Source organism: Phoenix dactylifera, unplaced genomic scaffold, assembly GCF_009389715.1.
Source record: "Phoenix dactylifera cultivar Barhee BC4 unplaced genomic scaffold, palm_55x_up_171113_PBpolish2nd_filt_p 001232F, whole genome shotgun sequence".
In the NCBI taxonomy this organism is placed as follows: Eukaryota; Viridiplantae; Streptophyta; class Magnoliopsida; order Arecales; family Arecaceae; genus Phoenix; species Phoenix dactylifera.
The window spans coordinates 41,267-113,163 of record NW_024068567.1 but is presented as its reverse complement, the minus strand read 5'-3'; the positions used below and the strand labels follow the sequence as shown (position 1 = coordinate 113,163).

The 71,897-nt window shown below is 39.2% G+C and overlaps 5 protein-coding genes across 5 annotated transcripts; 3 read left to right on the top strand and 2 right to left on the bottom strand.

The window, feature by feature from the left end:
- Positions 1-11,362: 11,362 nt before the first annotated feature.
- On the top strand, positions 11,363-13,434 carry LOC103697241 (NAC domain-containing protein 48-like). Its single transcript, XM_008779061.3, has 3 exons — positions 11,363-11,618; positions 11,700-11,974; positions 12,643-13,434. Exons 1-3 carry the CDS (start codon positions 11,456-11,458, stop codon positions 13,075-13,077), a joined length of 873 nt encoding a protein of 290 aa, XP_008777283.2. The 5' UTR covers positions 11,363-11,455; the 3' UTR covers positions 13,078-13,434.
- Positions 13,435-26,078: 12,644 nt separating this feature from the next.
- Positions 26,079-32,992, top strand: LOC120108227 (probable methyltransferase PMT26). Its single transcript, XM_039121799.1, has 9 exons — positions 26,079-26,235; positions 27,359-28,409; positions 28,502-28,651; positions 29,235-29,505; positions 29,577-29,687; positions 30,448-30,622; positions 30,729-31,001; positions 31,878-32,072; positions 32,607-32,992. Exons 2-9 carry the CDS (start codon positions 27,393-27,395, stop codon positions 32,833-32,835), a joined length of 2,421 nt encoding a protein of 806 aa, XP_038977727.1. The 5' UTR covers positions 26,079-26,235; positions 27,359-27,392; the 3' UTR covers positions 32,836-32,992.
- A 7,269-nt stretch (positions 32,993-40,261) lies between these two features.
- LOC103718704 (magnesium dechelatase SGRL, chloroplastic) lies at positions 40,262-43,738 on the top strand. Its single transcript, XM_008807633.4, has 5 exons — positions 40,262-40,676; positions 41,864-42,043; positions 42,693-42,860; positions 43,097-43,243; positions 43,353-43,738. The coding sequence occupies exons 1-5, from the start codon at positions 40,389-40,391 to the stop codon at positions 43,377-43,379; spliced, it is 810 nt and encodes a 269-aa protein (XP_008805855.1). The 5' UTR covers positions 40,262-40,388; the 3' UTR covers positions 43,380-43,738.
- A 5,439-nt stretch (positions 43,739-49,177) lies between these two features.
- On the bottom strand, positions 49,178-51,826 carry LOC120108228 (gibberellin 20 oxidase 2-like). Its single transcript, XM_039121802.1, has 2 exons — positions 51,451-51,826; positions 49,178-49,693 (listed from the first exon to the last, which is right to left on the bottom strand). Exons 1-2 carry the CDS (start codon positions 51,811-51,813, stop codon positions 49,388-49,390), a joined length of 669 nt encoding a protein of 222 aa, XP_038977730.1. The 5' UTR covers positions 51,814-51,826; the 3' UTR covers positions 49,178-49,387.
- Positions 51,827-51,924: 98 nt separating this feature from the next.
- Positions 51,925-52,504, bottom strand: LOC120108230 (gibberellin 20 oxidase 2-like). The gene has a single exon (XM_039121804.1). The coding sequence runs from the start codon at positions 52,468-52,470 to the stop codon at positions 51,925-51,927; it is 546 nt and encodes a 181-aa protein (XP_038977732.1). The 5' UTR covers positions 52,471-52,504.
- Between the last annotated feature and the right edge of the window lie 19,393 nt (positions 52,505-71,897).

The following is a 71,897-nucleotide window of genomic DNA, read 5'->3' as shown; positions in this document are numbered from 1 at the left end:
GTTACACTTCAATTTATTTGCACAGATGATCAACTAGCAGACATCTTCACAAAACCCTTGAGTGAAGAGCGATTCAGTGTGCTTAGGAGAGGATTAGGAGTGATTGATCCGTCCTAGTGATGTTCTCTTCTAGTTCATTGATTTTGATGTTTAGATTGTGTTAAATATAGAGTTTCTCATCTATGATCATCAAATCAGATCATAACTTAGTGATTGTCCCTTGTTTGGTACGAAAATAGCATGATTTTTAGGTGCGTGCCAGAGTTCAAGTCGACTCGGATACGTTTCAGAGTCGGCTCATGACGGGGAGTCGACTCGCACATAGACGGGAGTCGACTCGAGGTCGATGGCTCATGAGGGGGAGTCGACTCGCGCATATTTTGGAGTCGACTCGAGGTCGAGTCGACTCGCGACTTACTGAAGTCGACTCGAGGTCGGGATCCAAGTTTTTAACCCTAATCCAAGCATTTAATCAACACTTCTATTCACCGCCTCCACTGTTCACAAACCCTAGAGCCGTCTCCGACATCGTCTCCGACCGTTGTTAGGGCTTTTCCGTCGACCTTCTTCCGTCCATTAGGGTTTTACCCCATCCCTAGGTCAACCATGCCCCGTAAGTCGGTTGTCCCAAGCCGAAAGAGGCCCCAACCCGCGAGCGGCACCGAGCGACGGTCCAAGGCTCGGAACGATCCCGTGAGGCCACAAACCTCCGGTTCGTTCCCCGCCGAGGCCGGTTCCCTCGCGACCGTGCGCCGGGAAGGCGGTCTCCACCGGGAGATACGTCAACTTCGACTATCTCTCCCGGGAGGCTTCACTATAGGAGATAGGTTGAGGGCCCAGGGACTCGAGTTCTTTTGTTCCCTAGATCTCCCCACATACCCAGGGCTAGTTAGGGAGTTCTATGGTACCGTGCATAGGGGCAATGGTGGGATACAGGGAACCGTAGCGGGTGTCCCTTTATTCATTTCTGAGAATTTCATAGCACAAATCCTACATCTTCCCCAAGTTGGGGTATTTCCTACACACCCTGAGGATAGGACTGAGGCCCTTACGACCATTTTAGGGAGTCCACCCCAGTCCCCATTAGATGAGGTGTCCGCTAGTTCACTATCAGTTGAAATGCGGCTCCTCTTGATTATCATCTCTAGGACCCTTTTCCCTAAGACCGGCCGCTTTGATTTTGTATCTGAGAGGGACCTAGCCCTTATGTTCTACATCCTCCAAGACACACCTATTAACTTCCCCAAGATGATCTACAAGTACCTTTGTGAGCCACTAGACAGACCTAGGCTCACCCTTCCTTATGGGATGATGTACACCTTGATCTTTAGGGAGTCCGGGATCCCCATTCCTGAGGGGGAACCCTCTCGCGCACTGCGATGGACAGATTGCATGGGTGAGGGAACCCTACACAGGATGGGATTTCATAAGGTAGAGGGAACCTGGGTCAGGAAAACCATCCTCCTCCACACCTACCACTAGACGCTCCCCCAGTCCTGATCCAGATTCTGACTATCCCACCTTTCCCTCCACATCAGCACCATCCACCTCAGCCGGACCCTCCTCCTCAGCTCCACCCACTCAGCCGATGGAGGTCCGGATTTCTCCTGAGCAGCTCCGGGAGTTGCGGCAGGAGATTGTACGAGATCTTCGGGACGATCTACTGAGGGAGCTCAGAGGTCCAGTCCCTGCCCCCTCTTCTGCATTAGTTCCCTCCCTATCAGCCGTGACCGAGATGACGGCTCATTTGAGGGAGGAGATCTTCAATGTCAGAAGCCTGATACAAGCCCAATTCTCCAACATGAGCGATGTCACAAGCAACACAAGAAAGATGCGAGATGACATCCGACACGATATGGGCAGCCTGAACCAGGGGGCCGAGCGCTTGGCGAATGTGTTGATCGCCAAGGTGGACAAACTCCAGGAGACTCTGACTGAGCTTTCCACGACGCACAGTAGAGCCACCTCAGCCATCATCACCCAGCTAGGGAACGTCACGGATGGGGTCAGTCTCCTAATGGAACAATCAAGACTGAGCAGAGGAGCCATATCCTCGAGGAAGCCCTAGCTTATTTTGTGTATTTTGACATGTATTTACTGCTTTACTCTTAGTATTCACAAATGTACCTACACATACATCAATACAATGAGTAGACAATTTTCTTCAATACTGTGCAATTTAATCTCTAACTGCTTGTGTGTTCTGCTTACTTCCTTTTTGCTATGATGACAAAAAGGGGGAGAAATATATTGAATAGACATGTAAAGGAAATCAATGAAAATCAATAAAAAGAAAACTTTTATAACACACAAGAATTTGTTCTTAGTGGATTCGATACCTCGAGGCTCATTATCTCTCTGTTGGGGCTCCTAATGGAGTAATCTCCAGAATCTATTCAAGGGATATTCGGAGATTAGTTCAATCATACTTAAGAACAAATTGGCAGATTTTTCCTCTAAAAACCAAAAATTTAAATTCAAAAGCTTCAATGCACTAAAAAAAATTCAGAGAGAATCGAAACAAAGTTGAATGCATATGTTGAGGGGGAGAATCTGAATTTTTAAGAAAGCAAAATCATTAAATATATATAAGCCAAACAATTGATTGCATGACATGAAGGCTTATATAATTCCAAATGAAAGGGGGAGCTTTAACTTCAAAATTTATTGTTTCACACCTTTCAAGTTTGGATAAATTAAATAATCAGACACTTGAATTCATTTTAAAATTTTATTATAAATTTTCTTGTTTATTGAGCAATTCACTTTACATATACTCAATGTTTTGTCATCATTAAAAAGAGGAAGATTGTGGAGTGATTGATTATAACCCTATTTGATTTTGATGAGCTCCAAGCATTTGAGTATATCTTATGTTTACTAATGAATTCAATCTAGTGTTTCAGTGAAAATCTTGTAAATTTATGGTTAAGTGTCTCTAGATTTGGTTCAAGACATTTTGGATAAGTTAAGAAGTGAATCTGAACCAAAGTCTGAGACTCGAGTCGACTCCGGGATATTACGAGTCGACTCCAAGCGTATCAGAAGCACTGGCACAGGCTCGAGTCGACTCCAGAACATTATGAGTCGACTCCGACTGAGAACAGACAGACGAACAGAAAGACTCAACTCAAAACCTGTCAGCGAGCCGACTCCGGAAGAGTGCGAGTCGACTCCGATGCTTGCCGAGTCGACTCTGGAGTAGTATGAGTCGACTCCATGGAGTTACAGACAGAAAGACAGAGAAGTCATTTTGGACCCTGAGAGCCGAGCCGACTCCTGAGGAACACGAGTCGACTCCGATGGTTGGCAGGTCGACTCCAAAGGAAGCGAGAGTCGACTCTCAGTGTTACACAAGGCAAAAGTCAGAGAGCAACTTTCGGACACTGAGAGCCGAGTCGACTCCCGCAAAGCCCGAGTCGACTCCGAGACAGCGCGACCCAAAAAGACAGAAGACAGTATTTTTGTCTCTGAGACGCGAGTCGACTCCAAAACAGTTCGAGTCGACTCCAAGGCAGCGCTACTCCAAAAAGACAGAAGACTGTTTTTCTGATACTGAGAGCCGAGTCGACTCCAAAACAGTCCGAGTCGACTCCAAGACTGCACGAGCCAAAAGACAGAAGATCGGGAGTTCGGGCTCTGAGCGCCGAGTCGACTCCCAGAATTTCCGAGTCGACTCGAGTGAGCAAAGTTGAAGAATACCTCTATGGATTCCTTGGAATGAGTCGACTCCAAAAGTGCAAGGTCAGCTCCAGAATTTGGGGAGTCGACTCCGGGTTAAGTCGAGTCGACTCCCAGTCGAGAAGCTCACTTTAATTCAAATCCGGAACAATTGCCGAGCTGACTCCAGAAAAGCATGAGTCGACTCCTGCTGCAACCAAGTCGACTCCAGATCGCGCGAGTCGACTCCGATCCCAATGGAAACATTGTCAGGATGTGCAGAATGTGCAGAACGGCTAGTAGATTGTGTCTAACGGCTAGTTTACATGGGGAATGGCTTAAATAGCCACAGAGGACTGTAGCAAAGTAGTGAAGTGACATTCCTTTCAAAGAAAACACAAAAACTTCATCTGTCAAAGGGATCTAAATCATAAAGAAGGAAGAGGGCCATTAACTCCATTCAACCAACTCTTCCCAGCATTAAAGAAGTCTCCTTCAGCCTTCAAGTCTTCATTTCATTCACAGCACATAGCATCTAATTAATCAACTTGCAAAAGGTGTTAATTAGTATTTCATAAATCAAATAATTGTAATAATTATTTTAAAACCCAATTCACCCCTCCTCTTGGGTTGTCTATCTGGGCAACAGGTACAGAGAGAAGATTATCTGAGTTGATTCCCTTTTGGGATCCTCTGGAGGTGTCCAAATAATTATTCCATGAATCAGAACTTCAAATGTCACCAGACTGTCTAAGGTTAGGAGTTGTTACCTCTGGGTCTGCAGATCAATAAACCATGATGTGGAGGTTTTTGTTTATGCCAGTAATGTGGTCAAGACCAGATTCTAGTAGCACATGGAGCAAGAAGGGAAAATGATAAACCACTAGTACAATATCTATCTAGAACCATGGCTTGACAAACATTCATCGACATTAAGAAGATCGCCATGAAACAAGAGAAACTAGAACAAAATCCCTAAACAATCCGATTATAGAAACAAAAGAAAATCCAAAATATCCAGAATTTAAAGATTGAAGCAACAGAAGAAGATCCCAAACCTGGCCTTGTCCCTGTCCTTGCCGGCTCCAAACTTCAAACGCCGCGTGAGTGCTCTGCGGCGGAGGAGGAGGAAGATGTCCACGGAGAGGAGGCCAACAAAGAGGGGGAGGAGGGGAAGGGGATGCGGCGGAGGAACGCGATTTGGGGTCACTCGGCGGAGGGAAATGGCTGAGATCGGCGGAGGGAGGGAGTCGGTCGGCGTGAGCTAGCTAGGGATTTAGGGTTGCGGAGGGAGAGGGTCGATCGGATTTTTGTGGGAGGAATGAAGTCCGTCGACGCTTATAAGCGTCGTCGCATTCATCCCTTATGCCGACGCTTATAAGCATCGGTGATTAAACATGCGACGCTTATAAGCGTCGGTAATGGACACAACGCTTCGACGCTAATAAAAGCGTCGGCGGAACGTTTTTTACCGGCGCTTTTTAAAAGCGTCGTCGTTTACTGTCGCAAGAAAAGAATTGCCGACGCTTTTATCTAGCGTCGGCAATATAGAGTCGACAAAAATCTTTTTTGTTGTAGTGTTTAGTAGTACTTCATGTAGTTATTTTGCTTATCTCATCCTCAGTAAAATAATATGTTAGCATTTTTAGTCAACAGTTGAGGCCTCAGGCACGGCAGGGGGCGTCCCGGTCATCCAATTCCATCCCCACCTTCATTCCAGTCAGATATCCAACGATACGGCTGTCTTGGCCGGAAAAGACCTTCATCCATTTATTGACCGAGGACCAGAGGACTTCCCAAGCCAATGCATGACTTAGGCCCTATTTGGGGAGCCATTGGCAATAGAGCTTTTGGAAGTAAAGCTGTTGGAAGTCGAGCTTTTTGAAGTAAAACTTTTATAAAAAGTTGTTTACTGTTTCGTAACTACATTTATAAAGTGTTATGTCACTTTAATATGCATTTGGTAAACAAACTGAAAAAGCATATTTGTATTACAAAATTACCATAAAGGATATTGCATAGTATTATACAATAGAGCATAATAAAATATAATATGTATTAATATATAAATATATAATATAGTATAATATTACTGTAATGTAATATAATATTATTATAATATAGAAATATAATATTGTATACTATAACATAATAATTTAATATAATATAAAATTATTTAACATAATATATCAATATATTATGATATAATGTAATATAATATTATATTTATAGTATAATACAATAATAAAGATATAAAATATTATACTTGTTGTGGGATGGGGTTCCCAGTTTAGTCCCACATCGGCTAATCAGCGGAAAGGTCTGTGCCTTATAATGAGGAGGCCTAAAACCTTTTCTTACGAGGCGCCTTTTATAGGACAAAACCGTGAGGGTAGGGGGCAACCTCCGCGGACCCCCGCGCCGTCAGGGCTCGGGACTGTCATTGGGACTGTCATTGGGCTCCGGCCCTGGGCGACCTCCCGCAGACCCGAAGCGGCAATCCCAGAGCGGACAATACCTCGGGAGGGACGCAGATGCTTTCCCTACTCGGCCGGTGTGTGGGCTGGGTCGGGGTTCCGACCCCACATCAGATGGCGCTAGAGGAAGGGCCCCGGCCACGCACAGACCTTCCCACTGAGGGGGCTGTGTTGTGGGATGGGGTTCCCAGTTTAGTCCCACATCGGCTAATCAGCGGAAAGGTCTGTGCCTTATAATGAGGAGGCCTAAAACCTTTTCTCACGAGGCGCCTTTTATAGGACAAAACCGTGAGGGTAGGGGGCAACCTCCGCGGACCCCCGCGCCGTCAGGGCTCGGGACTGTCATTGGGCTCCGGCCCTGGGCGACCTCCCGCAGACCCGAAGCGGCAATCCCAGAGCGAACAATACCTCGGGAGGGACGCAGATGCTTTCCGGGCCCATACTTATTAGCGTAAATTAATTTTTCACCCTCCTAATAACCATTTATTTCTATAATAAATTTTCTAGCATATTTTTAGGATTATAAAAGGACATTTTGTGCAATTGTTTATTATATCATGGGTATTTTGGTAAAAAATAGCTTTCTAACTGGTACTAAAAGTGCTTTTCTGAAAAGCTCCAAAATGGAGCTTCTCCTAAAAAATTGTTTTTCCGAAATATTTACCAATTACCACTGTTTCATTTAAAATACTTTTGGAGGGCCAGAAAGTGCTTTTTACCCCTCCAAAAGCTTTCCCAATTAGGGCCTTAGCAACCACATGGGTCCTCTGTTCTGTGGCCTCGGCCAGGGAGGAACAATCCACGACTCTACGCCTCTTCTGTCCTGTCTAGAACCTCCATTTAAGAACGAGCCCCTGGCCGAGGACTCCCGAAGCTGGGATCTGAAATGCACCAATAGAAGTACGAGGGATGAATGCTTCGGTTGTAAGGAGAGAGAGTGGAAGAAGAGAAGGAGGAGCGACGAAGAAAAGAAAATAGTGGCCAGAAGGATTAGGATGGGGCACGTCTTTATCCTTTTTCAGTCTTTAGCTTGACAATGCTTCCAGTATTTTAGTTATTTATCTTGAAAAAGCTTGATAGTGGGTCACAGTGATTGGAGAGGAAAATTAAAAACTCGTGCACCAGCCTGCATGCGCTTAGAGATGTCAACCAGACAAATTTGATACAATTAGTAAAAAAACCAAAATCAAAACAAATTTAAACTGAAAAATTAAAAATAGTTACACTTTTTTTATTAATTTCAAAATTTTCATATATAAATATCAAAATTAAAAATATCATCTATAATTTTCATATAATTTATACCAACTTAACTAATAAATATGTCCAAAATAATAACACAATTATTTAACAAAATAAATAATTCTAAAATAATAATACAATCATCCAATAAACAGAATAATCTAAGTTAAAAATAATCAAAGAAAACAAGTCCAACCGATGCAACAATCCTTAAGAAGAACCGAGGAAGGAAAAAAAGCCACCTCTCTAAGTTCTAGTATTTGTCCATTTAGTCATTTTTCCATCTATGGTATCTAGATGATCTAGATTGAATAGAATAGAGGACTAGGATTTATGCTAAATATAATAGGTACTAAAAGATATCGAGTATATTCGATTTCAGGTATGGTGTGGGGTTCGATGTTAAATTTCAACTTTGGGTTTGATTTTTGGTCGAAAAATTCACCAGAACCAAAAATCAACAATTCTTTATTTTTAAAGCCATTACTGAAATCATTCTAATTTAATTTCAGTTAAAACCGTCTCATTTAGTTCAAGGATAGGTTAAAATATTTGGGTATCCATCCTCATTAGCATCGCCACATGAGCTCGAATCTTTTGATATTTAACACTATTTTTTTTACCAAAATAATATTATATAAAAAATCAAAACATAAATAATTAAAGCCCACATTCAATATTAATTTTTCATCAAAATAATATTACACAAAAATTCACCATTCATCATTAAATTATTTTCTCAAAATATGATGATGTAAAAAGTATAAAATCAGACCGCACATCCAACATTATTTTTTTCCCCAAAATAATACTATATAAAAATTTAAAACATATAGAAAAGGAGATATATTATAATAAATATACATATATAATATTATATTTTTAAAATAGTATTATTTAAAATAAAATTTTAAAAAAAATGTGCTAAATAAGAATATAATCCACTCTCTATCTCTAATAGGTATAAAAATTTAGATATTAATTTTTGCTTATCCTGCTTCTCTCCAATGGTAATATTTTTAAACTCGAAAGAATGGATAACCATTTTTAATTGATTGGAGCGGCAATTTGAGAAAATTAAAGAACAATAATATAATTATATATGTATACTTAACAAATTTTACTTATGTTTATTTTTTTATACAATATGGGAGTTTTGTTTACCACTCATATGATACCTAAGTATCAAATTATAAGTTTCTAAATTAAAGAACTGAAGGAAAAAATGATTGGTTATGCGACCAAGCTTTATATAGTAAATATTGCAACTTTTTTAGTTATATCAGATTACTTTTGCCTCATCAAGGGCTCGTGATTGTTGCTCCATAATATTTGAATAAATAGTACAATTCAAAAAGTGTTAGAATATTCAACCAAAAGATTTCTGTACATGATGGACCAACATAAATAGGCCTCCTCGGCTTATACAAATATTTACCCTTGTGAAATTTAATAGTGGCAAGTCTAATACAACCTAAGCAACATAGATCTATTGCGGCACGGTAATATTAGCTTCTCATCTTAGGGTATACTAAATAGACCAATTTATCTTAAATATATTACTTTTAAAGTTCAAATATTGTAAAAAATTAAAATAGTAAAACTTTGTGATAAATTAAAAAAATAAAAATATGAAGAAAAGCATCTCAAGTAAGCATCGGGATGCTTGGTCAAGAAGACCATTGGGATAGAATGGGACACAGGGCATTCCGTTCCGTGACAAAACCGAGACATCCTTGTCCCACAAATTTTAAAATTTTATTTTAATATTAACAATGAAGCAATCAAACCAGAGAACCACAAAAAAAAAAAAAGGATATGGACTAGATAATGATTCCACTAACTAGTTGATCCAAAAGAATTTCTAGATTCATGCACCATCGCCAAATGGCTACAGAATGAGACAGAATGAGGATAAGTAAAGCTGTTCCCATAAATAAGAAAATGTCATGATCATCTCATCGTCTTTAGAGAGAGAGAGAGAGGCAAGGAAACGGGGGCATAGCCCCTGTATTCATTCCCCCATCTTCCCTAGGTCACAACTTAGCCATCGGAAAAATTGAGCGTAGTTTCAAAAAGTTAAAGGTATACGAAGTGGACTCGTGGCATATTCCATTGTACACGTAGTTCCTTGCTATCCATCGAGACCGATGAACTACTTGCCTAACAAGTAACTGTCAAAAGTCCCGAGTAGTACTAGGCTCAATATGACCTTAGTGGAGTCCAACTTGCACTCTCTAGATTCTCGATGCATACTTGTGTGGCAATCTTAGACTAACTTGCTAGATTGCAAGATGTCAACATCACAATCACGTTCAAATCTTTTACGGGAATTAGTTTATGGGTGCCACGTTTGCACCCATTCAATTGCCACGACAACCCCCCCAGAATATGTACTTATATATATATATATATATATATATATATATATATATATATATATATATGAATAATTTTTTTTTATGGTTTATTATTTGATCAAACCTTAATGGCTCGCATTTGATATAGGTGTACTTCATTTCTTATCAAATAAACCAATAGGGGTTTGACAAACAATTTTAGAAAAAGATAATCATATGGATAATACAAGGGTAATATGAAAATTATTGTAGAAGAAAAAATAGGTATAGGCATGCTTGATATAGGCTTGAAAGAAATGGTCAAGCTTGAAGAGATAAGCTCTTATGCTAAACAGTGCCAAGATAGCTTAAAATATTAAGCTTGGTTCCATAACTATAGAACTTAGATTCAGTTACTTTGAACCCACCTAACCAAAACTATTTTATTATTCAATTAGATACACAAATATTTGACGATTGGTGCACATGGGAGTGGTTAGATCTATAGGCAAGAAGTTAGGATCTACTTTGACTATAGCAATATACAAATAGTTGATGTTGAATCTCATGGTATTACTTGTTCTCCTTATAATCCAAATATAATAATATTTTATTACAACATATTTGATGGATCAAAATTTTGATGTTTGAATGTTATTATGACATGATTATTACGTTGTGGATTAGCTAATGCTAAACTAACTTTGACATGCCAAAAAGATCTATCTATATAAGACTAAAGAGGACATGTAAGTAATCCCAACCAAAATCAGAGTATAAAGTTAGCTAGTGAATGCTAATTTTGAGCATTGTCTTGTATATATCAATAAATGCATGCAAATAATGAGCAACCCTGAATCCTTTTGCTCCTCTCTAACATAATCAATAAATGCTATTTTTTTTTACCTCTTGAGCGTCTTCATGGCTTTTCCCTTTATTTTTACCTCGTAAGAATCATGGAGATGTGAAGTGTGATACACCGACGAAGGTAAACACGAACACTTGATTGAAAACTTGGCCCTCGTGGCACAAAAATCTAACATTAATTGCCACAAAAGAAGTGCCAAAGGTCTTAATTTAGTCTTGAAGTGACCTTTTTGTTTTTTTGTTTTTTTTTTTGAAAGTCTCGTAGTCACGTTGACTCCTGCAACCCATCTCCACGCCAATTCCAAAGTGAAACCGCTCCAACTCTCAATGTCTATCCACTCCCTCACGTGTGGAAAATAAACTAACGTCTTTTACAAACTCTCCATTAACGCCCTCTTTCTCCCCTCATCCTTATCCACCTGCTCTAAACCCGCTCTTTCCTCGAAGCTTCCTACATCCGACGCGTGTCGCCCAAGCACCGGTCCACCGCCGCAGGAAGCCCCCGCGCCAATCGCGAGCCGCTCGTGCCACGTCGCGGCGCCGACCGCACGCCCGTCCAAAAAAGGTGACGTGTGCCGTGACAGAATCGCCCCCGCCGCAGCCCTCGCCATTTGTCCATCTCGTCCGCCCGATGCAGGCCACGTGGCTCCGCTCCTGTCAACTGGTCGAATCCCTACCGTCACGCCCACGTTTCCTTATCGAAGTCCCCCAGGAACCTCGGCACGTGTCTTTATCCAACCTCGTCCTCTTGGCCTTCTATAAATCCAGCGCTTCTCTTTGGTTTCTAAGTTTCAAGGCTCCATCCCTCCACCGCTCCCGAGAGAGATCGGGAACACTGATCAGACTGCGAGGAGACGAAAGGAGCGAAAGATGAGCGGCGGAGATCTGCAGCTGCCACCGGGGTTCCGGTTCCATCCGACGGACGAGGAGCTCGTGATGCACTACCTCTGCCGGAAATGCGCCGCCCTGCCCCTAGCGGTTCCCATCATCGCCGAGATCGACCTCTATAAGTTCGACCCCTGGCAACTCCCCGGTATAATACATCTCAACCCTCTGATCCGAATCGTATGGTCCTTAAAATTGCAACTAATGTGTGTTTCCATTTTATTTATAGAGATGGCGTTGTATGGGGAGAAGGAGTGGTATTTTTTCTCGCCGAGGGATCGGAAGTATCCGAACGGGTCGAGGCCGAACCGGGCGGCCGGGTCGGGGTACTGGAAGGCGACCGGGTTGGACAAGCCGATCGGGACGCCGAAGCCGGTGGGGATAAAGAAGGCATTGGTGTTCTACGCTGGGAAGGCGCCCAAAGGGGAGAAGACCAACTGGATCATGCACGAGTACCGGCTCGCCGCCGTCGACCGGTCCGCCCGCAAAAAGAACAGCCTCCGGGTACGTAACTCAACGTGCATACGTGGCAGGCTTTTTCGAAAAATCATAGTTACTGTTTGATTTATCTTGGCGGTAAATTTGACGAATTCCACGATGTGCCGGCAATGAAAGTGTGCCGTAACGTGGAGATTTGAAGCACCTGGCCGGCTTAGCCGGTTCGTGTAGAATTATTTGACAACGTTTTTGAACCAAAACACGATACTTAGCCCAAATTATGGTGAACCACTTGACTCTACCTCGTGTAAGGCGTGTGGGACCCATCACTTGCATGCAACCTCCCATTGGACTTGGTTTTCCGAGTCGATGTCACGGGTGGGGGCTGTCCTAGGGTACGGCTAGCAACAACGGCCCGGCTCATGGCCTCTAATTAATTGGAGGCCTAATAGGACAAACCACATAAGGCCCACCCATCGTGCTTTAATGAACTGGGCCTCGGTCCCCAAGCAACTTGCCAATAATTTTTGATACGCAAGAATTTGGCAACGTCACCTTTTTCTTTTAGTACTTATCTTCGTGCTTCTTTCAAAAAAAAAAGCCCAAGAAAATGATCCAAAAGATATTATTTTCTCGTCTTTAAAATCACAAGGGAGGAAATAAGATAACCGACAGTTAATAAGAAAGATGATATATTTTTCGCTAACTATTTAACTGCCACGTATCGTGTGCAGCTGGATGACTGGGTGCTGTGCCGGATCTACAACAAGAAAGGCAGCGCGGAGAAGGCGACGGGATCGGACCGGAAGGCGGCCGGTTCGAGGATGGCGGGGTGGCCGGAGCCTGAGCGGAAGCCGGTGTTCGTCCCGCACGTGCCGGAGCTCGTGCATTTGGAGCCGGCGGACTCGATGCCGAGGCTGCACACGGACTCGAGCTGCTCGGAGCACGTGCTGTCGCCGGAGTTCACGTGGGAGAGGGAGGTCCAGAGCCAGCCGCGGGCGGCGTGTAGTCAGTGGGAGAAGGCCCTCTACGTTCCGCTTAATAACGAGGGTGCCACGGCTCCGGCCGGTGGCGTCGGGTTCTTCCCGCAGCTCGAACCGTGTTCGCTCGAACCCGGGTTCAGAGACCCGTTCCAAGACAACTTCATGTATCAGTGGAGGCCCTTCTGAAAGAGAGGCAGAGCGCGTTGCTAAAGGACACAGTTGTGGGAGTGTGTCAACTCGGAGTGACTCAGGCGAGCCGCCGTGGAATTGGAGGACGTACAGCCGTCGGATCATGATCGGATGGAACTGATGTGGAAGTGATGTGGTGGCGATGAGACCGTGTGGCTCCGAGTCGTGCGTGGGGGTCGGGTGGGTTACTGGGTTGTGGATGTTTGTGTAAATTTACATTGGTCAGTATAGCGGGCGGTTAACGGCCGTCGACAAAGAAAATTTTGTCTGGTTGGGGTTTTATTAGTGTTATAAAAATTACAGGTCATTACTAAAGAATATATGCCATTGTCCGGATGATGTTGGTGTGGATTAGTTTTGGAATTTCTAATATCAGTCCTAAGTTTCAAAAATATATATATATATTTGATTTGTTGTATAATTATTTTTATTTAATATAGATATATGATATTTCAGAGTAAACACGTGCCCGTAGAGATTCTTAAATACAAATAACCGATGTGGAGCTATATATACGCTCGTATGGATTGTTACATACTTTTTTCGTTTAAATTTTGACGTCTTAGTCCTATTCAAATCTAATCACAAGCATCACGATCGGTCCGTAGCCAGTTCTAATGGATTCTTGTTGTAGTGTTCTCTAGTTTATATATTCTTGCTACAGTGTCTTCTAGTCTATGTAGGTTATGGATCGTGATATTATTTGTAATAATCTAAAATCTTACTTAAAATAGCTAGTCAAAAGGTATTATTTAGATTTATTGATTCGGTAAAAATATTTAAGATTTTGTTCAGCGAATAATTGATATAGAATTAAACATACACGCATACGGATTCTTATAGCTACCGTAAGTCTAAGTCTCATGAGCATGTTATATATGCATGATCTTTATTTTTCTATGAACAAAAGTAAGTATCTCTTTTAAATTTCTCAAATGATTCCTCCGCATTTTAATAGCCCTACATCACATCCAGCTTCCACGTGATCTCACAGTGACATATATCACTGCACTGTGGAGCAAAACAATGACTGTAAATTTAGAAGTCGAAGAGCCTACTCCAAATTAGGATGCATACACAAGCATTAAGTGCTCTAAAGAAAGTCATTTAGATCGCAAAACCACGTTCACTATCCTTTGGCATTAAATATGATTGCCATTGGCTTCCATATCATATCTTGCATTAAAAACAAGCTTAGCTTCTGGTTCACCATTCTATCTCAAGCATCAAAGATCTTTACCCAACATACTGCACCAAAACAAATGCTCACCAATTGCAATAAATTCCTACTTATAATAAAGGTACAATTTTGTAGTCCACTAAACTACCACATCCACCATAACGAACCCTCCTGACCATGCTCTAAGCTCACTCTGCATCACAGCTGAGTAAATTATGGCAGAATTCAAATTCAGTCATGTCCTCCTTTGAGATGTATCTATGATAATTATTGAAACAAACATAGGGAAAAGCTATATGAATGAACATGGTCTTCACAATGAACATGAAAGGAAAAGAAATTGGAAACAGGGGACATCAAGGTGGCCAAACTCATAGCCAGCTTGCCAAGGTAAAAGAAGTTTTGGGTGCTCTACAGTAGGATCCCTTGTTCTTGGTATGCTAAATATTATGTCCATGCGATGACTAAGCAAAAACATACCATTTTTAGTAATACAAAACTGTCCAAATTCTGCAACGTAGAACAAAATGCACGCAGGCGCTCAGAACAGTTGTTCTTGCGGTCATTCTGCAAAACATTAGTTGTAAAATGTGATTTTATTTTCTTGAATGAGACTCTAAAATAAGAATGGAAATGAGTGACTCATATACTAGTCCAAATTTTACTAAGAGTTGGATAACAATGACCTTGACTCGATCTTGCCCCCACGCTAATCTTGGCCAGGCTTTTTCCCATCTTAGTTCTCTCATGCCACAAAGAAATGTGACACCAATATCTACCTTTAACCATCACCATCTCGGCAACTACATACCTGCGTATATACCTATTTTAGCCTGTTCAAAGTAATTGATAGAAGCAACACAACAGCATCTTGTAGTGATGATATTCTCATATCAAGTCACCACTGGCTTCCAAATTTTGCTAACACGGTTGGGATTTAAACATCAACTATAAAATTATCAACCAATGCAGACAAAAGAAAGCAAGAATTTGAGATTGCCAATTCTAAACCCCTTCCCAAGCCACGACACAGTTAATATTTCTATACCAATCCACAACTGTGATGCCACATGCTTCTAGACTATGCCTCCTAAATGTTTTTTCCTCCAACCTTCACTGAGTGAGAAGTAGGCAAAGTCACGCAACGCAATCCAACGTCCTGGGCAAAATTTTGCTGGAAAAATGATAAATGAAATACTCAGACTAGGCATGATTAACTCAAAAAAAATAATCTAGCACTTTATAAGACAATCATGCATTATTTTTGGTAATAGAACCTGCTCCCTGCCCCAAATTATCATGCCCCAAATCCGGGATATAACATATTTATACTATTGAGAGGTACAACCTACGATAACACAAAGCCAATAATCACAATCTCAAATAAAAATAAAAGGTCTAAATCCATCGTCCATCAAATAATTAAATAGATACTAGTTTAGAGTGACTAAATCCAAATTTAAATACCAAAATCCATAACCTCAAATTCATAAAGTCACCAATTACAAATTCATAGTTAATTAAAGAACTAAAATTATCACTAAGCTTGCTAGTGCGACATCCAAATCTACTAGTGCGAGCAACAAGCCTGAACCATTCTTTATTTTTAGTGATACTATTCATCTAAAAAAAATAAAAAAAGATGTGAGCTGCATAGCTTAAGTAAAACTTACATTTTCTTATAGGATCAAGCATAGGTTTTTATATGAGCAATCCAAATAACAATTATTTCCAAATAAAGCATTTTATAGTACAGTATAATAAACCAAGTTATAAAGCTATTATGCATGCACAAATCATTCATATGTCATAAATATGGATTCTAAGTTTATACTGCAGACAAAATCATAATTCATTCTTTTGCAATTTAACTACGATGTAATTCAAAATAATACTCATAGATATCTATGCTAAAGTTACTTTATACCCATGATAGGAACTGTGTTCGTAATCAATAAAGTATCATATTTTGTATGCCAATTTTGTACCTGCTAGCAGGGCCTGTGCTCATATGGAACTAGTTAGGGATATCGATCTTCTCCAATTAAAGAAGTCATATATAGCTATCTGAGAGCCTTAAATATATTTATATTTTTTTCTTAAAATATACATATAAGTAAATAAAAAATACTAAGTGGCATGATAAGATTCGTGCTTCATAAACATACATTTTTTATTAAAAAGTATTCATGGTACTACTTTTCATAACAAAGCATGATTTTCATAATATATATGCTGATCGTTTATTTTAAGAAAATATGATATCCTCATGGACAAACCATATGCTAGTAAAATGTGTGATAGTTTAAAAATTAATAAAGAGTGCAAGATCTACTTATTTTATCCACTTTGAAACTTCAAAATTCATTAGGGCAAATTGGCTAAATCTATTTAAAATAGTAAAAGCAAAATTAATTTCTATTTGATGACTTTAAGAAAATTAAAATAACAAAAAAAAGGAGACCATTGGTCGACCGATAGCTCTGGATGGGTCGAATCTAAGTGATTCAGTCGATGAATTATGAAGCACGGATTTGGTCGAGGCTAAGAATATTATTTAATAGGGTTCATCAATAGTGGGTTTCAGGGATAACAAGGGCCGAGATGATTGATCCGATAAGTTGCCTGGGCACCAGAGTGGTTCCAGACCTTTGTATTTAGGTCAGGTCCATAGAAAACAGAGTCAGGACTTTGTACTAGGGTCCAGGGATCTTGTAGAGAGAGAAATAAGGATGCTTTGTGTCTCATCCTAAATCCATCATCTAGGTCGGCCACATGACGCATCCGCTCACTTCCTAGGACAAGGCTCTAAAGAATATGATAGGTTTGAAAAATTATTACAACCTCAATATTTATGAATAATAATGACCTCAATTCATAACAAGTAACAAACTTGTACATAATTATAAAATTCATTCATCCAACCAATAACAATGATGCTTTATCTATTTATCCCTTTTATCTACGATCTCTACCACAACCACAAACCAAGCATCTTGCAATTCTAAAAAGAAAAGAAAAAGAGATTGTGAGCTTTACATCCTAGTAAGAATCTCTACACATTCACACTAATATAATAATATAGCAATAAGCGATACCAAAATGAAAATATAGTTATGAAGCCTTTTTTCAAACATCCTATATAACTTATTTAAACCAACAAAATCTGCATATACATGCATTAAATATCCGGCTTATAATAAGAGATAAATATCACAAATACCAACAAGTAAAATATTTTATTCATCATTGGTTCCATATGTTTTATCAACACATTATCTCAATTCCAAGTTCTATAACAACTATCTTTCCAGCTTTGGACTAACCAACATCATGACAAAATTCCACACGTAAGCCCGTGAGGCTATCCCACACATAAGTTTGTAGAGGGTATCTCACACATAAGCCCGTGGAGGCTATCCCATGCATAAGCTCCAGACGCTATCCGATGCGTAAGCCCATAGAGGCTATCCACGCATAAGCCTAAGGAAGCTATCTCATGCATAAACTCGTGGAAGCTATTACATGCATAAGCTCGTGGAGGCTATTCCATGACGAGATTAGTTCAAACCATATTTTATCTACTGGATTTGCATGTTATTCTTGTCGAATCACTTTTTATTTATACAATGTAACAATATTCATATAATCATTTTATCAATATTTGATACATATAATAATTATACAAGTATGTTCATACTGGAAATCATATAAAATATATCATCACATGCCAAACCAAATCTATCGATGTAAATCTCATGATAAAAAACCAATGATATAAATCAACAAATATGTTATATATTTTGGTGATCAAGTACAGATACTCTTACCTTTATCGAAATCCAATGCAGCTACAATGCTACCAATCCATACCTAACATGTCCAGTCAATTTAATATTAATATAAAACCAACTTATCCCTCAATCAACCACCAACAATATTTATGAATCAATTATTCAGTAATTACCTAATTTGAGAGTTCTAATATTTGAATTACCCATATTCTCTATTCTTCTTTAATTAAAAACTAAAATAAATAAAAGGTCAGGGCCTTACCTCCTTACCTCAATTTAAAAACTAGAGTGTAGAATCTTATTGGGCTTACTATTCGGATGATTGTAGCTCCCATACAAAAGCAGAGCCAACTATGTATAGAAATAAGTACGAGGCTGCTAGATGATAACGTCCAATTGTTTGAATCAGTCAGCATAAAGTAATTCAATCCATCTGATTAAAAAATATATATCCAATTAAAAAAATAATAGATTAGAAGTTATCAATTATGGGTCCAATGGCAGCTGACAGCAGTCGGGGTAAAGAAAGGACAAGGTCGATTAGATAGCAGCACCCGATAATCTAAATTGGTCCGCTCTAGCCAATAAAACCAGTCAACTCATGAAACAAGAATCAGATCATGGTATGGATAACATAAGGAGGACTAATGATGATAGAGTCCAGTGGTGCCCAATTACCCAAATGTGTCAAAATAGTATTTTTCAAATTATTAGATCAAGCAATAGGTATCAAACACAGCATGGGTAACATGTTACGTTGTTGATGGTGGAGATCCATAGAGGGTTGATGAATGACAGAGTGAAAACTAGCACGATGGGTGGTTTCAATAATATTGGTCCAAGACTCTCTACTAGGGTCAACCTAGATCCACAATAAGAACATCTGGGATCCTCCTGCTAGGTACATAAATCCGTGCAAAGAGAGAAAAAGAAGAAGAGAAAACCACAAGAGAGAAGAGAGAGAGAGAAGAGAGGCTCTTTTCTTCTTTCCCAAAATAAGGGAGAGCCCATCTCTCCCTCTTCTTCTTGGATCAGGAGGTGGTGCGGCTAAGGCAGCCGGCACTAGAGGCGGTGGCCAAGGGTGAGCCCTTTGTCAAAGCATCACTAGCGACGGTGGTCTGCTAGCGAAGAAAAGAAGAGAGGAAAATCAAGATGAAATATGGGATAACTCAGCCTAAATCATGACCGATCTCTCTGATTGATGGCCACACGATCTAAGAGGTCTTGGGAGGCGGAAAAGCTAGGCTTATTCCGGCGGCTAGCAGCGGTGAATAAGAAGATGAAACAATCGAAACAAAGCACACCTGTTTTGAATCCAAGCAATTAGCCAGCTCAAATCGGGGTGAAACACTACTAAAACACTAGAAAAGGAAGGAGAAGAAGATATAGATCACTTACCTTGGTCTAACGAAGTGCTTTGGCAACATTTTTGGCGAAGATCTAAAGAGAACTTCCAAAGAGAAAAGCTTTGAAACTGGCGGTGATCCCTCGAGAAATTGATGATAGAATTCATAAGAGGAAAAGACCCTTTATATACGAGATCCTAAGATTTTTAAGCCAGTTTTTGAGCTTCCTTAGGACTCCCGGAGTCCACTGCAGCCGAGAGAGAAGAAGACTCCAAACTGAAGTCTTCTTCTTTGCCTGCACATGCATGGCATGCATGTATTAATGGGCCTAGGTCTCTTCAGGCTGGCCCACAAGTCTAAGGAGCTAGGCTACTACACTTGGCCTCTCTTAGAATAGAAAGGAGAGGCCGAGGTTGCTGGAGGCTAATATGCGGTGTGGCCACTAAGCCGATCTAGGATTGGTTGACTAGAAATCCATAAAGGTAGTCGAGACTAAGTGGAGAGAGAAAAAAATATATAGATTTTTTTTTCAACATAGAGGAGGAAGATCTCCTCTTGTCATTCCCTGAGAAGAAGAAGAGGAAGAGGAGAAAGGAGAGATGGCGGAAGTCTATGAGATGTGGTGGTGCAACTAATCGTCTGACGGTGGTCGAGCAGGGAACAACCGACAATGGAGGCTGGCGAACAAAAGAGAAAATGGGGCCAAATAGGGGCTTTTTTTGCTCAATCATTTTCGGTCCCAACCCGCTTGCTAGTGGCTAGAGCTCCGGCGCAGGCTAGAGGTTGAGGGCCTTGACGATGAACGCCAGTAGAGACGGCCGAAAAGAAAAAACACAAGGCCGATAATCCATGAAACAGGGGAGGGGGGTTGCAGTCAAAATCTAGAGACTTCATGTTGTGATTTGGCAGATGATGGTTTGAAAGGGAAGGGGAATAGTTCACTTGTCATAACTCGCGCACGCAGCTATCTATAGTGTGTTCTCGTGTTGCGATGAGCTCTCCTCTCGACCGGGAAGGAGCGGGAGAAGAAAAGTCGATCGAAGTGCCCCCCCTCACCTATAAAGAAGGTGTCCGAGCGAAAGGAAGAAGAATAGAGAGGATATTGGAATCTCTCACCTCGTCTCCTATGACAAATTTCCACAGCCTCACTGTACTACATTGGCTATCAAGAGAAAAAACAGAGAGGAAGGAGGCGGCAGTGGTCGATGATGTGGTGCTTGAAAGGGAGTTGGGGAGAGTCTAAGGTCGAGGAGAAGTCCTCCTCCTCGTGTTCGAGCAGCCTTGTTTGCAACTTGCAACGGCAACGGGCCTGCGGACCGTTCCATTCTAGTCAATGTATTAGGCCTAGTTTGGGTTTTCAGGGGCTGGGCTTTACACAAATTGTCCCCTGTTCTTGTCCACACAAATTAGGCAATCCTAAATTGTAATCTCATATGTTATGCTGCTCCCTTCTTGTTCCAGCTTCTGTTCTAATTCTTGTCTTCCTACATTCACCAAATAAAATGAGGCTGGATGGGCATTTATTGTATGGTTACACTGTTGTGATGGCAAAACTGTGTTACTGTATAATTCTACATTAATGCTCTATGAACTAATATGGCTTTATACCCCTCTAACATGCCATTGAAGTAAGACACCATGAAACCTATTGTCTGAGGAACCTCTATCTTGTCTCTGTTGATTATTTTATTAGTTGGTTTTGTAAGAGCATACTTTATAAAAAGATCTAGCACAAACATAGGAAGATCTCTCCCAAAGAGGCATAAATAGATATCCACAAAACTTCGCCTTGCAAGCTGTAGATTCATATAGCACGAACTTGCTGCCTTGATCTGTCATAAGATTCCACAAAAGTTGATCTTTAATGCAAAACTGTCTTAATATATAAAATGTGAATTATAGACTAGAGCAAAAGAAAGCATATGAGATATGTTGGGCCCAAATAAAACATAAATCACAAGTCAAAATTTCCTTTTTTAATAAAAAGATTAGAGATTCTAGAGATAAAACGAGAGGGTTTTACTTACAAATCAAAGGAAGATCAAACCTGTCAATGCATATATACCTCCTAGAAGAATAAGAATACCAGTTCTTACGGTTTTCTGCATGCCAGTGAGAAATTTGTATGTGAAGGAGCACAATCTATTAGCAAAACAAATGAGAACTATTATTTGATCGATGGCTGCCTAAAACTTATTATGCACCAAACAGCCATGCTTGCCACGTAAAATTATTAGATGTATGCAGATTATGCATGTATATGGCTATCCATCAGGTAATATGGAAAGATAAAAAATTAAGATGAAATGAATATTCGATACATGGAAGGATTCTCAATTACCACTAACAGTTGAACAGTGATATTTGATCATTCCACGGAAAATTGTGACAATGCAAATAACAGAAATTCCAGACACCATTATCTATTGAAAAATCTTGAAATGGCACCAACTGATCACATACCTTTCCAATATGAGGAGCAAGTAACCATGCAAGGGTAACTGTAAGCAGGCTATTAGCAACTAAGATTCCTGCACCTTCAATATCCCATTTAATTGTTGGATTCTCCGTGGGCTCCACATTTTCTGTTGGGTTATTGGGCAGCTCTACAATCTTGTGAAACTGCCATATTATGACTTTTGAGGATTGAACCACAATAACATCTCACTTAGCCTTTATCTTCAGACAGCAACAGTAGCATCAGAATCTACACTTGGGGCATGTTTGGTTGGAAAGAGTTGAGCCTTGAAATAGAAACGAAAATGAGTGACCCCCATTCGCTTGGGGGAGTCACATTCCTATTTTGATTCTAGAGGAGAATGAGAATAATGCCTCAATCCTCCAGAATCTATTTCCAACTCTCTTCTAGTATTCAAATCTCATTCCGATTCTAATTATAGTCACGAACCAAACATATTGAAAAATATGGTCATTCTAATTCTCATTCGAATCCATTTCGATTCCAATTTTGATCGCCAACTAAAAGCTCTCGTGAAGTTGTTTCACTAGGTACATAAGTAGGCTTCCCTATAATTGTCCTTTCACTATAACAAAGATCATAATTGCTGACTCTATATTGCTGATGCCAGATAGAAGCGTCGGCAAATTTTTTTCTGCGACAAAAAATCCAACGCTTTTTAAAAAGTGATGAAAATAATTTGTTTTTGTCGATGCTTTGCTAAGCGTCGTTGTAATCCACCCATTACCAATGCTTATAAGTGTCGGAAGGGTTAATCACTGACACATATAAACGTCGGCGGAAGCCAAAATCTGACGACTCTTATCAGCATCGTTGGAATCCATTCCTCCTCCCAAACAAAATCCGACCACCTCCATCAGCCCTAAATCTTTAACCCATGCTGACCGACCCCCTTCTCAGCCCCTTTCACCGATCTCAGCCCTTCTCCTCCGCCGACCGACCCCAAATCGCTCTCCTCCACCACATCTCCTTTTCTTCCTCCCCCTCTTCATTGGCCTCCTCTCCTCGGCCAACTTCCTCCTCCCATTCTCCTCCTACTCCTCCTAAACTTCTTACTCTGCACTCACACAGCGTTTGAATTTTGGAGCTGGCAAGGACAAGGACAAGGCCAGGTTTGAGATCTTCTTCTCTTGTTTTGATATTTAAATTCTAGATTTTTTGGATTTTCTTTTGATTTTATAATCGGATTGTTTGGGGATTTTGTTCTAGTTTCTCTTGTTTCATGATTTTATAATCGGATCTTTAAATTCATTTTTATCGTTAATTTTTATCTGATTATGCAATCAAATGTTTGTTTTCACTCATATATATGCAATCGGAACTCTGCCCTTTATAAAGCACTGATATGATTATGGTTCTAGTAATACAAAATATGAGTTTTATCAATGAAATCGTAGAGTATTGTTAACTGGCATTGTTTGTTGAGAAAGATCCATGCATTTCTCTCCTTCCAACAAGCCCAAATCATGGCCAAAAACAGCATAGGAATAATAAGCTGGAAAGCTTTAGGGAAGTTTCTGAATCTCCAATCCATATATATGTATTCAAAGAATGTTTAGGGATGAAACACTCCAAGGGAACAACAAATCCTTTTCCAAATAGTAGAGAAAAATGGGTAAGTAGAAAATAAATGATCTACTGATTCCTAAGCATGATGACATAAAACACAACCTCCAGCAGTCTTCTGTATCTTCTTTTCAAGAATGTTCCTGGTGTTTAATTTCTTCTTCCAACATAATCAGAGAAAACATTTGATTTTTAGAAGTACATTTAGGCTCCAGATGGACAAAGCAAACTGACATGCAGCTCAAGAATTTCTTTTTTTTTTTTTTTTTTTGATGAAACAGGAGATCAAAGATCACCCAGGATTTATTAAAAAATGAAGATCTCAGGAATTTCACTTATGGAAAGATGCAAGTCTAGAACGAAAACATAATTCTGAGAGGTCTAAATAATCTTATTTTTGAAGTAAAATCATTAGTACTACCATGTGCTCACATTATCAGAACTCCTTTCTTCATGAACACCCCTAATCATAAATGCAGAGGGCCTCACATGACCCACTGTGACAGGTCTATACAATTTAAGGGGCATCAGTGCTGGTGTGTCTGAAGGAAATCTGGTGTGTTGGACTTCCTTTTTCCTCATGTTAATCTAGTTTTCGTTAGGCTTTGAATGCTGTTTGGGTTGTAATTGCTTTTAGCTTGTCGACAGTTTGTAACTTTTTCATGTTATGCACATATATGTTGTTATTTTTCTCTTTATTTAAACATTAGAGCGAGCACTTTCTCTGTTGTTCAATTGGTCATGCTGGATTACCATTTTTGCATTTTTGATTGAAGTACCTGAAATCGTAGACTGTGTGTGGCAGCCATTTTGTTTGTCAATGGTCAAGGCCATTTTCTCCCTTCTTTGAACAGATGCTAACTAATAAGTTTAATGGAATCTTCAAGGACATTTCGCTTATACATCATGTCTCCTTCTCATGAATATGTCTTCGTATAATATGAACAGTTGTGGAACAAAATAAAAAACAATGAACTTTGTCTCCTGCATGATTGCTTGAGGATCAATATAAAAAAAAGCCACTTTCTTGCATGTAAAATATTCCAAGTACTATTGGTTTCTTTTGGGTCAATCTCACTTATTGTGAGAAGTAGGTGCCATGCGATAAGGAATAAGAAAAATAATTCGTACTTGTGCAAGGAACTTAGTAGTTTAAGATAACCACCAACCTTGGATTTTAAAATGAAACGCTGTTCTTCAGACAAGCATAACTTCAAAAACAGCTTCTTGGACCATATATGGTTGACACTTTAATATTTGGATAGCAAGGATTGCACCGAGTTATGATAAATTGCAAGTCCTATTCTGGCTGAGAGCAGAGTCCACGTATCCTTTGCAACTTGGCATTACGCACACCACAGTCTACCCCCATGATTTAACATGCCTCTACTTGTGAAGTTCCACCTTCCATAGCAACCTCGACCAAGCATTACAGCAAAATTAGTTTTCATCGATGCTTTTTTGCCGACACTTTATACAAACCTTCATATTTTTTCGGTCTACAAACAACGTCCCAGGACGGCAAGTGCAAACCTCTACAACCAATTTCATGAGCCCACAAGAATGATTTCATGTTACTTTCTATGTTATCAACCACCTTGATGGGCACAACACAAATGGAGAGAAAGGTGGTAGATAGGCATGGAGGCTGAAACAGTATGCAGCAAAGTCGGTCTCCCAACTTGAGAAAGCATTCTCCATTTAATTTCCATCCATCAAGCCTTCTATTAACTTCAGTGAGCAAAGATGAAAAATCCACAGCGGTAGGCCTTGTAGCAGTCACGGAAGCACCAAAACAAATATAACACTCATAATATTTTTCATTGCTAGTATGGTTATATATCAGCTTATATTATTTTTTCTATATAGAATTTGTACCCATATATGTATATAACCCTCTGAGATATAGTAATTTGTATTTACGCCTTGGTTATGATGACTCGGAAGGATGCATACCAGGATTGTAATTAAAACGTCAACTTTCCAAGGAGTCGGTTGTATCCTTGCGCGAAAGAAGGATACACCTTCCTTCGCACCGGTCGACCGTTAGATCATCCCCATTTGACTGTGAGATCTGCGCTGACGGATGCATGATGATTCGTATTGCATTGAGATCTATGCAGCGGACGATCCAACGGTCGACAGGCGTGAAGGGGGGTGATTTTTTTTTTCCTGGGAAGGATGCAGCCGTGATAAACGGGACCGTCAAATAATGATGAATTCGGTTGAATTAATTCAACTAATTCAGATGCAAGCAAGTAATGAACGAGACACGAGAAGGGCAGTCTCGTCAGTCCAAAATTAACGCCGGCCTGTCATGTGGGCCTCTAATACATAATTCCTTAGTCCTTACCGTGGGCTGTCCGCGCTCACCGGCGCCGCGAACGGATTTGCTTCTCATGTACCCTCACACCCTTTTAACCTAAATAGTAGCCATCATAAAATTCAAAGCAACCTCTTTCATGGACTCTGACGTCGTCGCTTTCTGGTCAACTAAAAGTGGTCCCAAGGAACAACCTATCGAATACAAACTGGCCGTCTCGCTTCCACCGGCTGTCACTCTCACTTTCCCCCGCGGGATCTGTTCTGCTCCTAAATATTTATTATTTTCCTGGTATTAAAAAATTAAAAAAAATTAGTACGGGCTTAATCGACTCGTCCCTCGAATACGAACCCTCGATAGTCGGGTTCTTTGCTTCCAAGCGGGGCGAGGGGAGAAGAAACCCTCGAAGCTCTCGCTTGCGTTCTTCTCCTCGTTTCAGATACGAAGGGTTTTTCATCTGCAGGGAGGTAAGGATTGGCGTTCTGTGCTTTGGATCTATTCGATCTACACGTTGATGCTTGTTTCTGTGTGAATTGGTGTATTTTATTTTTTGCGATTTTTTTGGTGTTTTTGTTTGTGATTTTTGGTATGTATCTTTAGAAGTAGCAATGGGGTCTTATTTTTTCTTCTTCTTAGAAACTTTCATGGTCGCTGATATAAGTTCTTGTTGTCTTGAGTTGGATCTGGTTTTGATCGAGTCATTCTTGCTTCAGATTTTGAGAAAATAAATTAAGCTGAGACGTTGTGTAGTTTCTCTCTTTGTGATGGTATTTTCCTGAAAGTCTTTGTCTGGTGTTACTCTTTGATGCGAAATTAATGCATGTCTTGAAGTGCTCAAATATATAATTTGCTCTGCGATTTGTTTTTTTTTTTCCTAAAGGAAAAGCTTAAAATCAGTTGAAATGGCACGAAGTTACTATTTTTTCTTCTTTTTATTGGCGCTTGTTTCACTTTGATGAAGTAAGTTTTTTTGTTAAAAATTGCAGTTTATTTGCGCCTCACCTGGAAAGTTTTGAATGTTTTCGACCATCACCATCAGTTTACTCGGTAGTTTGTCACCATCTTTGTATTTTGTTTAATGCTTGGTGTCCGATAGTGTTTGCAGCTTATCTTGTTCAAACGTTGTTGTCAAGTGTTTGTTTCTTAACGACTGCTGGGCATCTGAGAACTATTGAAGCTCATGAATTGATAGGTGTAGTAGGTGTCACACTATTAGGCTTGTTTGTACGAAACTGGTAATTGGTGTTTTCTTCCTGATAAATTTAGAATGTTCTGAAGTCTGATCCAGCTGATTTGCCTCATTGAAACTAGTGTTTACCGCCAGCACTGATAGGCTCAGAGTCCTTAAACGATGATTTTTTTGGAGAAAATTAACCATTTGGTTTCAGTCGCTTGGTAGTCCAACTATTTTGGTATCTTAGTAGATCTATAAAGTTTCATTACAGATAGGCATGGAGTTTCGTTTATCTTTTTTCACATTTCAGATCTGCTGGAAATTAGTGTTTTCTATTACTCTCTTTTAAGAAAGAGTATCAGGAAATTGATTGATATTTTAAACATTATTTTTCTTGCACTTTTTTTTATCCCCAGATAAACTATTTGAGAGGGATTTGCTTGTGATAAAATGGCACTTGGGAAAGGCTCGCGGGCTGATGCTAGGAGGACATCGTCGTCCTTCCGTTCAACAACAACCATTGTTGTATTTGTTGCTCTTTGTTTAGTTGGCATATGGATGATGACATCCTCAACTGTAACTCCTCTGGGGATGTCTCCACCGAGTTCCAAATCTAATGCTAAGGGGCAAGTTTCAGAAACTGATTCTAAGGATAACTCAGACAACATAGCTGAAGATTTGGAGAAGTCAGTGCAGAAGACCCGAGAGGAGAATCCTGTGAAGGGCAATGAGGATACCAAAGATGAGTCAGAGGACACAACTAAATCTGTGACTTATAGGGATGGAAACGGTAAGGCAGACAAAGAAAAAGTTCGGGAGGGTGGAGATGCAAATTTGGAGGCAGACACAGGCAGTCTTGCAGATGGGGAAGGCAAGAACATGGAACAAAAGTCAGATGAGCAAGATAATAACTCAGAACCGAATTCCAAGGAAGCTGAAAATAATGAACAACAAGGTATCAATAGTGAAAAGAAATCTGAAGAAGAGGAGAAATCTGATGGTGATAAAACACAGGATGAGAAGGATAAAGGTCAGATAGAGCAGAAGGTGGAGCAAAATGAAGGCAAGGAGACAGGACAAAAATCTGGTGACAATAATGCTGGGAATCAGGATCAGGGCTCAAATGAGGTCTTTCCATCTGGGGCCCAGTCAGAGCTTTTAAATGAGACCAATACCCAGAATGGGGCATGGTCCACACAAGCTGCAGAATCAAAGAATGAGAAGGAGGTCCAAGCGTCCGCTTCATCAAGGGGCCAAACTGTGGGTTACAATTGGAGGCTTTGTAATGTCACTGCTGGGGCAGATTATATCCCTTGTCTTGACAATGTGGAAGCTATCAGGAAACTTCGTAGTACCAAACACTACGAACATCGAGAGAGGCATTGCCCTGAAGAGGCGCCAACCTGCCTTGTTCTTCTTCCAAATGGATACAGGCGACCGGTTGACTGGCCCAAGAGCAGGGAAAAGGTTTTTATTTTGCCATTCAGTTTTCCTTTTAATGCTCAACTATTCCCTCCTTTAGTGAAGCTTGTTAATTTAATTTTATGACTAAACTGCAGATATGGTACTCTAATGCCCCACATACCAAGCTTGCAGTGTTTAAGGGACATCAAAATTGGGTGAAAGTTTCAGGAGAATACCTCACTTTTCCAGGGGGTGGAACACAGTTTAAGCATGGTGCACTCCACTACATTGATGTCATTCAACAGGTTGTTTTCTACCCTCTAATATAGGTAGCTGCCTTTTTTTAATCTCCCTGTTATTTTCCATTTCTCAACATGTGAGATCCTGTTTTCATGCCTTCTGAGTGCCTGAAATTTCTTGTCCTGTCTCTGGATGGATAATATTACTGCTTGTATTGGTTCTTGTACGACACAACCTTTATTGCTCAGGTTCCTATTAGTGCATTTGATAGAAAGAACTCCCAATTGCCATGGCTGCTGTTCACAATATCTGCATATGCTGTGATAGTCGTGAGTGTTTGCATGTTTGTATCACTAATATCTTTATTGTGCAAGGTGTCTTCTGTAGAATTTCTATTTATCTGTTTATCTTTCATCCTTGCTAGCTTAGGTACTATTTGCAATGACTAAGACAGAATTTATAGGGTGCATGAAACATTCTTCCAGTTATGGCATGTATTCCTATTTATGTGTGCTCCATTAAAATTTTCACTCAGGCAAAGTATCTGTAGATTTTCTTATTTAGATGATTGATGATTTTTATTTTTATTTTTTATTGTTTATTTTTTTCCTTGTGCATGATGTGTATGTTTTGATCTTATTTTTGCAGTCAATGCCTGATATTGCGTGGGGAAAAAGAAGTCGTGTTGTTTTGGATGTTGGCTGTGGTGTGGCTAGTTTTGGAGGCTATCTCTTTGATAGAGATGTGCTTACCATGTCATTTGCACCCAAAGATGAGCATGAAGCTCAAGTGCAATTTGCTCTTGAGCGAGGAATCCCAGCTGTATTAGCAGTCATGGGCACCAAGAGACTTCCCTACCCCAGCAGGGTCTTTGATGTTGTCCACTGCGCCCGCTGCCGAGTACCATGGCACATTGAAGGTACTTAATGTTAGACCTTTTATTTATTTGCTCTTAGACTGGTTTGGGATCTTAGAGGTGGTAACTTTTAGGTGGTAAGCTTTTGCTGGAGTTAAATCGGCTGCTGCGTCCTGGTGGGTACTTTGTGTGGTCTGCTACTCCAGTTTATCAAAAGCTCCCAGAAGATGCTGAGATCTGGAAAGGTAAAATTTATTTGTGTTTTTTTGTATGATTGAAATAGATGTGGGGAAAAAAATTTGTCCTAGAAACTTCAAAATGCATTATAAACTATCATGGAAATTTTTTAGGAAGTAAAGTGTCAATAAATTTATTCTCAAAAATAAACTCAGAAGTCAAGCTATTTTAATGTTGTTTAACGTAAACTAGAGTCAACCTATTTTGGTTTTAGATGGATGACTCACTTCTAGGTTTAGGTAAAATAAATACAGATGACTGAAAATGAAGTAAAACTGCCTTCTTAGTGCTGAAACTTTTTTCAGTAAATGCTCCTGTGATCTGTTGCACTGAATTGCATTATGACATTCATGATTGTAGTATTAAGTGGTACATGAATCATAATCAAGAATTTTTACTGATACAACTCCTTCAGTGCTTACCTGCTTCCTAAGCACCTCGTTATGTGAAGTGTTTTTAAATTAGTCCCTTTGCTGCATCCACTCTGATACCTGCCTCTGCCCCGGCTACTTATTCTGGCAACTAAGGCTTTAGCATACGGTCATTATGAGTTAATGTTTTACCTTGTCTACATAAAACACACATTTAATTAGAAGGAAGCCTCAAGACTATAGATTTCACCATACATCTTTATTTTGTTATTCATCTTGAGCATGTAGAGCTTATCTAGGAAAGGTTGTAAAGATAAGAATACTACTTCTAAAATAACTCTGGGACAATTACCTCTAGGAAGTTCTCACCTATATATTGTGTGGATTTTGATGTCAGCCATGTCTGCACTGACGAAGTCCATGTGCTGGAAAATGGTGACTAAAACAAAGGATACCTTTAACCGCGTGGGATTAGCAATCTTCAGAAAACCTTCTGACAATAAATGCTACAAGAAAAGAATGGAAAACAACCCTCCACTCTGTCAAGAATCTGATGATCCAGATGCAGCCTGGTATGCTAATTCCTAACAGTGCAGTCTATATATTGTTTGGTTGTTTTGTTTTGTTATCATGTATTAGGTTTGGTGCCTTGGTGATTTATTTTCATTTTTTGTGTAGGAACGTCCCCTTGCAAGCTTGCATGCATAAATTGCCCATAGATCCTAATGTGCGTGGGTCGCAGTGGCCAGAGCAGTGGCCATTAAGGCTGGAGAAGGCACCTTATTGGCTAAATAGTTCTCAGGTTGGGGTTTATGGTAAACCTGCCCCCAAGGACTTTGAAGCAGACTATGAGCACTGGAAACGCGTTGTAAGCAAGTCATATGTGAATGGAATTGGAATCAACTGGTCTCATGTCAGAAATGTCATGGATATGAGATCTGTATATGGAGGGTAAGTAGATACCATGCTTCTTTCAGGTGTTGGACTATTAGATCCTCTTTTTTTCGCCCCGGGGGGGGGGGGGGGGTTATTTACGTACATTTTGTATCAACATGTATATTATGACAAGAGGGATGGATTTTTTTTTTTTTTTTTGCGGTTTAATTATTGTTTTCCAACTCATTCTTTCCTACCATTCAAGTTCAAATTTAAATGTGAAACCGGTTGATAGTTTCTCATTTTTGTACATGAGAGGCCACAAGAGGTCAAATCCCTGTTTCTAATCTAGAATTTTAGCTTGTGATATGCAACTTAAATTTTGCTTAGTTCCTCTATTCTTTACTTTAAACATCATGGTTGTAGGACTGATGCAAAATCATGCTTGGCATAGCTAATGGTGCCAATGGTTTCTTGAGTAATTGCATATTGATGAACTGTCTGCATTATTTGTGTGTATGCACGTTGTTGAAGAGAGTCCATTGACCAGATATTACTAAAAAAATGTTTGGTTGGTTCAGTTCTTCTTGCTGATGATATATCCATGATCGCATATTGTGTCTTGATATTTTTGAGGCCGCATAGTGCAAAGGTAGGTTCTTCATACGTGCCATTGAGCATGATCAGGAATTTGGCAGCATGTTGATGAAGAGCTGATGTTTTACGTGACAGACTAGTCTTAGAACATTTTTGAATCATGAAATTTAGTTATAATTTGTCTTCTTGATTATGTATAGTGGAATGTGAAGGATCAGTTGTCTGTTTTATAATCTACCTTATAATCTACTGATCTAATATTGTTGATTTCTGATTTGAGGGATAAGCAGATCACCTTTTCTAGACTTCCTCCTGCTTTCAGTTTTGAATTTACTTTTATGCTTGTTTTTGCAGCTTTGCTGCAGCTTTGCGGGACATGAAAGTGTGGGTCATGAATATCGTCTCAATCGACTCACCTGACACACTTCCCATTATTTATGAGCGTGGACTGTTCGGAATGTATCATGATTGGTGTGAATCATTCAGCACCTACCCAAGAACATATGATCTTCTCCACGCAGACCATCTATTATCAAAGCTCAAAAAGAGGTCAGCATTATAATTTTATTATTCACTTATTTGCAACAAAGCAGAATCATATCCTGCCGGTTATTGAATCCTTTGGCTTGAAATTAACATCCGGTAATCTTTCTTGCATGAACTTGCTCCAATCCTTTGCCTGCATTATTATTATTATTATTCTTTAAACTGAACCTGATTTTGATTGGAACATCTCCTTTGTTGATGTCTTATTACTTTGGGAACAATATTTCCCATCCCAAGAGCAGCTCTTTACCCAAGCCTTTCGACCTTTCTAGGAGATGGTTAAAGTTCTAGTGGGATCTATGATCATCATTCTGCTGAAGTCAGTGAGAAATGTTCTCTTAATATTGTATCTTCCTTTCTTAATACTCCCAAGTAATATTAGATATAAATGACACTTCTGCGCTCTTATATCAGCATTTTGTCACATTTTATGCACTTTAGCCACATCGAAGTATCACATCTCAGAAATGCATTTGTTACGTCCTTTCCACTCTCATTAATTTTGCCATATGTTGACGCTCTGAGCTACGCTTCTAGGTGCGAATTACTGCCAGTGATTGCCGAGGTGGATCGGATACTGAGACCAGAAGGGAAGCTGATTGTAAGAGACAATGCGGAGACAATCAATGAAATAGAGAACATGGCAAAATCTTTGCACTGGGAGATCCGGATGACCTACTTAAAGGACCATGAGGGATTGCTGTGTGTTCAAAAGACAATATGGCGGCCAAAAGAGCAAGAGGCAAGGGCGTCATCGGTGTCTTAGTTAGGTAATTTTTGCTGTTCTCATATATTGATGTAAAATTTTTGTTGTATGCTTCATCTTGCATTCAAGAAGGGAAAAAAAATGTCTGCACAAATTACAAGTCAATTGTAGAATCATATATTCTTGAATTAATGAAAATTTCCTCCATTCGTAATGACTGGAAGATCTAATGTTATAACGGTACCTGAATGCAACTATAGATAGTGTCAATGCGAACATTGTCCATCATCAAGAATCTAGTTTGGATTACAGTCAAGTGAGGGCACGAGATATCTGCACCCATGAGAGTGGAGGCATTTCTTTAGATGATAAACTATACATTGTTCCTGTGTTCAACCTGAGAATTCTTGTTGATTCCTTCATCTTTGCACATACGTCAGACTGCTAGGTCCTGCTGCTGGATCTTACTGGCTTTCATTGCACTCAGCAGGAATATCACAAGTGATTGATGCCTTTCTAGGTGACTAATTAAGGATCTTTTTCTTTGTACCCCATGTTCAATCATTTTTTTTTTTAAAAAAAAAATGGTGGCTATTCATCTTAGCATATATATTTTGTTGGGCTTCGGTGCTAGAGCATTGTTCTTATATTAAGACATTAGTGATTTATTTTATGAACGAGAACATGACGTTGTTTCACAAGAAAATGAGCAATGTTGTCGGTACCATCGACAAATTTGATCATGCTCGGATATATCGGTCTCTGTTTTAATCCCATACGTCTTGAAGGTAACATGAAAACCCCTTGGAAGTCCTTCAAAATTGTAGTCGATATGCTTATGACGGTAGAATTTGCTTGGGAATGGGATTATATTACTCTATTCCTTCAGGAAGTCGTTATTCTGCTGCAGTGATAGTTTTGTGGAGACATCGAATGAATTGAATGTGCCAAAGAACAATTCAAACGCCAACTTCTGTTGACTAGTGGTGACTGAGTTTATGCGCAGTCTACCTGGATGGCTCAAATTAAAACCTGTACATTTTTTTTTTAATCCAACCTTTTCAAGTCTCACCAAATCTTTAGGATTTTAAAGGCTCTACAAGTTTGCCATCCCACTTTTGGGTATATTATGGTGGGGTTGCAAACTATGGAAGAAAAAGCATAAGCATAGTCATCTAAAATTTCTAGGATTGGTAGCTAAGGATAAATGTGTAATTGAGTCGAGCTTTATCAAGCTTCTGGCTACCCAAGTTCTCTAAGAACCCCCCACCTCCCAAGGAGGAGCTTCTAAGTCCGCTTGCTACCTTACACCATCCCTTCTTACCTAGTCCGAAGCCCAGGATGAAGACAGACTGAACCCAAGGAATCAAATCAAGGACACAGAGCTAGTGGAGGCCAAAACAAGACAATGACACCTCAAGGAATCAAATCCTTGCCACTTGCTAAGAAGGCAAGAGGTAATACAATCCGATCAAAAGGTTGGGAGTGGTCTGGCCAAGTTTGGCTTGAAATTAATTTTTAGCTAAAATCGAGATCAAGCGTGGCTCCTTTGTTATTTGATTAACCCTAGTTTTAGTCTGAATACAAATCAGTTGAACTTGAGCCTATTTCTCGTGGCCTGATAGCATTTGTGAGTTCAATTCAATCGGACTATTTAAGTTTAATTTAGTCTTTAATCAAGCTCAACAACTCCAAATTTTGTTCAAGCTTGATTGACTGGTTGGTTATATGCCAAATGAACCAAAAGTCAGCTGTTGAATTAGATCTACTCCTTCATTATAAGGTAACAAATATTTATTACAATATAATTAATAATTTTAAGCCTTATTAAGCCTATCCTTGTCAAGTTGAGTGTGATCAAGCTGAGTTGTTTCAAGTTTGGGTTGAAATTAATTTCAAGCTGTAATTGAGATCAAGCATGGCTCCTTTGTTATTTGATTAACCCTAGTTTTAGTTTGATTACAAATTCAGTTGAACTTAAGCCTATTTCTAGTGGCCTGATAGCATTTGTGAGTTCACTTCAATTCCATCACATATCTAGCTTTAATTGACTATTAAAGTTTAATCTATTTTCAATTGTCTCAACAATTGAATCAGAATGAGGAATAAAAATAGATTCGAGATGAGACAAACAAAAGAGGTTAGAGACGGCTCAATAAATGTCTAAGGGTTTCCCTTCGAACTAATTCAATCTTTAATCAAGCTCAACCACTCCAAATTTTGTTCAAGCTTGATTGACTGGTTGGTTATATGACAAATGAACCAAAAGTCAGTTGTTGAATTAGATCTACTCCTTCATTATAAGGTAACAAATATTTATTATTAGATCTACTCCTTCATTATAAGGTAACAAATATTTATCACAATATAATTAATAATTTTATGCCTTATTAAGCCAATCCTTGTCAAGTTGAGCGTGATCAAGCTGAGTTGTTTCAAGTTTGGGTTGAAATTAATTTCAAGCTGTAATTGAGATCAAGCGTGGCTCCTTTGTTATTTGATTAACCCTAGTTTTAGTCTGATTACATATTCAGTTGAACTTGAGCCTATTTATAGTGGCCTGATAGCATTTGTGAGTTCACTTCAATTCCATCACATATCTAGCTTTAATTGACTATTTAAGTTTAATTCAGTCTTTAATCAAGCTCAACAACTCCAAATTTTGTTCAAGCTTGATTGACTGGTTAGTTATATGCCAAATGAACCAAAAGTCAGCTATTGAATTTGATCTACTCCTTCATTATAAGGTAACAAATATTTATCACAATATAATTAATAATTTTAAGCCTTATTAAGCCAATCCTTGTCAAGTTGAGTGTGATCAAGCTGAGTTGTTTCAAGTTTGGGTTGAAATTAATTTCAAGCTGTAATTGAGATCAAGCTGGCTCCTTTGTTATTTGATTAACCCTAGTTTTAGTTTGATTACAAATTTAGTTGAACTTAAGCCTATTTCTAGTGGCCTGATAGCATTTGTGAGTTCACTTCAATTCCATCACATATCTAGCTTTAATTGACTATTTAAGTTTAATTCAGTCTTTAATCAAGCTCAACAACTCCAAATTTTGTTCAAGCTTGATTGACTAGTTGGTTATATGACAAATGAACCAAAAGTCAGCTGTTGAATTAGATCTACTCCTTCATTATAAGGTAACAAATATTTATTACAATATAATTAATAATTTTAAGCCTTATTAAGCCAATCCTTGTCAAGTTGAGCGTGATCAAGCTGAGTTGTTTCAAGTTTGGGTTGAAATTAATTTCAAGCTGTAATTGAGATCAAGCATGGCTCCTTTGTTATTTGATTAACCCTAGTTTTAGTCTGATTACAAATTCAGTTGAACTTGAGCCTATTTATAGTGGCCTGATAGCATTTGTGAGTTCACTTCAATTCCATCACATATCTAGCTTTAATTGACTATTTAAGTTTAATTCAGTCTTTAATTAAGCTCAACCACTCCAAATTTTGTTCAAGCTTGATTGACTGGTTAGTTATATGCCAAATGAACCAAAAGTCAGCTGTTGAATTAGATCTACTCCTTCATTATAAGGTAACAAATATTTATCACGATATAATTAATAATTTTAAGCCTTATTAAGCCAATCCTTGTCAAGTTGAGTGTGATCAAGCTGAGTTGTTTCAAGTTTGGGTTGAAATTAATTTCAAGCCTAGCTCAATTTCAAACTTGACTCAATTACATCAGAATCGAGATTGATTAGTTCTTATTTCCAGCTAGGCTCGAGCCAAGATCAAGTTGCTAAGGTCATTGATAACCCTGGCTAAGGATAATGAACATATGATTTGTATTGGTTGATAGTAAAGCCTATGATGGTTCCAGAGTGCATAATGAATAGAAAAAAATGGCATAGTGCATGGAGTTTATATCCATGCATAGAATTTTGAGGTTTAGATACATATTAGGGAAGGACTAGAGAGTTCTAGGGCTTCTTAAATTTCTTATTAATTTTAAAAGATTGTAGGGTTTCTACAGGATCAAGGAAGAGGTTTGGGTAATTAAGAAATTTAGTGATATTATAAGTTTGAAAATATAATAGATTTATATATATGAGTCCAAATGAAACTTTGACAATTTAAGTTAGATAGGAGATGGCTTCTCTTATTGTTGCTATTTTGAAGGCTACCTTGAGAAATCCTCAAAATACTGAAAGATAATAAAATGAGGAAAGAAGATAAATAAGATAAAAGAAGTTAAAAGTATGAATTTAAAGAGAGGAGAGTGGCAAAAAAATTTCATATGTTGAAAAGCTCTCAATTGAAGAAATTCTTTCCAAAAATTTCTTCAATTGACCTCTTAAATTTGGAGGCAAGAAAGATTTCATGTGTTGAAAAGCTCTCATTTTTGAGTATCCAAGAAGTGAATATGTTCTTCTATGCATGTGCATTTTTGCAAGCACTTTAAGATATTTGTTGTGCTTGGTTCACTTGTACTTAGGGTCTTGTAGACCTTTTGGCTTTTGGGTATAACATGTAGAAAATTTCTTATTTATGGATATTCGATAAGTGTTATAGTTTTTTATTCCACCCTAATTGACAAAAGATTAGTAGTGTGTGTTCTAGTTTTTGATCCTTACCTAACTACAAAAGAGCAGTGGAGTATAAATTATTGTTTAACATTAGGTTATCTTTCGTTTAATTTCTCCAATTGTTTAATTCCTATAGTTTGACTACAAACAACTGCTTCATAATAGAGAAAGATGTTTTTTAATGAGAGGAGAAGAGAGGAGGGCCAACTGTAACAATCCAGGATCTCACTTAAAATGGCTAGCCGGAAGGTATTATTTGAGTTTTTTGATCCTGTATAAATACCCAAGATCTACCCAGCGAATAACCGATATGGGACTAAACATACGCCCGCACGGGTCCTCACATACTCCCTCCGTTCAAGCCCTGACGTTCTCGTCAGGCTAAGGATTTAAATCCATTCAAATATAATCACAAATACCACAATCGGCTCATGGTTAGCCCCAATGGATCTGTGCTGCAGTGTCTCCTAATCCACATATATTATGGGCCGAGTCTGCTCTGATACCATTTTTAACAACCCAGGACTTCACCCAAAATGGCTAGCCGGAAGGTATTATTTGGGCTCCTTGATCCTGTATAAGTACCCAAAATCTACCCAGCGAATAACCGATGTGGGACTAAACACATGCCCGCACGGGTCCTCACACCAACAATCATAGAATGACGAGCTTTAATTTGGGCAATGACAGTGCATTATCAGAAGGTAGTGGGGCAGGATTGAGAGGTATAGGTTTTAGGGTTTGCCTTTTTTCAATTAGAAACACTTTTTTCTTTTAAATCTAAAGAATGAATCTTTTTTTTAATGATCCATACCCAACCTGTAGAACAAACAAGATGTATCCTCCTCATGTTATTTATTTATTTTGTTCCTTTTTATTGGTTGGGGGATTGGCGGGGTGTTGGGTTGTGTCATGTCAACTTGTTTAGGTATGCGCACATATAGGATAGTCAATTCAAAACCCAGGAAAGCCATTTTGTGAGAGTCCAAGAAACATCTGCACCTCTTTTGCCGTAATGTGTATTAATGGAGAATGATGATTATTTGATGCACTCGAGCTTGGAGTTGCCAATTTACTAGCTAGGCAGGTCCTTTGTATGGGACTCATTAATGAAGTAGGTAAATGGGCAGATGCTGCTCAGCCTTTTTTTGAGGGTGTGACTTTGTTTTAGTTTTGCCTTTTTTTTTAAAAAATAGTAACGCATACAGCACTAGATTATGTAGCCACCATCTAAATTGAGTTGGTCTGGCTACCTGTACTGGTTTTATTTTTTTCTCTCGCTTAAACAAATCAAGAGTCTGAAGTTACTTAGGTTGGCATTCCGGCTTTCTAAGCTACTGTCACCTCAAGTGAAGGGCCTGAACTACTTCATCTAAAAGTGGCTATCCCATGCAATGTGGATCCTGTTTGCATGTTTGAGGCAACAACGCAAGCACATCAACTTTATTTTCTTTGTTAATAACAGAGGTGCGGAGTGAACTATAAATCAATCTTGATAAATTTTTTTTTGGTACAAATCTTGATAATTCGGTGTCCTCATCTGCTGCTTGCTATCCAACTCTGATTTTAAAACTTTGATGCGGAAAATTTTCAAAGTCTGGCATCATCAGGATCATTCGTGATGGCCAGTTTATAAGAAAGAAAAAAAATAAGAATATATAAGAGTTCTGGAGAGGCCTATCTAAATATGCCGATAGTAAAAACCAATCTATAAAATGTTTCAAGCTGCGAAAAATAGTAATCACTGGAAGATAATGCTTTGACGCACCATATTCATATCTATATGAGATATAGGTTGTCTATAGTTACAAGTAATAGAATTCAGCACACAACTCGGAATCTGATATATCTACGAATTCTACATTACGTGCAACGTCATCTGCTGCTGCACTTTGTTTCTCTCTGAAGTACTTCATCTTAAAGTGGTTATCTCATGCAATGTGGATCTTGTTTGCATGTTTGAGGAAACAACTCAGGCACATCAACTTTATTTTTCTTTTTTAATATTAGAGGTGCAGAGTGAACTATAAATCAATCTTGATAATGCGGTGTTTTCATCTGCTGCCCGCTATCCTACTCTGATTTTAAAACTTTGATGCGTAAAATTTTCGAAGTCTGGCCTCATCAGTAGTATTATTTGGGATGATCAGTTTGTGAGCCCCAAAATTAGAGTAAGAGTTGCAGCGGTTGGCCCGTCATTGAAGAAGTGTATGGCACAGCATTGAAGGGAAAATCTTTATAAAGGTTTAATTATGATCAAATACTTTTAGGACAGTAAGATGGTTTAAGGATACATGTGAGTCAAGTTGCTAGGAAGAGGTGATAAGAGTATTTGATGGTTATCATATGCATCATCATCATTTCAAAATATGGATTATACAGCAATTGTCGAAGTTGAAAAGATTCGGCAATGCTGCCCCATTCTTTCAACTTTCGATCCAAAAAAAACAAAAGTGGCATTTAAGTGTGTAAATTATCTAGTTACAAAAAAATGTTAAAGCACCAAAAAATTTTTTAGCTTCGTATAAGTACCTAATATCTACTCAGTGCATTGCCAATGCGGGACTAAAATATACATTCGTATGGATTCTCACATATTTTTTCTATTTAAGTCCGGACATTCTTATCAGGTTAGGAGTCCAAATCAATTCAAATCTAATCACAAGCACTATGATTATCATTTGTTACAATTTAGAATTTTATTCAAAAAGACTATCCGAAAAATCTTATTTAAGTTCATTGGTTACTTCAGATGTGCTCGTTCATAGCTGTTGCAGGACTAAATACACACAGGCTTGGTCCTTGTTAACATTTATCTAACTTTTTTTCTCACATTATCCAACTAATTTTGGGATAGACCAATACTATCATACCACGTGGCAACAGGTAGTCATCATCCTCTCTTTAACAAGCAAGAACTTGCGGCTCTTGACGGGACAAAAATAATTGCCAGAACCATAAGATCAACGTCATTGCGGCGAACACCAGAGCCTTGAACAAACGTCAGAAATTCCAAGCCACAAAAGCGAGATGCGAGAAGAACGGGGTCATCCTCACAAGCATCCAAATCCATGCCATATCTTCAGTCCACGCCGAAGCACCACGTCTACAGCAAAACCAAAGTTGGCCATGGGGACTGGAGAAGGCCACAAAAGATGATCGAAGAGAGCCATGTTAAGCGCTCCTCCTCCTTGTATGTCTCCATGGCCCGCTCCTCTCCTGTGAATACCTTCACCAACAACATCTCCTTCGCTTCCAATACCCCCTACTCGGTTGGTAGGAGACCCACTTCCGCTATAGTTCCGGGCAAGCCTCTCATGGTCTGGAGCTGTGACACGAGAGACTCCTATGGTTCTCTGGTACTCAAACTCCTCTTTCTCCTCTCCATTCTACCTTGCAATTATGATTTTTGGGGTGTTTGTTTCACAGGAGGCCAATGCTTATGTGTTTAGGTAGCTAACTTGGGCTACAGTATGAGAGATGGGTTAGAAAAGAAAACAGAGATGGCTTATAGTCCATGGATAAACTTTTTAACTTACTTTAAGAAGTGTTTGCTGACAACATTACTGTCAGGACTTCAATTTTGGGCTTGAAATTTTCAAGTCATAACACTGGATTCAGGCATCAATCTTGTAAGAGCTGTGAACCTCTGTTATATGATAGAAATACATTGTGCCAATGTGGTTAAGAATCTTGGTGAATCGTTTCATTGATTAGTGAAATCACTGATGGTCTATATTCAAAAAAAAAAAAAAAAAATCAATGGAAAATGCTTCTGAAATATCACAGATTAAATGTCGCACCAACTTGATGTCTAGGATGTCAAGAATGATGGATGTTTATCTGCTTTTGATGTAATAGCAATCATAGAAGACTTTCAAATCAATGTAATAGCAAGCATTCCGCACTTAGACGGTGGTTATGAACATGAAATTTTGCTTTACTGCTTAGCATTCCATTCATCAGAGACGCTTGTAGCCTTAGTTAACCAGCCATGGCATTGGTGCCAGAGGACTCGTCTGTTGATCTGTGACAGTGGCAGGAAAAAAAAAACTCTGGTTTCATCCCATAGTCATGAGAAGACTAACTGCTTTAATTTGGTGTCTTGCACTCTCATGTGCAGCACCAATAACAGATCTACCTAATATTGTTAGTTGGCTTTGTTGTGGCAGATCTACCTAAAATTTTATGTTTCAAGTTGGTAGAATAAGTTTCCATAAAGTGCTTCTCTTGAGAGGTCACTTACTCCCCCTTGAGACACAATGTGATTTGCCAGTTTCAAGCCAATTTAGATGGTATATGGCTCACAGTCTAAATGAATTCCTTACTTTTCATCGCTGCTGTGATCTTTCTTCTGATAAAACTCGTGGATTACAGAGCTGAAAAGACAAAATCTCCTTAAAAATTGATATAATCTTCAAGTAGAATAGCCTCTTGTACCTTTTTTCTTTCCTGAAGATTGGGGTTTTTATCTGGGATACATGATGGTATATTTTTGAGGAAAGGGAAGTATTATTATGGTATTATGTGCGTCTTTCTTGATCAGGCTGCTAGGATTTTGGGTCCTCCAACAAGATTTGAAGCTTCAAAGCTGAAAGTGGTCTTCATGGGAGAGGAAATGCGCACGCAGCCTCTGTGTATCACCACCAGAGCTTACACTCTCACACACTGTGACTTCACTGCCAATTTGACCCTAGCTGTCTCCAACTGCATCAGCAATGACAAGGTATGAACTGTTGATGAGGCCTGCTATAAAGGCATTTGCAAACATTTTGTTTTTTGGTCACTAACTTTGCTACAAACTCAACAACCATTTACTTGATGTATGATACAATTTTGTGACTTGACGCATCCTGAGAAAGTCCAGATGTAGGTATTTCAGTTTTGAATGATTTTTGGCACAAATAGCTAATAAAATGGTCTCAAAATATAGAATGCCTTTGTCGACTTTTGTGTCCAACGATTCGATTAAAACATAGATAACATGATAAGCATACTTTACATTGGATTCCTTGTAGGTGTTGGTTCAAATATAATGAGGTCAATTCAGAACTTTCCTACTAAGAAAAAGAAGATAATGTCTTCCCCTCATCTTTCTTGTTTGATTACTCAATTTTTCTGTGTTTTTTTTTTTTAAACAATAAAACTCTATTTGACCAAATTGTTTGGTCATCAGCCATACTGCTATATATGGCATCACTATACTACAGAGACTACTTCAATACATTCACGAATGTATAGAAACATTCATACAAACATTTATTTCACCTATGCATTTTGTTTGATCTGGACATGAACCTATTGCGCCATGAATTGATACACTTAGCTGATTAGCCTACAATCAAGCAATGTAAACTTGAATCATGTGATGACAGTTGAGGGGCTGGCAAACCACATTGCAAAGAGACGACGTGGTGGCTGAGTGGAAGAAAGTGAAAGAAGAAATGTCTTTGCATGTCCATTGCTATGTAAGTGGAGCCAATCTATTGCAAGAACTTGCCGCTGGGTTCAGGTACCATATCTTCTCTAAGGAGCTACCACTGGTGAGTCCATGTTTTAATAAATATAGATGCTACCCATCCTTTCCTCTACATAAGTTTGAGCAGTTCACTCTGTCATCAGCACCATCGCATAATCTTTATAGTCATCGTTCCTGGATGAAGCAACAATGTTTATGATCATTAAGAAGTTTGCTTCAGAACTTAAGCTTTTAACCAAGACTGCAATGATATAGATCAAGATGTCAATATGATTGGGCTAATTGGTGAATTGTTTCTAGGTTCTGAAAGCTGTTGTACATGGAGATTCAGTACTCTTCAGCAAGCACCCAGAGTTGATGGAGGCTAAAGTCTGGGTGTACTTCCATTCCAAATCAACAAGGTACAATCGTGTGGAATGCTGGGGTCCTCTTAAGAATGCTACACAGGTGAGGGGAAAATATGTCCACATTACACACCATATAATATCAAGAGCTGCAATCTGTAATACATTATGTACTTCCTTGATTACTAAGTTTAATATCGTTCGATCGCCAGAGAACATATAACATTCGATCGGTCTGACTCCCAAACTGCGGTTGCAGCAAAAACCAAGAAGTGGGCTAACCCTGAACAAGTCTTACATGCTCTTGTTGCTTTCCTTCTCTGAGTTTAGAATCCACAGCAACTGTCCTACAATGCAATCATCAGAGATGATATGAGTACTGCCATAGTCTATTCTTTCTTTTCATTCATTCCCTTTTAAGGCGGACAAGCAGCTGAATTATTTCATGAATTCATGCCTATGGATGCAGTGCATTTCTGTATTCATGACTTAGGAAACACATGACATTGTTTTTCTGAACATATTTTGCATTGAAACAAATGTCTGATTGATTCCATTTCTTGACGAATTTTGTTACCCGTTGCGATCATCGATCACACTTTCAAATTTGTGCAGATTCCAGTGTGATAACAAATAGATGACTAGTGTCTGTCCAACTTGTTTCATTATGTATAATTCTTACAGGCGGGGGACTTAAGACAGCTGCCTTCATAATGCGTGCTGTCTAATTATTTCCTGGGCTGAAACTTTATTATGAACGCATGCTGTCTAAATTATTCTAGGCGGAACTTTTGTTATTACAGTAATTTTCTGCATTAGTTTCTACTTCAGACATTATATGAACTTGTATGTAAGGCTGGCTCAGTGCTCCTGGGCTGAAGTTTTATTCTGTGCGCCCTAACCAAGGCATTGAAACAAGATCTCCAAATTGGTTCAGATGAGGTTTGTTCTTTGAGTTCAGTTAGGCAAAACAATGACCTGACGCTGAGGCTGCCTTTGGTCGAACAAAAAACTTAAAACTCCAGATCCCGGTTCACCGTCGTCCTGTCGGCTCGGTTCGGTGCGCCTCGGACTAAATGGTTCGGGGCTAACCATTTATTAAGTCTAGGATATTTTATCTTCATGCCTTTCTATGTGACCGAGAAGCTTCATGGCTCCAGTCATGCACACTCCTTATTATAGGACTTTTATCAGCTCGAAAAAAAACAGGCCCAAGGCTCGTGGCGGAGACCGCCCGGGTGCAGACGGCTGAGATTAGTTATGCTTCCTTCTTAGAAGGGCTTTTGATAGCTCGGGATATCTGGATTTCTCATTCTGCCTCGGCAACCCCCGTACGGTGTTCTTCACCTGGGAGCCCCCACCCCCTAGCTTTCTCAAGGTCAATTTCGATGGGTCGGTGCTGGATGGAGGCACAAAAGGTGGAGCAGGTTTCGTTATTAGAGACCCAAACTCTAAGGTTGTGGTAACGGGAAGCTGTCAGATATTTGACTGCATGGTTCCCAGTGCCGAGCTGAGGGCTACCTGGGCAGGTCTCCGAAATGCTCAGCGTGTGCTATCAGCTAGTTCCGTCATCTTGGAAGATGACTCGGCTACGGTCATCGGCTAGATCCAGGGGGTCCGAGGGTCGTTGCCGGTGACCATCCACTGCTTCGTGACATTTGGATGATGATGAGGGATGGAAAAGTTGTCTAGGTTAAGCATGTGTTTAGAGAAGCCAATGGGGCTGCGAACTGGGTAGCTATCTACGTGGCCAACCACGCCGACAACACCGTGTGGGCAGGGAATGGAGAGCTGCCTCAGGAGCCCTGTAATATTTTGTTTTCCAACTTTATTGGGTGTATGAATCGCCCGTTGTAGCAAAAAAATAGAAAAAAAAAAAAAGAAAAAGGCAGGCCCGGTTCGATTTTTATTTCTTCTTTTTGAGCCGGGCTTGGACTAGGAATATGGCAAAAACTAAATAGGAGAGTGTTCGGCGTGGTCCAAAATTCACTAAGGTTACGCTTAGACTTGATACCTCTAGGTCTGGTTTGGACTGTGCTCGGATTGAACCTGAGGTTTGAAGTTCGGGTTTGTCCCTAAGAGCCAATCCATGGACATCCCTAAGGGGCCGCTTTTCTTCGATTGGGTCTAACAAGTTCTCATCGGTTTAGGTAATACTCCTAGCCAGAAGAAGTTCTAGTCCACTTTTGATCAAGTACAATAGATCTGAGAAATGGACGGCTAAAGACGGGCCAAAAACTCATCTGATTCCTTTGATACCGAAGGTGAAGAGAGGCAGCTATACAGCTTTGAGTTTTCCTTCACCATCATATATAGAATAATGGAAGTAGTTGTTAGCTGCTGGCAGTACTATGGTTATCAACCAGAATATGTAAAACATCTCTAAGGTAGGCAGTAGATCGTTCTTTTTTGTATGGAGTTTTCGACCGTAGAGATTTCACTATCAAAGGTTTTAATAAAAAGTCATTTACTGGTTGATAACTGCATTTCAAAAGTATTGTAAAACTTTAACATCTATCAGGTAGCCAAATTGTAAAAATAGTTTTAACATCATGAATGATAATAAAGGAGGTTACATAGTGCATTCAATTATCTAACATTTTGTACTATCAAGAATTATTATTATAAAGTATTTTTAATTTATAAATTTTTTATTTTAATATTTGATTTAAATACAATTATTATAATATAATTATTATAATCATAATAATGATAATAGTATGTAAAATAATTAAATTTTGTAATATTTTTATATTATATTATTATATTGTTTTATCAAAAATTGTTGTTATAAAATATTGTTAACTTAGAAATTAGTTTCCAGGACTTGAATCTGAGTTTTTTGTTTTTTTAAAAAAAAATGCTTCCTGATGCATCTTAAGCATAGCTTTCTCTAATAAATCTGCCTTTTGAGAACCTAAAAATCTAATTCAAAATTTTTTAGCGAACATCTTAAAAATATTTAAAGAGCTTCTGATCCTTCGGGAGACCCTCTTTGGCCCTCCAAAAGCAAAGAAATTTTTTGATGAGGCCTGATGCGGTTACTTTCCAATAAATAAAAATTGGATGAGGCCTGATGCAATTACTCTCTGATAATGCAAGGAAAGAATATAAATTTGGTGAAAGTATCTTCTCAAAAATAATAATAATAATAATAAAAGGTGGAAGTGCCTGATGCCAAGAGCGGAAAGCAGAATGCCTTTCCAATAACAACCAACTGTGGAGCAAAATGCAGCAGCACTTTTAAATTGCAATGGCTTGGTTAGCATGGAGGACTAGGGATATTGTGGTTTCTAGGCAGCATTAAATTCGCTGTATATGAGTATCGACAGGTCGACTAAATATCTTAGATCCAATGCTTTTTATGGATCTAGATAATGCTAGCAAATAATTAAAATGCTCCGAAAGGACTAGTCGATAATTTGATTCTCGGTTCAATCAGGCAGAAACCAAATTCAGGCTTTATCATAGGTTTAAGCATCGGAATAAAGCTTCGAACATATCTTAACTTGATTAGGCTCACAAACATGCATGCACACATATACATGAGCACAAGCATTTGCGCACATACACACACAATTTAATTTCAGAACACGATGTTGTCTGAAACATACTCGTGTTCAGATCAGGCCGAAGTTATATTCGATCAACCTCATTCTGATAGAAAATAAGTGGAAAATGGGTTGTGAATTCACATTCACAATTAATTTCCAGCTTAACTTGGACAGACCCAGGCTCAAAGTGGGAATTAAGAAGGGGAATAAATTAAAACATATATAACACAACAGCAAGAACGACAGTAGGGCCAGTGATGGCACCTAGCGTTTCCATATTCTCGAGTGGTTCGCAGCCTATCCTGGTTTGATGACATGATTCATTGAAGCTAGGGATAAAAGGTGACAAGGTGAGGAAAAGCACATCACAAGGCCAAAGTAGCTGATCTCACCAGCCTCCTAAATCCGAAGCGCATGTTGGCCACTTCCTCGTAGGCTTGCAGTTACTAACGCCATCTTCCATTTTGGAGATCTACCCCCTCTTTACCTGAGACTACAAACAAAGCAATAATTGAAGTGCCTCCAAGGCTTTGGAGCTTTTCGACAGCAGTGGGAGATGGCAATAGGATATGCTTTATGGGTCATTTCTATTTGAAAGATAACGTACTGTGTTGTTCCTTTCTGGGGCTACAAGAAAGATCGATTGGTGGATCGTCTCTTACGAGATACTGGAACGATTGCAAGAGCTTCATGCATGTGGTGGTCCTATTTGTGGCTTAGTACAATAGTACTGACAGCAAACAATGAGCTAGCGTTGGTTCCACTTTGGAAGAATAAACAAAGAGAATTATTGGATCTTATTTGCACCAGCCAGGCAAGAACCTCATAAGATTTCATGTTCTTCTTCTTCTCATCTCTCTCTCTCTCTCTCTCTCTCTCTCTCAATATTTATAACAAGATTTCATGGTCTTAAATCCTACTAGATCAGATTTATTGTACTATTTGATATTTTAACGATATAAAGAGAACAGGTTAACAACGGGAAGGAATGTTGATGCATGATTTTGTATTCATTACATAGATCTTAGTGTATCTTGATGACTACCTAGAAATATCACATCCATTCTCCACCTTTTGCATTCGAGAATGGGCCAGTATTTAGTAGTTATCTCTATCTAGCAAAAAAAAAAATCTTATACATAGAAAGAGTTAGACTACATGTTTTACATGAATTCCTTGAAAAAGAAGTGATTCAACATAAATAATGAACCATCCGTATTCAAGATGTGAACCAGTGAATATGGTCTATACTATAAAAAATATTTGGAAACTAAAATTCATGTATTTTGATGGTCTTTAACTTAATCATCATGTAAGTATCAAAAAATTCGATCTTAATAGGATGATACTTCAGATTTAATATAATGATACTATGTTTTACTATAATATAATAATCAAATCTAGTGAATTTAAATGTAGCAATGTTTTAAGATATGTTGATAATGATTCATAAATAAACTTTCACTTTATATGCTCTATCATATATTTTATCATACTAGTGCAATATTTGATACTATGTATTTTTGTGTCGACTTGATACATATGTTAGGAAGCATCGAAAAAAATGAACTTTGGTTTCTATATTATTTTGTAATATAGATCATATTTAATTGTTTGGATCTTGAACATAGATGGCCTATCATTTATTTTAAAATCACTAACTCCTTTTCTTAAAGGGTTAATATAAAGTATGTAATCAAATTCTTATACATACATACATACATACACAACTGATTATCATGAAACTTTAATATCCAACTCAGGGAATATTTGTTGATTCATGCCTAGATCTCTAATTCTCGGAAACCATCAAGTATTAAGATCCATAAAGTCATTTCTGAAAAATTTGCGTTCGTCCTTGAGCTCTCAGCAAAAGAAGGCTCAGTGAACAAAGTAACCACTCCATATATTAATATGCAACATTTTAAAATAAGAGAATGTCGACAAGGTAATCTATTATTGGAGGATACAACACTTTGCCGGAAAGAGTAGTCGTCAATTTGCTTTCTTGCCTTGGTTGCCTATGATCCCAATGTATTCGGCTGGTTGGAGCCAAACTTCAAATGCAGTCCATGAACATATGAAAATACCAAAGGGACAACCGTGATTTATATAGTCAACTTATCTCACTTCTTCAGTACATGGCTTGGGTTGCAGGCAGCTAGCTGCCATCAAGGCCATGCGGTGCACATCATGGATAGCACTGCAGTCGACTGTAACCTAAGCCTCGTAGCTGAACTTTTGATCATATATAATTTATATATCCCACTTTTCATTCTGGGCAGGCAAGAAACTATAGAGCCATGCATCCTCTAAGATTTCTAGCTTGCAGGATCAACTCAAACATGGGTCGCACAAAAGTTTCCCAAATGCTATACATAAATATATATATATATATATATATATATATATATATATATATATATATATATATATATATATATACACAAATTAGAAACAGAAATTGACAGCAACAACAACAACAAAAAAAAGTGGCCTTGGGGGGCAGGGCATCACATGACTATCCTCGCTAGATCCACACCTCAAGCCCTCGGATTTCCACAAGGAAACAACATGATGTTTTTGTTTTTGTCCAAATATAATGCAGTGAGGGAGTGAGGCAGTGAGTGCGAGTGAAGCCATGTAGCTCCATGGGCGTAGAACCAATGATCAAAAGGATCCAAAAGAGCAAGTTAGGTTGATGGATTCTTGGAGGCTGGAAGCCAACGGGTGAATGCGTGGAGGGTCCGCATGTCGGCCCGGTAGTGATGCTGGGTGAAAGCCATGAGGTCAGCCCATGTGAAGTCCGGGTACAACCTCGGCCGGCCAAGATCCCCTGGTGGAGGCCGCACCACCCGGTCCTCCCTCGGGCACAGGAAGAAGGCCAGCGATCGCCGCTCCTGCTGCCGGTTCACCGCCACCCGGTGCAGGCAGCTCTTGTACCGCCCGTTTGACAGGGCCTGCAGATGCAACACATCAATTTCACGCGTAGCAACTCCGTTTTATCATATTTCTTCAAGTACTTGGATTTTTTGGAATCAATTCTATTGGACCTCCCTTGCGAATGTTTTTACTTTTCTTTGTTTCAGCTTGCCATATTAACGTTTGTCATGCGGTGGCAGGTGCAGGATGGATGCTTGCTTGTTTCCTGTTTCGAATTGTTTCTATAAAATAAACTGATGGCAATGTGGTGGAAGGCAGCGTATTATTAGCTTGACTTGTGGTGGAATGGTGCACCATCGCTTGCAGCCTGACGCACGTCATGTCCGCTGCTACCCGCAGGAGATGAAGTGGTGCATGACAGTTTGCTCTCTTGAAACATTCGAAAAGTTTCATGCATGCGAAGGTGCACTGTTCTGAAGTACGTTTAAATCCATGATCGGTAATATATGGGAAAATGGAAGCTGGGGAGTGAATGATGATGAACGTATACCACCATAAACCTCCATAAACTGTGTGTGTGAGTGTGTGTGTTTATTTATGTATATCATAGGTGTGTATAAATGTCTTTTAGTTTTGAACTCTTGCAATTAGGGCCAAAGAGGCCTGATAATGTTTTTAATTTCTTTTCTTCTTTTGGATGAAAGGCCTGATAATGTGTTAAAACTTCGTAGTGGTTAATTTGTTTGGTGCAAAATTAGGTGACGAAACTTAGCTACCACCACAAAGTCTAGGAGAATTGTTCGAACTTGGCTATTACTTTTCTAAGCATTTGTAGGTGCAAATATTAACCTGTACAATAGAAAAGTCTATTTTTCATGAGTTTGCAATCTGCAGCATCATTTGTAGAACTACGTAATAGCAGTTCACAGTTTAGACGAGAGAAAACCGAAGTCTGCTCTTTAGATCGACTGTTATTTTATGATTATTTTTTATTGATTAAAAATTTTTGTCCAACATTTGATTTTGATGCCCATTTTCTGCTCACCGTTACCCATTTATAATTGTCTATCGAATATTATAACTATATACACAGATAAGAACGACTGTACGCAAAATAGATTTGACTTTGTATCAGGGATTCAATGTCAAGTGGTAATTAAATACGTCAGAAATAAATATAAAATGATAGTCAAATTAAGGATTGGATCTTCATTTGTTTCCTGTCGGAAAAAGAATGCAATATATTTTCTTGCCTTTGTAAAATTGTTGCCGAAAAGATGATAAATATGAAATATAAGTTGGTATAAACCAGGAATTGGGGTGTGGTTTGGTTTGAAGATGCACCACAAGCCTCTTGAGCAATATGTGACTTGGATCCGACGAAATTAAGATGGTCAGTGCACTATGCGAAATGTTAAGCACTATTTGCCCACACAATTGTGGAGGCATATTGACAAGACAGACAAGCCAATGTGCTGATTTCACTCTTATGGTGATACCATAAATATATGAAAGCCTAAGGCTTATGCAGAAGTAAAACCTTTTAAATGCAATTATATCGGTATTCTAGGACAGATGGTAAACCCAACGCTGCAGAAATTATATCTAACACCGAATGCATCATATAGCTGTGCGCCACACCAATCTGTCTCGTATGGTGTATGACTATGTTGGTGCATGAGATGTAAGGGCATAGTTTGCCCATGCAACTACACAACTGCATGCATGGGACCTACCAAGATCACCTCCATATGTGTGCATCCACATCATCTCACTAATCCAAACAAAATTCCATGTTAAGCAACCAGTAATTAACCCTAACTTAAATGACTTGTCCTTTTTGCTTCATGACCTCCCTGTTCTATTTATTTACCAACCCCCTTCGCTTAGAAAGTGATACGATTAGTATCAGCTTGTTTATAAACATAGGCAGCACGCATACCATGAACGTGTCGCCAATATTGATCACGAGAGCGTCACGTATCGGGCGGACAGACTGCCATCCACCGTCAACGAACACCTCGAGCCCCCCCACCTGGTCTTGTTTGAGAACGGTTAGCGAGGTTGGGTCGCAATGCGGTCCGGTCCCGAGTGCGAGCTCCGGCTCTTGGCATGGAGGGTAGTAGTTGCATCTCATTATAGAGCTGCTGTCCTCGAAGAATTCTCGGTAGAACGATCGATCTACTCCCAAGCTGATTGCTAGGATCTCCATGATGGCCAATGACAGGTCCTTCATGGCCTTACAATACTTTTGATAGACCAACCTGTATGAACCCAGGTGTTCGTCATGTTAGCAAGCGACCTACCTAATTAAATGCATGTTGGTGGTGTAACACTGGATAAAAGCTTACCCCATTCTCTCAAAATCTTTGCCTAGGATGGATGTGAAGTAGTCCACGACCGTGTGTTCAGGACCAGATTCAAGGTAGCCAAAGGAGAGGGTCTCCTTCCAAGGTAGTTTGGAGGAGAAGCGGTCGGAGTGAGCCCCGGCATACCCCCACAGGCTCCCTGGCTTCCTCTTCGCCTGTAGCTTGCAGCTAAGGGGAAGTCTAAAGAATTCATCCATGCAATCAAATGCGTCTTGGGTGAGTGACGCATCGACACCGTGGTTGGTGACCTGGAAGAAACCGTGGCTACTGCAGGTGGTCCTGATGAGCTCAGCCGCTCGCAGTGTGGAAGCCTCGTCGCCTTGGAAGAAACCCTCGAGGTCCACCACTGGCACATTGAGTTCTTTTAGAGTGCTCGGCCTTTCACTTGGAGGCCATATGAACTCGCTCGGGATCTTGGTTTGTTTTCGAAGCAAAGAGGAGTCAAAGACCACGCCACCAGCATTGGTGTCTTTCTTTATGTCTATTGGAGGGCAGAGGAGGATGGAGGTGGGACTTGAGGCCATTTGGAGAACCACTCAAGAGGAAGTGTAGGGGAGGAAGAAGGGAGGAGATGGACAGTAAGTATTTTGGGGGCTGAAGGCGCTATTTATAAGTGGGGCAAGGCAACAAAAGGACGAAGAAAGAGTTGAAACAAGGAGGGGAAGGGACCCTTGGTGCATGGACCATAGATGGAGAAGTAAGTTGTGGGGCAGAGTGTAAGAGGATAAGGCCAAGGCCGCCCATTGGTAAGGTCGAAGCAGCACTGTTGGAATCTTTTGTTAGGCAACTGTCAGTTGCGACAAACTAAATAAAAGCCGGGTGGTCTAACCTCTCTTTTAACATTAACCTCCTTGCTCTTTTTCCAAGGCATTCGCCATCCGCATGCAATGAGGTATGTTCTTTTGTTTCCGTAGGAGATCCTCAGCAGCCCAAGTTGCGGGAATGTAATTGGTGAGAGTAAGTGCAATTCCCGGCTATCATCCAATTCAGCCTGCAATGTTTATGGTTCAATGTTCACTATAGAAAAGCCGGGTGTAGTGTTTATCGGACCCTGGCTACAGGTCAGCACGACGACACACACAGCTTTCTAAGGAAACAGCTGGATCTCACCCCGTGACCAGTGCCAAGTAGGAACCACTGCATCACTGAAGTGGGAATTTCGGCGGCCATCCTAAGAAATGAAGGGCACCTGCCGAGCAAGAACCATTGCATCACTGAGGTGGGAATCTTGACAACCTTCTTGAGAAGCAAAGGGCAAAATAGCAAGATTACCGAGTAGCCTTGTACCTGATCAAACTATCTTTAAGATGAAAAGTATATCAATTCAAATTGAGCTATCAAGTAAACAAAAAGACAAGCAGGCTTTCATTTCATTCATCAGAAAAAAGAAGAGAAATACAAAATAATGGCTCACAGCCGAGACAACACAAACAAAAAAAAAGGAGAAGATACCAACAATGGTAAATACAATCATTGATCTCTCCTCTCCCCTTGTTGTTCTTTCTTCTTTTCCTCTTCTTCTTCCTCGGCCTTGCTCCCTGATGCTCGAAGAAAGGCCTCCTCATCCGAGCACTCGCTTGAGAAGGTAAGCTAAGGTCGAGCTTAGGGGCCACCTCATGGATTCCTCCCCGACTGACAGTAAGCTCCTTCTTGAAAGAGTCCCTGGCAGCCTCTAGCATCCCGTTGCAAAACTTTGCAGAAGTCTTATAATCCACAACAGCGTGTTGGGCCCTCTTTTCGACACGGGAGGCCTCCTTCTTTGTCCGGACGACCTCTTTGGTTGCGAGGTCGACCCTCTCCTCGAATTGGGTGGCTCTATTCTCTGCCCAAGTAAATTTCTCCTTAGCTTGGGAGGCCGAAGCTTGGCTGCAGCAACTACGTCCTTCAGGAGGAAAATCTCTACATCGGCCTCCTTCCTCATGTGGGCCCCTTCCTCATTGATGACCTGCTGCATCTCTCGCAACCAAAAGGCCATCTATCCCAACTTCGTCTGGAAACTCTCAGCCTTGGAGTTGAAGAAGTGAGTCTATGCCTCGGCCTCCTCCCTTCTCTTCTCAGCCTCCGCCTGCTCTGCTTTGACACGAGCCCTGTTGTTTTCCACCTCTCAGAGGAGGCAATTTGAGACCTCCAACCTCTACCGACGGGAGCGGATGACTTTAATAAGTACACAGATAGTATACACTCCCTACAGAAAGAAAGAAAGAATTGATTATTGAAAAACAACAAATGGACGGAAGAACTAGTCCGATTACCTCAACGGTGGTGCAGCAGGATGAGCTGATCATGCTCTCCAACGGTCTCCGTCGCAGCTTCTCATCACTAGGGAGCATGAACCCTTAGACCATCTCTCACATCACTCAAAGATCGCCCTAGCTCAGTATCCAGTCGGAGACCCTTATTGACTAGTTCGGTACAAAGGTTCCTGACTCCGTGTTCCGTGAAATTGGTAGGAGTGAAGATGTCGACATCTGCGTTCCCCTAGCAAGAGGGTTGAATGTTGGCTCAAGCGCCTTGATCGGTAGGTCAGTGGTGGCACAACCGACGGAAGAATGCAACCCCTCTATCAGGGCCAAAGAGGGTTGGCAGCCTCTGGCACAATCAACAAAACCCGAGAGGCCGCAGAGGCCATCCTATAAATCGGAGAGATCACCGGAGAAGATGATCGTACACTAATGGTGAGGGAAGTAAACACCTCCACCTCCAATGATCCTCTTCCGGCGGGTTTCTCCTCGATTTTGATGACTAGTCCCATGAATACACTCCTCTTACCCAAGGAAGAACATCTCTCACCATATTTCCTCTTCCTCGAGGAACGAAAGAGTTCTTCCACTTCAAACTTTATGGCTGTAAGAACAAGAGCGGAATGTGTTAGTCACAGATTTAAATTGACAAAAGAGAAGTAAAGTAAGATGAGAAATATACCAACAAAAGGAGCATGACTCAAGCTGACGTCGACCAAGTTCGACTCCTGAAGTATCTCAACCAAAGGTGGAGCTCTCATCAGACGAAGCAACTCAACAGTCTCTTGCTCTTTATCCCATAAAAAGGGAAAGAGGCTCAAGGCCTGCCCCCTGAGTGTCCTCCATAGAATCCAAAAATCCTAAAGAATTATCGAAAATACAAAGAAATACTGACTCTTCCACTCATAGATGGACGAAGGACATTGTAACCGTTCCTACAAGCAAGGTACCTCCGCCCCTTATTCCAAAGATGGGCCTTCACTTGAAAGAAGGCTTGGTGATCCTCTGAAGCTAGACAAAGCAAAAAAAGCCCACAATCATCTTCCAAGCATTGAGAACGAGCTGTGTGGAGAGAAGTTGATACTGGGCCAACAGGACCGATGGAATCGAGAGCCTTAGCTCTATTTTCACGAACTCCTCATATAGGGCTATCTGCTTCTCTCTGGGTAAAGTCACTCGATCTGAAGGACCAGGGCGCTTAAGGATAAAGTCCTTAGAAATAGAAAATTTCATCCAGATCTGATTGAGGTTGGACTCCCCCAGAAGGCTTATCTCAAAATCTAGACCTGAAGATACCTCTAGAAGAACTTCCCTCGAGGCCACAAAGACCTAGTCAGGAGAACCCTGACCTATTACCTCATCGTCAGAAGACTGACCTCCATCAGATGGGTCCATGAATATTCTCTAAACAAAGAAGAAGGTAAGGGAAGAAGATAAGAAGGGGAGAAAAAGTACTTTTCTGGTCGGGGAGAAAAAGATAAAACAATCGACCAGAAAATAAAGACAAGATTCTGGTCGGGGCAAGAAAGAAAAAACTTGCAATGGAAGTGCACAAGTCATGCCCTGTGACTTCTCACCTTCTCTAGGTTCTGGAGAATAAAACAACGAGGTACATGGGCTACGATTGCAGCTTTTCCTATCTATCAAGAGTTTAAGCAACCCCATCCAAGGCGATGCTTCAGCCTTAGACGTGTGTCTCTGGAGCATTTGCCTGAAGACAACACATTCGGATTGCTGTTGAGACCTAGATGCTTATTAAACTCACTGGCGCCTCGCCCATGATTACAATGCTTCGAAAAGGACAACAAGAATATGTCGTTCATAAATATAGAATTTGAAAAATCTTCATTTCTCCAATGAAAAAGGCACTATGCATCCTCCTCAGTGATCTTCATTAAAGTGGCCCTTTTAGAAAAATAACTCCTGCAACCAAAGCAGGATAGCCCGGTTTGCCCGATTTGGTTGCGAAAGTGGGGGCAAATGATACACTTTTAAACCGACTACAACTTACTAGAAGGTCCAACCAATTAAAACACACCATGGCGCTAACATGTAGTAGATCTGGAGCGGCCACTGGGCGGGCCCAAGCGTCGTATGGCCGAGCTTGCATATCAGGAGCTCCCCACAATTGGCCACATCCTAGTTGGGGGACCCAGTGATCATTGAGATTTCACTTATGTGACAGGCAAGACATCATTCATGCGTAAAGCATCCACATCCGACGTCCAGGCTGTACTCAAACCAGCAACTTATGGTCGACCCACATGCCCTAATTCTCTAGTGGTAGGTAGGTTCCTCCATCGGATATACACAAAAAGGAGGGTTAGAGGAGGTAAGAAAAGAAGAAGAACGCCCTAACAGACTGAAAGACAACCTCATCCTATTCTCTGATTACCATACTACTTAGGTATTGGAGGATCTCTCGTCGGATACGTTCCGTCCAAAGTACCTCTTTACTCTGTGCTCTTTCATGTCAGAAAGCTGTCATCCGACAAGGATCTCAGTTGCAACGACCGAGCGCTAATCTCCTTCTCCAACTCCGACCAGAGCAGCCAACCATCAAGCTCTCCAGTGTTGTCGTATTTCTTGTCATGATGCCTCAGGGCAATCGGTTCTCAATGACAATAGAAAACATTTTCAATCAATGTTGAGTGGGATGATAAATTGCTTAATGAATGATAAATTGCTTAATGAATGAAGATATACCCTATTCTTTGTTAGGTTTTTTGCATTTATATCTTGATAAATATTTAAAATTACTTATATATTCTCATAAATTCATTATATATATTCTTATAAATCATTTCTTATTATAAGTCTACCCTCAATGTCATAGTCTGATATTAGTTGAACCTGCATTTAATTAAAATTTTTTGCATATATATATATGTGTGTGTGTGTGTGCGTGTGTGTGTGTTTATACATCTCTAAAATTGTATTTACAACGTAAGTTTATTATTTGCACATGCATCTTACAAATTATTTTGTTTTACACATTTACGCTTATTGAGTTGAGGGTATTTCAGTTATTTAAATTTTAAATAGCCTATTTCTTCATGGTGTTAGATAGCATGCTTATCGCAAGGTTGACATGCAAAAAAAAATAATTCATAAGGATATACACATACACGTAAATAATTGATGAGGGTATACATGCAAAAAAAAATAATATTTTGATTAAAAAAATATTTCCTTATAACTAAGGTTGTAAATGATTTGAACTTATATTGATTGTCATGATGTATCTTGCCTCCAAAGGTTAGTATTGAAACAAAAAAAAAAATGTCTCTTCTCAAGTCTTAACGCATGTCCGTCCTTGTTTAATCACGAAGAAAACACTGATTTATCCATCTCCATGGTAGATAGGTGGATGACTAGATAGTCTAACGGAACCATACTCCCTTTTTTTCTCTTCCCCCCCTCTTCTTCTGTTCTTTTCCTCTCTTGCCCTCCTTTCTTCTCACCAGGTGATTAATGCATATTTGGAAGGATCCAATGGATGTAACTCCCTTTGGTTATTTATTTTATAAAAGTATTACATACTTATTGTACTCTGTAACTGGAAGTGAACGGTCCATTCCCATCCTACTCTCTCTCTCTCTCTCTCTCTCTCTCTCTCTCTCTCTCTCTCTCTCTCAAGATAGAAAACAAACATGAAATGCTTCTCTTAAGAGAAGATAGACAGCAAACATGTTAGAGTAGATAGGAATACATTGGTCGTGTTGCAAGGTGGTGCAAATACTTGGAAAAGTGATCACTCAGCAAAACAAAAAATGATAGAATTATGAAGCATGTGACACCTTCAATCTAGTTAGTTAAATAGAAGGCTACTTTTATTTCTTTTGGTAAACTCTGATATATTAAACCAATCTAGTAAAAATACATCCTTATGAATTAGAAAACAAAATATGTGAAAAGCTTAGAGGAATATTCGATACAGCAGTCTAGATAGTTGTTCCGTATGATTAGCTACATATGACGCCATCTAATCAACCCCACTACTAACTTTTCTGTAGACATATATCACCTCATAAGATGGAAGAGAAGCCATCATTCTCCAACAATTATTTAGTATTGGATGAGAACTAATTTCAGTTGTTGACTGTCTAAGATCATCTTCTGATGCCTCGTAAGTATAATTGGAAGGCTACTTCAGAAGCCCCAGTCTTCTTGTTGTTTTATCAATTTAAATTGGAGGCCAGTTAATAGTTTAACGATTACGAGGTGGTGATCAAACCAAAGGTGCCGGGTTATTTTGATTGGTCGTTGAAGTGGATGTTGGCGATGGCTGCATTAGAGCTACTGGGAAGCCCTGATAGGCTTTTGGATGGGAACAGTTCTAGGTGTTGAAGCCCACCATCTTGGCATCTTCTGGTGGTCTCTCATCTAGCAATCTTCCAAATAAAATCGGCCAAGTGTTGGCCTCATCCTACATATTGGATTATATATATATATATATATATATATATATCCATTTCATTTGATGGTTCAATTATATTGCATCTTTTCGTGATAGTTTATCTGCATGATTTCAAAAGAATTTAAGCCAGGAGTTAACACCCGGCCTCGTGATTAACTGCCATTTGATATTTAGTTCTTATCGATCGAAAGTTTAATTCCCATCCCATAATTTAAACTAATTATCAATATTTAATTTTTTCATATACAATATATATGTATGTGCAAAACAAATTTTTGTAAACCAGTATTAAATGTGTGTGTAAGATATGATATAAGTGCCTGGAGGAATGGTATAAGTATGTAAGGAAATTAATATAAATATGTACAATGCTGGTAAATGTGTGCAAAATACCAGTGTACTAAAGTGCCCAACTAAATATTTTAAAAAATTTAATCATGCACAATCTCGTCTATTATATTATATACGATATTAGATATCACAGCTGTAATAATATTAAATACTATATACGGGAGCTCGGTGTAAAATGGTAATCAGCTAAAAGACTAGTTGTCAAGTAAGTATGCAGAAATAAATAAAAATGTGTGCCATGCTAGCATAAAAGTGTGCAAAACTAAATATTAGATACTATGAGGACTGGGTGTAAAGTGAAAGACCACTAAAGGATCGGGTGGTAAGTTTACAGTATTAGCATGTGCTTTATACATGAGAACCATGGATAGCTATGATACGTTCATCTAGTTTTCAAAATCTAGATTTTTCATTTTTGAAGAAAACTATGAGGGGAAGTATAGAGGATTGAGGTTTACAAATAAATTTGAATCAATGATAAGAAAGAGATGGAAAAAAATTGTGTTAATTCTGTTGACATATTTTTTATTTTTTATGTTTAAATCTTTGAAAGCTCGGTAGATTTTTATTCCTTTGGACTCATGAAAATCCAGTTTTTTTCTTCTCAAAACTCTTTTGAACTGGTATTTTCTTTTTTTAAAAAAATTATTTGGACTCTTGAGAATCGAGGTTCCATGGACTTTTTTTTTCTTCTTTTTTTTATTTAGGCAGCACGATTACATGCTCTGAAATAAATATAATCGGTAGCATTAGCACATAACACATCATGCAACTGAGATGGAGCTGATTAGGTTGAATCCCAAACAATAAAACCTAAGTAGTTAGCAACTGATATTTCCTTTTCCACATTTCATTTTTATCTTTGGAAATTTGCTAAGGGACGATCATTTAGAAGTAGTTTTTATTATATGCATTAAGATATTTTTTAGAATCTCAATACGTACCATTAAGAATGCCATCATTCAGATAAAAATCCAAAACCTTTTTTTAAACAGAAGAGGGGTGCCAATGAAATGCCAAAGTCTTATTACTGCTTGATTTTTGGGTCTCTCGGACGCTTTGTCTGTTTCCTTTGTTTTGGCCTAAATTTTTCCTAGGAATCTATTTGTAATAAGAGAAAAGCTAGGGGGCCACCATCGGCCTCCCACGCGCTCTGAATGTAGGAAGCTATAGGCTGGGGACAGGGAATACCGTAAGTGGTCCTATTCCTGGACTACTCTTGGAACATCTTTCAACTCATCCTCCTCAGCACCAATCCTACTCAACAATGGAGGAAACTCACAGTATTGGGTCTGGGTGTGAACTACTACGATGGCTTTTGGTTGATAAGGGCACCACTTGTTCCAAAACTTCACACACCATTTCATTCTATCCTATGTTCAGAGAAAAATCAAGTTCATGGAGGGGAATTGGGGAAAGAGATGCAGAGAGAGCATCGTGATAGGAAATGGCAGACATTAGCCGGCCTCCACTCTCCCAAAGCATTCAATTCTCTTTCATATTATTGCAACATATATATAGAGAGAGAGAGACGGAGATTTGGACTGGCTACACTCAAATGGATCTCCATTCAGATCCAGTCAAATCCACATTGGACATTAGAGGTCTTATATCGATGATCCGAATCGTTGGATAGAATATATTACTTTTAAATTACTTACAAACTAAAAATCATATAAATTGGAGACTCCTCACATATACATCAAAGGATCAAAATATATGTATGTATATAATTTAGTGTTATTTAGACTATCCATTTTTAGACCACTTAATGTATAGGCTAATTAATATTTCTAGAAAATCGCAGATTACATCCAATAACTCAAATCACCAATATGAAATCTCTATTATCCAATCTATATCAGTTTGGATTTGAGTAGAGATCCACTCAAATATAGCCCAATCTAGCTATATATATATTTCATGTTGGGAATTTGTGCGACGTTGGGGAGAGAGAGAGAGCGCGAGGCCACTGGAGAGCTCACTGGGGAACACATGATTGAGCCTCCAGGAGCCACAACTTTGACCTCTCCAAGGAGCTCGACTCCTTAAAAAACCTATGAACAAAGAGTTGGGATCCGGGATATTACCAGGAGGAGGTTAGGGGTAAAATTAAGTTGATACCATTATCTCAGTCCTGGCGTCTACCATGGAACCGCACACAGAGAGACGTCCTATGTAATTAGATCTGTCATTATATACAATTACGACTACATATGATTTGATACTGGCAAAGACTATAATCTGATTTTGGTTACGACATGTTGAGTACAACATGATTTGGTTACCATTTGAATAATCCAGTCTCAATGAGACAGAAGATTTGCCAAGCACTTTAAAGCCAAACACAGTGTTTTCAAGCTACAACTTACTAATTGCCGGGGCTTGTTGGTATGGCTTTTATTTGGTGAGCTTGGCTTTTGTAAACCAAGTCTGAGCTCATATTTTTGCCTTGGAATTGATCTGTATCAATCTAATATGTCACATATTTTTCACTTCTAAAATAAGTTGTTATAATATTCTGTAACCCATGCTAAGTGTGTTAGGTGCAGAATGTAAAGTTTTTGAAATTTGAATAGGAGCAGACAAAACCTCATTCTATCCAATTATTGTTTATACAACTAGCTTCTATATTGACAGGAATGTCTTATTACTCAAATGCTCTCATCATGACCCACTACCGCTGATGATGGCTGGTTTTTGCATTGTTGCTTCGCCATCATTACTTCCTTGCACCATCTCTTCACTTCTATTGCACTGTCGCTCCATGATCACCGTTGTGTGGTTATTCTTTTGTTGCTACGCCCCACTCTGCTGCATTCTAACGAACACAATCACTACGCTCCCCTCTTCGTCAAATAGCAACCAAAAGGAAACTGGTATTTCTGTTGCACCCTTCCAAATGAAGTCGCAGTAAATAAAGAATATAAAAATGTGATGAGAGAACCGAAATATATAGAAAACTTTGCATACTTATGTGTTCTATTATATTAAACTACTTCGACATCCAAAGGTCCTCGATCTATTCAATAAGTGAAACACATCATATATAGTGAAGCCTTCACGAAGCCGTGGTTTCCACATTTTGATAGCCTGCACATTGCACGTGCCACGCTCTAGTTACACACATTGAACAACCTCTAAGCTTTCTAATTTTCATTTCACTAAGAATCAACACAGTTAACTTTGATTAACCTCTTTATACTTTCAAGACTGAAAATCCTGAACACAGCTTTTAGGGGCAAAGAGTGCCACGATTTTGACTATCACCGTCTCATCTCTCTCGAGCACAATTTTCCAGCCGAACGGGGCGAGTCATATTGTGATCCAAATTAAAATGAGTTTACTTATAACGTACGGAAATTCAGTTTCATTGTACGACTCAGCTTGTCTATCCATTATAGACACTAAGATTAGAGTTTGCAAAATTTACGATGGTATTTGGTTTAGTCGGAATTAGTCTAATGTTGCTTGATGGCCATATATAGCTATAAATCCAAGACCATATTCATCTTTTAGCGAATATACAAACACCTCAGAGGTGATCATTCTCTTTTCTTTTAACTTCCTTTTTTTCAAGAAATACTAGTGATCATACTTATCTAACACCTGTTGGCTCCTCCTCTATATGTTAATGCATGATGCACTAGATCATCCAACTACAATTCCAACTATCCAATAGAAACGAGCAAAGATAATTCTCTAATTCCTTGGCCAGCCCCTTCCAAGCATCACTCCTAGCTACTACGATTCCGCTGACAAAACCATGAGAGACAAAGATCTTAACGTTTCACGTTCAGCTGACAGCCTTTTCTTTTGTTTTTTACCCCGTTCTGTCAGCTTAGTCATGTCTACGGACACCATGTTACTCGAAAAGTTAACAACCACTTGGCGACGAGTTGGTTGGCTATCGTCCACGCCCCCTAAATTTCCTCCCACCATCAATGGCCTGCACGCCAACTTTATAGTATACAGCCTACGTTTACCGATTGGCTAAGCACAGGGTTCATCATAGAGCCGGACTTACCTTGTAATAGGAGGCTCCTCTCCTGTACTCAATGCCCCGTCCCATCAGCCATCCCATCAGCCATGGGAGTTTTTTTTTTTTTTTTTGGCCCCTTAAAAGCTGACAGCCTTTGTCCTCCGAAAGAGTCCGGCGGAGGGAGGAGATGGGCGGCCAGGGAGGGGCGCTCCCCGGCCCATGCCCTCTGCGCAAGCGCAAAAGGACGGGCGCCTTGACGTCGCCAGGAGGCTCTCCCCTTAGGGGGAGGGGGAGGGACATCATCCCTTGCATTCCATTCTCATAGCACGACAACCCTCATGGAGCATCACGCACTCATGCTCTTGGGACTGGGTTGATAGGGGTAGAGAGTAGGGTTGGACTCCTCTGTCCATATGATGCAAAGCTGCAGATGTTGCCAGGCCCATGCAAAGCTTCACTCAGTGGCGAAGCTTTCACCATACTCTTCTTTTTTTTTTTTTTTCGGGATGGGCCCACATTCCGATAGGAGAATGTTCGATGCGGGCAGAAATGACCGTATGTTGGACATTCCGGCCGGTTTTACTCATACCCTTCCCACTCGTGGGCCCGCCTCGATTACTCCTCTGGGCTTCGGCACGAATATCACGTGTGAGTACGTCATATCTGCCAGCATCCAGTCTTTACAATTTAATCACGTTCGTGCATTTTAAATTCGGAACTACTTGATTGAAAGTAAGACCATGCTCCCACTATTATTGTTCTTCCGTGTTTCGTCCTATGTATATTGTGGTGTGGATTCTCGTTCTTTGGATCCTACTCCGACAGGGCCTAGTGGGATAGATTTTGCCGAGATCTCAAATGGCACGTACCAACCAGTCATGATGCATGTGAGATGCGGCGCGCGCTTGATGTGTATTCCCTTCCACTTTTCGTCTGGGACCTGGAAGTCAGGCTCCATTCAAGATCATTGTCAATTCCCAATCGGTACCTTTCATTAGTAATCTAGTTAGTCTCGCATAACCAGGATGATGAAGATAACCATTAGTTACTACTACTATGGCTTTCTTTCCCATGATTTCTTTTTATATTTTTATACCTCCGCCTATGTATAATACTTTGCATGTAGCTGGTTTCAAACCTCCATAAAACATGCTTGTGCTCACACGTTCAATAAACTGGGTGGCTCAGCCTCCCTTTCCGTCAAAAAAAAAAAAAATAAATAAGTAAAAGAGGCTTGTGTTAGATCGATTGCCAGTGTAAAACTATAGTCGAGTTCTATGAGCATGAATCCTATGGAATGGAGGAAAAGGACTCATATAGCCGGCCCCAATTAGTTTGAAAATAAGACTTCATTAACTTGAGTTGCTTTCTTTAATATTTTGTAATGTGGGACTCATGTTCCAAATGAACTGAGAGATTAATTATTGACCTGATATTCCAAATTTGCATGTATGCAATGTTAATCTCCGCCTGCTTGATGTTAAATTAGAGGCTTGCAATAAGCCATTGCTTTACTCATGTTAATCTATGGCTGCTTGATGTTGCGAAACATTGTAACCATGTAAATTAATGCCTTCCAGATATCTAAATTAACTCCACAACAATCCTCAAATCAAGATGATGGATTCGGGGCACTAGGCTAATGGGCTAGTAGCAACCACCTTCTTTGATGTCCTTCAGTTGGGTGCCCTCATCCATCGAAGTCTAAAAACTATATTCAGTGGTTTTGTCGATAGGCTTTTGCATCTCAAAATATAGTGACAGACTAATCCTAGTGGGAGTTTTGATCATTTGGAACAAGTGTTTCCTATCCTTGGGAGAAAAAACAAACCGTCGAGTAGAGCTTATTAATCATATGGGAGGCTTTGGCCTACGAAAACAGCGACCTTCGAAAGCCATCGATCTAGTTACTAGGAAATAAACTATAGTCGTGGATTGGTTGGCCAAGTATGTGGGTGCCAACTTGGATTGGGCTTCACCAAAACTTACCCATCCAATTTTTTTACTGGATAGGATTGAATCGAAGTTTATAAATTTGAGTTGGGTTTAGGTTAAGCATCAAAACAACCTGAACTCAATTCTAATCAACCTGATATGTAAATAAATGTAAACAATGCTTCTTTATATTCCATTTGAATACTTCTATATTTATAAATTATATTTTATTCTTGTTAATGGAATTATATCATCAAAATTAATAAAATGCCTGAGGCCTCAATCCGACAAATATTAATACAATAAAAATATTCTTAAACCTTTTTCCTATCTTAAACTTTTCCATTCAACCTGATCTAACCCAATTAATGTGGCCGATTCATCTCGACCTGGCTAACCAAGCCTAGCTTGAATCCACCTTAACACAAAGCTAGGTTGGAAGGAAATCCCAACTCAAAATCAGGATAGTGTTCAATTCAGAAATATAGAGATTCGGTTGGATTAAGGTTTGCCCTCGGTCCAACCCAATCTGCCCAAATTACTGCCAACCAACCGTGGAGGAGATCAAAATCAAACCATTGTATGGACTTAACTCATCTAAACCTTAATTCCAAACTAGTTGAGGCCAGTTTTTATTTCATTCGCAGGCTTCATGTTCATAGAATGTGTCTATAATTCATGCTAGCCGCCATCACCCTACCGACCAAGCTAGTAAACCCTTTTGTGTTGATGCAAGATATCTGGATTCAATGTCACTCTTCAGTATTCGTCTAATCTTCCACTCGTCCTAGTTATCCCCCCTCCAACAAAAAAAAAAAGGGAAAAAGATTATGACTATGCACCAAGCTCGACGCAACTCGGGCTTAAAGGCATCGCAGCTCATCTCAAGATCAAAATGATCGCTACATGAACTATAGAGCTTGAGTTATCTAAGTGTTCCTTTGCGTTTCCTCTTGACTCCACCTCCTTAATCATCGTGTCTTCTTCTCTCTCTCCTTCTGCCTCCTCCCCCCTGCACTACACCCTCTATCATCTGCTCCTTCTACCTCCCCTCCCTGTTCTCTTGCTCCTCCTACTCCTTCCCCCTCAAAACTCAAAAACCCAACCGACAAGAATTTTGCCATCTAAACTATACTGATGGTGGATTGATCAGAGGTCGAGGGGGTTTTATAAGAGGCTTTTGAAAGGGTCGTGGCTCGTTCACCGTCGTGATTCTCGCGGTGGTTGAGCATGATCAACGGCCGTTCAAAAGGCCGCAAAGCTACCATGGATCCCTCCCCGGTTACCCCGAGGAAGGCAGAGTAGAGGATCATGATCACGATCCGTTGTTCTGCTTCTTTCTGAATTGGACTGAAGTTGGTTGGGCCTGCTGACTTCGGTCCAATCTGGCCCATTTCAGGCCTAATCTCGTAGTTTCAAGGGATGAAAAAGAGTTTGTGTTCTTCTTGTAGGTTTTTTTATGGGATTTTACAAATATCTTGAAAGATAGAAGGAAGTGAGAACAAGAACAAAGAAAGGGAGGGGCTTGGATGAAATAATATTTTTATTTTTTTGATTCAAAGGAGATGGCTACCTTGTTTTTTACACCCCCTCTTCTCCCATTTAAGTAGAAAAAAGAGTCCAAAAAAACATATAGACACCTAATAATAATGAAAACTCTTTTAGCTTGCACCCTAAGAACATGACTCCCTTTTTTTGAGTTCGAAAGCAACTAAAGTTGTCCTCCATACAAAATAGGTCAAGCTTTTTTTAATTAAAAAAAAATTGACTAAGCCAACAATTTGGATTATACTTCTATTCCCCTTAATTCAAATTGTTGGTGTTGCCAAGTAATTTTTGAAACTTGCAGAATTTGTCTTGAGCTAATGCTTTTGTAAAAATATCAGCTAGTTGGTCTTCGTTGTGCAGTGTTCTATTTTAATTTCCTTTTTATCCACCAATTCATGAATGAGTGATGCTAATTACTTTGATATGTTTGGTACATACATGAAAAACTATATTTTTTGTCATGGTAATAATAGACCTGTTATCACAAAATATTACTGTTGGGCATCTTATTTTTCTTGGAGATGAACCAGTATTCCCCTGAGCCAAACTGTTTGACATGCAGTGCTGGTAGCTACAATATACTCTGCTTCAAAACTTGAGAAAGCGACTGAGTGCTGCTTCTTTATTATCTAGAAGCTCACCCTGGACTCAAGATTGAGTGCAAAACCAGGGGTGCTTGTTCTATCATCTGCACAACCAGCCCATTCACTGTTAGTGTACAAAACAAGTTTGGAGTTCTTTACTTATCTGTAACGAATCACACAATTTAGATTTCCTTGAATATATTGTAGAACCTTTTTAGTTGCTCCATAATGATTTTTACTGCAATTATGCATGAATCTAGACAACAAACTGACTACATAATATCTATCCTAGGATGTATGAGATAAATCAGAATCAAACTTCTATAGCACTTCTCATTTGTTCACTCAACTCCATCATCAAGCACAAGCTTCTCATTTATGTTCATAGGAGTTTTTGCCAGCTTACAATTAGATATGTTAAATCTTTTTATTAAATCTCTAGCACATTTTCCTGGCATAAGAAAATACTATTTGCATCTTAAACAATTTCCATTCTCAAAAAATAATACAAGAAAGCCAAATCTGTCATTCCAAACTCTGACATCATATTTTTCTTAATTTCATTTATGAATCTCATAAGATTACCAGTATATATCATATAGTCCACATATAAGCAAACTATAAGAATTTTTATATCTTGTATCTTTACATAAAGAGTTGGCTCACTTGCACTCTTTTGAAAATTATTATCAAGGATATATTTGTTGATTCTACTGCATTATGCACTAGGTGTCTGCTTTAGCCCATACAAAGCCTTCTCCAACCTATAGACTTTCTTTTTCTTTCCCTTGACTTTAAAACCTGGAGGCTATTCAACATAAATTTCTTCCTGCAATTTTCCATTCAAAAAGCTGACTTGACATCAAACTAATACATTTGCCATTCATTTTGAGTAGCTAGGTCTAATACTGTTCTAGTAGTATCAATTCTTGCAACTAAGGAGAAGTTTCCGAGAAATAAATTCCTGGAATCTGTGCATACCTTTAAGTAACAAGACGAGCCTTATGCTTCTGGAGTGACCCATTTGGATTGAATTTTCATTTATATATCTAATTAAGCTCAATTGCTTCTTTTCCTAGCAGTAGATCAACCTATCTCCATATTCTGTTTCTTTCGATAGCATCCATCTCTTCTTTCATTACATTTACCCATTCTTCCTTAATTGCTGCATCTTCAGAATGGGTAGGTTTCAAAGCAAAGCATACAAAAAATCACAAGATTGATATATATCTGCTAAACTTCGTACCTTGCTTACTGGTGATTCTGAGTCACTTGAGGCATTAATAACATGTTGGGACATAGGTGGGTATCATGGTGCAACTCATGAGTCTTATCTTTTCTTCATCCATAAGTAAAGGAATTTTTTGCACACTAGAATCCCAATTCCATGCATCATCTTCATAAAAAATGATGTCACTATTGATGATTAATATTTTATTTATAGAATCATAAAGCCTATAGCTTTTTATTTCATCACTATACCCCATAAATATGCATTTGAGGCTTTTATCATATAATTTACTTCTTTTTTTCTCATGGAATATGAGCATAGGATGTGGATCCAAATACCTTCAAGTGATACTGATTGGGTTTTCTTCTAAACCGAGCTTCATAAGGTGTCTTTCCTTGAACAGCTTTGGTAGGAAATTGATTGAGCAAATACACTGATGTAGCCACTGCTTCTGCCCAGAATTCCTTTGGAACTATTTTTCTTTGAGCATGCATCTAGTAGTTTCAGCAACAATCCTGTTTTTTCACTCTGCTACTCCATTTTATTGCGAGGTAAAACTTGCTATCAATTTCTTGAGATTCCTGCATTTTTACAAAACAAAGAAAAGTTTTAATTTGGAATTCTTTCTACCTCTAAAATCAGTATGCAGAGTTTTGATGGAATAATCATTTTTCTTTTGAAGATAGCTTTAAAATTCTGAAACACAAGGAATGCTTTAGACTTGGCCCTGAGAAAATATACTCAAACCATTCTTGCAAAATCATCAACAAATAAAAGAAAATATCTAATTCCACTATGCGAACTTGTTTGCATAGGACCACATATATCTGCATGAACAAGTGTCAAGGGCTCTTTTGCTCTCCAAGAATTTCCTGATTTAAAAGGAGTTCTGTGATGCTTTTCATAAACATATAATTCAGAAACATAATTATCATTTTGAATTTTAGGCAAATCGATACCAGCATTTTTTTGGCTTGATAGTTCTAATCCGTCAAGATTTAAATGACCATATCTATTGTGCCATAACCAAGAATCATCATTGCATCTATCAATCAAGGCATTCAATGATATCTCAGAAAAAAAGAGGGGAAACATTTATTTTTTGTCAGCTTCATAGATATCAACAACTCCTTATTCTTCTTATTAAAAATCATGCACTCTTCATCATCAAAAATAACATAATATGCACTTTTCCAACCCTAATATTGGATTTGACTGATTTATCCAACTTGAAGAACAACCCTTTATCACCTATCATATGGTTACTATATGCATCCACTATCCAAAAATCATATGGATATGGATTTTTCATCACAAGAGGCCATAAAAAATATATTTTCTTCATTAATCTTTTCACTTTTAGAATTTTCTTCATGAAAATTGGCTTGATTTTTATCCTACCAATCTTTATTAAGATGATCGTATTATTTTGCAATGAGAGCATTGAGGAGCATTTGGATTTTTATTTTTATACTAACAATCCTTTTCAACATATCTAGTTTTGTTGCATTGAAAACACCGGCGGCTTTCCCGATTACCTCCAATAGAGTTCCTTTGACTCTCATTTGGTCAACCACTTCCTCTTCCTCAAAAGCCTAATCTGCCATAGCCTCTGATATTTTGTTTTCTGCCTTGGGATCTAGCCGCTCAAGTGTTCTTTGAGCTCCTTTTTAAGTCAAACTTTATTTGAAAGCCTGTTCGACTGACCCATATGTAGATCTATTTATCCTCTGCTCATGAACCAAGAGTGAGCCCAACAATTCATTAACAGATAAGATACCGAGACCGAACGCCACACTAAACCCAAACTCGATCATACCTGATATCTCTTAGTACTCTTTATATTTAGTATAAATCCTAGCCCTTTGTCCCATTCAATCTAGACAGCCTACGGACAATGGATGGATAAATGACTAAATGGATAAACCCTAGAGGCTGGAGAGAGAGAGCTTTTTTTCCTTCTTTCGATTCTTTTTTGTGATTATTGTGTTTGTTGGACTCATTTTCTTAGATACAGCTGGACTTGTTTCTAACTAGGATTATTGTGTTTGTTGGATAGTTGTATTATTATTTTAGAATTATCGAGTTTGTTGGATGGTTGTGTTATTATTTTAGCCTTATTGAGTTTGTTGGATAATTGTGTTATTATTTTGGACATACTTATTTATTGAGTTGGTATGAATTATATGAAATTATAGATGATATATTTAATTTTGATATTTATTTTTGAAAATTTTGAAATGAATAGAAAAATTAAACAGTTTTTAGTTTTTCGGTTTCAATTTTGGTATTGCAGTTTTTTTTTATGGCGGTTATGGTTTTTTATTTCAAACACCATTTGATTTTGGTTTTGGTTTGGGGAAGTAGTAGTGGACTTTGGATCGGTTTCGGTTTTTTCAATAACAACATCTAAGTCTGCCCTGTTGACATCTCTAGCCATTCCTAATGAAGCCCGTTCCATCCACGTCTGAATCCCTCGGCCCACCACCTTCTCTTGGAATGCCCTCATCAAGCGCTATGTCGAAGAGCACCACTCCCACACTGCCCTCGCCCTCTTCTCCGACATGCTTTGCCGGTCCTCCGTTGCCCTTGATAACCTTAACCCCCCTGCGTGAACAAAAGGTGCGCTCAGTTGAATGTTGCCCAAGAAGAGAAGCAGATCCATGAGTTGATTCTGAAGATGGGTTTTGGCCCAAATGGCTTTGTTCAGAGTAGTTTGGTTAGCTTTTACTGTAAATGTGGTGACTTGGTCTCTACCAGGGATGTGTTCGATAGAATTGCTTGTTGAGATTTGGTTATGTGGAATTCGATGGTCAATGGGTGCGCAAGGAATGGTCAGATTGACATAGCCAGGAGGTTGTTTGATGAAATGCCGGAATGGTTAATTTGGTCGTGTCCTTAAGGTTACTTTGATCCTTTCTATAAACTTTTTCTAAGATGGCATTTGGGTCTCATTTAGGGCCCATTATTTGGTGGGTAAATATCATAAAAAAGTTAGTCAATTTTTTCATTGACCAACTTACCCATGTTCTTATACTTCTATAGGTGGGTAAGTCATTTTTTCATGAATAGCATTTACCCATGAAATAAAGCGAAAGTCTTACCCATCTGGAAGGTAGGTATTTTTCCACCAGCTGAAAAAATAACATTTGTATTTTGTTCATAAAATACCCTAAATCCTTTAATAATAACAATATAATATAATAATAATATAACAATAATATATATTATATTATATATTATTATATGATATAGTATAAGATAATAAAATATAGTATTATCATCATATAATAATATGTTACTGTTGCTGGTGGTCCAAACCGAGAACGATTGACACGACGGTGTGAACGGGGTTCCGCCTGAGTTGTCTTGGTTGGTGCTGGTTGCGCTCCACCTTCCGCCAAGGAACCTGCAAACAAGCCTTGCACCACCACCAGGGTGGTGATGGCCCTCCGACGGTCAAGTCAGAGGAGATTGAAGGAGGAGAGATGATAATCACAAGTGGGAGAGAGTGCTCTGGGAGGTATTGCTTACCCCCCCCTTCTCCCCCCAGCCGCATATATACCTGGCTGGGAGGTCTCTCAGGGGGGTTTGTCGTCGTGGGGCACGATAGAATGGCCACTGACATGGCCGTTACGGGGCGTCGTGGAGCAGCGCCGG

What these genes read in the sequence shown, in the direction of transcription:
- LOC103697241 (XM_008779061.3), top strand. Translation starts at nt 11,456, where the DNA reads ATGAGCGGCGGAGATCTGCAGCTGCCACCGGGGTTCCGGTTCCATCCG. An exon ending in CGACCCCTGGCAACTCCCCG is followed by an intron (nt 11,619 to 11,699) that starts GTATAATACATC and finishes TTTTATTTATAG; the next exon opens with AGATGGCGTTGTATGGGGAG. An exon ending in GCAAAAAGAACAGCCTCCGG is followed by an intron (nt 11,975 to 12,642) that starts GTACGTAACTCA and finishes TATCGTGTGCAG; the next exon opens with CTGGATGACTGGGTGCTGTG.
- LOC120108227 (XM_039121799.1), top strand. Translation starts at nt 27,393, where the DNA reads ATGGCACTTGGGAAAGGCTCGCGGGCTGATGCTAGGAGGACATCGTCG. An exon ending in GGCCCAAGAGCAGGGAAAAG is followed by an intron (nt 28,410 to 28,501) that starts GTTTTTATTTTG and finishes ACTAAACTGCAG; the next exon opens with ATATGGTACTCTAATGCCCC. An exon ending in TTATCAAAGCTCAAAAAGAG is followed by an intron (nt 32,073 to 32,606) that starts GTCAGCATTATA and finishes CTACGCTTCTAG; the next exon opens with GTGCGAATTACTGCCAGTGA.
- LOC103718704 (XM_008807633.4), top strand. Translation starts at nt 40,389, where the DNA reads ATGCCATATCTTCAGTCCACGCCGAAGCACCACGTCTACAGCAAAACC. An exon ending in GAGACTCCTATGGTTCTCTG is followed by an intron (nt 40,677 to 41,863) that starts GTACTCAAACTC and finishes TTTCTTGATCAG; the next exon opens with GCTGCTAGGATTTTGGGTCC. An exon ending in CTCTTAAGAATGCTACACAG is followed by an intron (nt 43,244 to 43,352) that starts GTGAGGGGAAAA and finishes TTCGATCGCCAG; the next exon opens with AGAACATATAACATTCGATC.
- LOC120108228 (XM_039121802.1), bottom strand. Translation starts at nt 51,813, where the DNA reads ATGAAGGACCTGTCATTGGCCATCATGGAGATCCTAGCAATCAGCTTG. An exon ending in TTTCTAAGCGAAGGGGGTTG is followed by an intron (nt 49,694 to 51,450) that starts GTAAATAAATAG and finishes ATATGATAAAAC; the next exon opens with GGAGTTGCTACGCGTGAAAT.
- LOC120108230 (XM_039121804.1), bottom strand. Translation starts at nt 52,470, where the DNA reads ATGGCCTCAAGTCCCACCTCCATCCTCCTCTGCCCTCCAATAGACATA.